The sequence below is a fragment of the Pinus tabuliformis genome, chromosome X (assembly GCF_031772625.1).
Source record: "Pinus tabuliformis cultivar Carrire ecotype Pingquan chromosome X, CPIR1, whole genome shotgun sequence".
Lineage (NCBI taxonomy): Eukaryota > Viridiplantae > Streptophyta > Pinopsida > Pinales > Pinaceae > Pinus > Pinus tabuliformis.
In genome coordinates, this window is record NC_142308.1 from 67,961,977 (window position 1) to 68,034,065 (window position 72,089).

The window sequence follows — 72,089 nt, forward strand, 5'->3', positions numbered from 1 at the left end:
AGGGTTTATAATACTTGGCTTTTTAATATTGGGTTTGTAATATTAAGGTTTAATATTGGATTTATAATTTATAATAGTTAGGTTTAATATTATGGTTTATAATATTAAAATTATGGTTTACTATATCATGTTTTATAATGTTAGATTTTTATATTAGGGTTTAATATTATGACATTGGAATGGTACTAAACTCTATCCGACATCGCATTATGACCAACATGATTTCAATGTGACAATCAATTTGACACTCATTGACACAATGTTACATTTCATTGCAATGAAACTTATTCAACATCACATCTTTACATTATATAACTTGGGTTTAATATTAGGTTTATAATATTAGGGATTTTTAATTTTGGATTTATAATATTAAGGTTTAATATTGGGTTTATAATTTATAATGTTAATCATAAGGTTTAACATTAATCCCTTGGGTTTACCTAGGTTTATTGATCCTTTGGGTTTATAATATTAATAATCACTTAGGTTTATCAATCCCTTGGGTTTATAATATAAATATTAGGGTTTATTATATAAACATTAGGGTTTATAATATCAATGTGACAATCAATCTAACAACCATTTTCATAATGCAAGAGTACAATGCAATTTCTTCAATGTCAAATTGTAACATCACAGAATTGGGGTTTAATATTAGTGTTTATAATATTCACGTTTATTATTTTAGGTTTATAATATTGGTTTTATAATTTATAATAGCGAGGTTTAATATTAAAGTTTATAATACTAATCTTCGGGTTTACTATAATGTTTTTTTTATAATGTTAGGGTTTTATATTAGGTTTTAATAGTGTGATGTTGGAATGGTACATAAATCTATTCAATGTCACATTGCGACAAACATTGTCTCAATATGACAATCAATCTCTGAATCATTGTCGAAATGTTACATTACATTGCAATTTATTCAACGTCACATTATTGCATTACAAAACTAGGGTTTAATATTAGGTTTATAATATTATATCTTTTTAATATTGGGTTTATAATATTAAGGTTTAATAATGACTTTAGAATTTATAATATTATGGTTTAATATTAGGGTCAATAATATTAATCCCTTGGTTAATAATCCCTTGACTTTATTTATACCTTGGGTTTACAATATTAATCCTAGGGTTTAATATTATTCCCTTGGGTTTATTAATCCATTGTGAAAAATGTCAGATTGTGACATCGTTCAATGTTGGATTGTTACAAACATTGTCTCAATATCAAAATCAATCTAACAATCATTGCCATAATGTTACATTATAAAACTAAGGTTTAGCATTAGATTTATAATATTAGGGATTTTTAATATTGGGTTTATAATTTAATTTATTAGGGTTTATAATTTATAATAGTTGGGCTTATTATTACAATTTATAATATTAATATTACGGTTTATTATATTAGATTTTATAATGTTAGGGTTTTATATTAAGGTTTAATAATGTGGCATTGGGATGATACATAAATCAATGCAATATCGTATTGTGACAAACATTGTTTCAATATGAAAATAAATCTGACAACCATTGTCACAATGTTACATTACATCGTAATTTATTCAACCTCACATTGTTACATTACAAAAATGGGGTTTCATATTAAGTTTATATTAATAGGGATTTTTAATATTGGGCTTAAAATATTAAATTTTAATATTTGGTTTATAATATTAATCTTAGGGTTTATAATATTAATCCTAGGGTTTAATATTAATCCCCTAGGCTTATAATATTAATCACTTGCATTTATTAATCCCTTTAATTTATAATATGAATAATACCTTGGGTTTATATTATTAATATTATGGTTTATACTCTATTTTTTAAGGGTGGTTCATGAATATTCAATGACCACTACATCCACGAGAAAATCTAGGTAGATCAACTCGAAGGGATCTTCCTGTCGACCAAACTAGCAAGGCCTAATCCCAAGGGAGTCGAGGAGATTTGACCCCATCACCTCCCGATAGGCAAGGTACTTAGCAACAGGAACTCGACCAATTGACCTATCCCTTGAGGTTATTATGGTTTATAGTCTTATGATTTATAATCATAGGTTTATAATATTAATCCTAGGTTTTATAATGTGTTGGGCTTATAATACTAATCCAAGGATTTAATGTTATTTCCTCGGGTTTGTAATCCCTTGGGTTTATAATATCAATCCCTTGGTATATAATATCAACAATTCCTTAACATTATTAATTGCTTGGGTTTATAATATTATTAATCCCTTGTGACAAATGTCACATTCTAACAATGTCAAATGTTTCCATCGTGACAAACATTATCTAAATACTACAATTAATCTAACAATCATTGTCTCAATGTTACATTACATTGCAATTTATTCGACATTGCATTATTAGATTACAAAATTGGGCATTAATACGAGGTTTATAATTTTACGAATTTTTTATATTGAGTTTATAATATCAAGGTTTAATATTGGCTTTATAATTAATAATACAAGTGTTTAAGATTAGGGTTTATAATATTGATGTTAGGGTTTATATTCCTAGGGTTTAATATTGGACCCTTGGGTTTATAATATCTTAGGTTTATTAATCCTTTGGGTTTATATATTAATATTAGTGTTTATAATTATTAATCATAGGGTTTATAATATTGAACATAGGATTTACAATGTGTTGGGTTTATAATATTGATGATAGGATTTATAATGTGTTGGGTTTATAATATTAATACTAGGGTTTAATATTGTTCTTTTGGGTTTATAATATTAGCCCCTTTGGTTCATTAATCTCTTGATTTTATAATATTATTAATCCATTGGATTTATTAATCCTTTTGGTTTATAATATTAATCCTCAATATGTATAATAATATGTTAGGGTTTATAATATTAATCCTATGGTTTAATATTAATCCATTAGATTTAACATTAATCCATTGGGTTTATAATATTAATCGCATGGTTTTATAATATTAATCCCTTAGATTTATAATATTAACAATCCCTTGGCTTTATAATATTAATCCCAAGGTTTTTTAATTTTAATACCTTGGGTTTATTAATCCCTTGAGTTTATAATATTAATAATGTCAATAGTATTATCATATTATTATAATATAATAATAATTTTTATAAATTATTATTATAATTATTTTAATACAATAATAATAATAGTAGTATTTTTTAAATAATAACTAATTTTATAATATTATTATTATAAATATATTTTTATTAATATCAATATCGATATTAATATTAAATCCATAATATTGATGACTATCCGCATATATCAAGCACATTTACTAATGTGGTTGTGGATTTGGTTGATATTTATTATAAATTAGGCATGGATGGGCATAAATCAAGAGTTGGTAAATGGCATGGAACGAATTATAAAATGGAAGAGGAAAAGAGGAATATTTGTTCTTTGCAGCTACTGTGAAGCATGTGAATAGGTGTAACTCAATATCTCATAAACAACATGGAATATAATATAAAATGGAAGAATAAAGGAGAGGAATTTCATTGAATATGATTAAGACATGAAATATTGGTACATAAACATAGAATAAAAATTGTGTAATATGTTAGACTAGTTAGGGTAAACTTGACTTAATTATAGAGTCAATTTGATATAGTTATTAATAGGTTTTACATTAACAACTTACCAACTCTATGTTTTAGTAAACCATAGTTTTTCCAATCATATTTTCATGTAATGTAGGTCATTTAAATGGATAATAAATATATTGTAAGTTTCCTTTAGGTCATTGTGACCCCGTGGTCAAAAGCAATATGGACACTATAAAATTCTAAAGAGTTTGAAAATGGTATGATAAAATACCTAGCTATTCTTAGTAGACATATCCCATATTTTTTGAACAACTTAAATTTTGTTTCTTGTTATGTTTTATGTTTATGTGTGCATATTATATTCTAATATTTATTTTATTTTTATCACAATTAGTATTACAATTATGGAAAGGGGCTAGTGTGCATTAAAGTGTTGTGGAATGTGTTGCCATTGATAGTGTGTTGGTTTTGTGTAAAAGTTACTGGATCTTGATATCAAAGCCGATGAAAGATGGTGGCTAGTTTACTAGTTATGCCACGTTTGGGTAGGAGAAGTTATCCCATGAGGTGAATCATAGGTGGCCGCCCGATGGAGAGACCAAGGAATTTGATGAGTCCGCATGGATACCAAATTATCCCATGCTCAACTGCAATGTGCATGGCTCCTTAAGATCCCTTTTAATGGATTTGCAATAATTTGTTGAAGCATAACTATGTAATGGAAGAGGCTACTACTGACGATATGCAAAGAGGTGTAATCGGTGCCTAATAATATCAGGCATGAATGAGTATGGAAATGGAAGATCATTTGAAGTGGTGATCAATGTGAATGGAAATGCTAAAAGTAGAAATCATGGTTAGATAATTTTGGTTTATTTAAGGTGACAAAGAAATCAACAGGTTAAAGAGGGAAATTCTATTGATATTGAAAAAGACAAGTCCAATGGAGATGGTAAATTTATTTTCTTTTTGTTGAAGTTGCATGTAGAAGAATGATCAAAGAACTATTACATATAGTGCTCTATTTAATGGTGAAATTAATGGTAAAATTACAATGTTTGATGAAGACAAGGAGTAGGAGGTTGTACATTTGAGTCATGCTACAAATGGTGAAGAGAGGAAGGTGAACCAAAAGAAGCATAAAATCTATATTGAAGGAGAAATGAGAAGTATTGTGTAAATGGACCTTGAATCCCAAGATTTAGAGCCTAATGAAATGTTGCAACTAAGAAACTAAGAATTGAGAAACTTTTTTCAGTGGATATTGGGATAGACCTGTCTTGATCTATTTTAAGAATTAAGACAATTAGAGATTGTGTGGATCTAGCTAGTGCAAATGACGTTGCAAGGTTATGTCAAGGTGAGACTAGTGCAATAGATGATTGCTAAGTGGAGGTTAAGAAGTACATGTAAATTATGGATTGGCATGGACTCGAGATATAGCCAAATAAATTTGTGTAGCTACATGGATGAGAAAAGATAGATGGAGTCAACGGTGTTAAGGCTTGGTGAGAGAGACAACATGTTATGGGGAGAGTCATAGTACCTAATTTATCATCCTAAAATGTTTGGTCGAAGTTGTAAAACCTAGCCATAGGGAAGATGTATTCCAAAATGTTGTTGTGAGACCTGTTATTCAAGTGTACATGTTGTAGTGCAATAGTGCATGATGTCATCCATTTCATGCATAAAGAGGATAGAGGATAAAGTTGCAGAATGAACCACTTGAATAGATAATGATGGTTGCAAGTGTAGTCATATGCTAGCATGCGGTTAGTTTGTTGTCATAACTTCGTTCTAGCATACATATTGTAGTGTTACAATGCATGGAATATGTATGATGGAGTTGCATAATGGACCACTTTAATAGATACAAGGGTGGTAGGTGTACTAAAATGCTAGCTTGAGGGGGGAATGTGAGATATTACATATGGGATAGTTAATGGATCACGAAAGATTTTTCTACAACAATTGGTTACCCATATAACCCTATGGATGGTAATTTTTTTATATGGACTTCAACATAGATATTGGGATGAACTTACTCTCCGCACGTAAAGATTAAGGGAAAAATTTTAAAACAGTTAAGGTAAATTTTACTTAAGTCATGGAGTAAATTTGATATGGTTATTAATGAGCTTACCATTGGTAGTTTAATGGCTTTAGAACCCATGGCTTTGCCATAACCCTGAAAATTTACCAATGACCTAATAAAAGGATTCGAAACCATTTTTAATTTTAACTAGCTAATCCCATATTAAGTTAACTCCTTATATTTAGATACTTCTTATTATATTTTAATCTCTCCTCTTTTTAGTATAAAATATGAGAAAATAAGATTTTATTTATATTTATTTGCTTAACACCACAATACCTTAAAATATTTTTTCCCCTAATAATTAAAAAAAAATTTAATTTAAATTATTTTATTGTTTTCTTATTGAGAGGTTTTTGTCTTCGTCTTTGTTCGTGTTGAATATATACAATTCTTTTTTTTGTACATATATATTAACTAGATTATTTTGATAGAGTATAATTTTGTTTAGATGTTTTTTTTAATAATATATTTGAGGGCATAAAATCATTATGAAATGAAAATTTATTAAAGGTTGATAAATGAAATATATTTATATATATAGATAAATATTTATTAAGTATGTTTCAATTTATAATTTTTTTTTATATTTCTTTTCAAGTTATGAATGGATGTTTTTTATTAAGTCTTTATTTTACAATTTAGTATAAAGGATGTGTAAGTTTGTTGGTTAGTTCATTTTTTATAAACAAAAAATTAAATATGTTGTAAAGTAATTAGAACTTAAAAAAAATGGTGTGAATAAGATGTTTAAATCTTATATATTTCCAAACATATTTTAACAATAAATGTAAATAAACTATTTATATCCATAATATTTATATATAGAAAAAAATATTTAACATTCAAAAATACAATTTAAATAATGAAAAATAACACATTATATTTTGAACTCTTAAAAAAATTGCATCTCTAGACTCATATTGAATCAGTATAAATCTATACTGGCATTTCTTATATTAGATAATTATGAAGTATTTCTTATATTAGATAAGTATGAATCTATGATAATATTTCTTTCCAAATTATGAATGGTTGTTCTCATGACGGCCAGAGAAATGATTGAATAGACTTCTAGGTTTTAAATGATGACTACCGAAAGCTGTGTGAAGTTTCAAATCGGTCCCCTTAATTAATTTTTGATAGTGATTTATCATTTGGTATCATAGATAGGTTTTACCTTTTGCTAAGCCATGTTGCTTCATTCCTTACACTGATTCATTTAACATATGTAGCACTCCTACTTGTGAAATAATATTTGGTAACAGAATTTCTCCTTCGTCCGTTTAATTCTAGTTGATCACGAAATTTTAAACTACTAAAATATTCGACAGCACTATATACAGTGTTGATTTCTTTGTCTGCTGGGAAAGGTTAGATCTTATTTTCTTTTAACAGAAATACAGTGCCACTGCTCAAAGTTACTGTGTAATTTTAGTGATAAATAACATGAAATTGAAGTAGTCCGCATCAGCAAGGCTTAACGAAGGAAATTTGAAACGCTGGATAATAACGAAGGAAATTTGAAACAATATAAAACAAATCTGAAGTGGTGAACAATAAGCCAAACGATATAAAGAAGGGAAACGACATAAAGTAAATCTGAACTGCTGAACAGTAGTGAAATGAGAGGGAAATGATGTAAAGCATATCTCAATTATTGAAAGATGATATAAAGAAAGGGTTGAACTATAATCAAATGAAAGGGAGAGATCGAGGTTGTGATAAAGTTTCTGACCATCGATTTCTTGGTGATTGTCTCTCCGATGTGAACATGGAACGTAATATCTTCTGCGTTTAGAGACGATAAGAAAAACGATAGCCACGTATCGTTACTCTCCACACAGACAGGCAACCCATCGATAGTTCTTACACGGACGGTAGATTAGTTAAGTGATTCGTATAGAGTTCAGTTTTCATCAAATTATTTTGCATAGTTACTATAAAGATGTTTAATTATGAGACCTAGATTAATTAATTAATTTTGCTTAGCGTTTAGCTTTCATGGAGTTTTAGATTAAGCTTTAATACTTTTAGTAGCAAGCTAATTGCATGAGTTATATTGTGCCCACCAATATTTAGATTACAGTCCAACAAAATATTGGTGAGAACATTCTGTTATAATTATTATACAAAATGTTGGTTAGATTATTTTTTAATCTAATTTTAAAACTAACTTAATCTATTTTTTATTTTTTATTTATTTATAAAGTTATAATAAAATATGTGCATAAACCAGACTTAATGCTTTATAAACGTCACGGCATAGATTATAAGATGGATGAGTGAAAGAAGAGGAAATGCAGGATGGATGATGAATTAGTTAAAGTTGTGGAATAATGTAAATGAGAAAATCATTTTATTAATATGAGTAAGAATTTTTTTTTTTTTTTTTATAAAAATATTAATTATTAAAATTTATAAAGGTTTTTATATTATATTTTATTTTTTAAATTAGAATATATAATTTTATTTAAAAAAATAATAATTAATATAAATTTATGAGAAATTAAGAAGAAATTATGTTTTAATTTATGTATTAAAAAAATTAAAAATTTAAATGGTTACTATAAAATATTAAATTTGTTGATAAAATGAACTAATTATTTATATTAAAGAAATTTTATAATATTTAAAAAACATTATATTTAAAATTATTTAAAAATAACTTATTTTATATATCTTCTATTAAATTCTAAAATTATATCTATATATATATATATATATAATTTTAAGGTTATATATTATATTAAATGCTAACTAAAAAATAATCTCTTGCTCAAGGTGAATATCCCTAACTCCAAGCATGTTAGGCATGAGTGTGTGACGAATTTAAAGAAATAACTTTGTACTCACATTTATTTTAAATTTGAGTGCTCTCTAAATAAGGTTATAAAAGACTTTCTTATTTTTATTTTCATTAAAATTCATAACACATATAACTATATAACTATATATATATATATATATATATATATATCTATATATATATATATATATAGATTAAAATTTATGGATAGCTTTGAAACCCTGCTCACAACGAAAGAAGTTTTCTCATTAGAAGACATTGATTTGGGGGTTAATCGCTTGGTTAATGGGAAAGCCAAGGACATTGAAGGTTACCAGGTAGAAATCTTAAAAATTGGAGGTCCTGTCCTCATCCCCCACTTTCACAAGCTTTTCAATCAAACGGTCAAGCAAGGGTTCCCTAAACCATGGACTCAAAGCCTCATTATCCCTATTTTTAAAAGTGGGGATACAAATAACCCCTCTAATTATCAGACAATTATGATTAGCCCTCTCCTAGCCAAGTTATATGGTATTATTTTGAAAAGGAAGTTGAGCATATGGCTTGAAAGTGAAGGTAAGCGGGCTAAAGGCCAAGAGGCTTTTAGAAAGCAGCATTCAACAACAGACAACCTTGTTACGCTTAGGATCATTGTGGAGGAATATCGCAATGATAAATCCAATCTCTTTTGTTGCTTTGTGGTCTTTAGAAAGGCTTTCGATATGGTTCCTAGTAACGACCTTTGGAACAGATTAGAAGAGCTAAAGTTTCCTTTTGAGTTGAGAGCTTCCACTATAAGGTTATACGAGAATGTAATTTCCAAGCTAAAGAGCAATGAGGGGTGGTCGAAAGATATTAAGTGTAATATCAGAGTTAAACAAGGTTGCCCCCTCTCCCCTACCCTATTTGGAATTTACATCGACAAGCTAGAAGGTTGTTTAGAGAAAGCAGGATGTGCAGGCACGATCTTAGCTGGGATAGTCATCATCTTTCTTCTCTACACTGACGATATTGTTCTCCTCCCAAGGTTCCCATCTGATCTTGATAAGCAACTTATACCTCTTAAGGATTTCTGCTCTACCATGGGTATGATTGTTAACACTGAAAAAACAAAAGTTATGATTATCAAATCCAAGAAGGACACTTACACTTTTATGTATGACAATAGTAACTTGGAGGAAGTGTCTTCCTACAAGTACCTAGGAATTGATATTCATCACAAGCTCAACTGGAACTATAGCATTGAGAAAAGGATTAATGGGCGATGGAAAGCTTATTTTGGTCTTGAAAATAATTGCAAAATGGCAATTGCAAACCTCGTAATGTGGGATAGAAAGAAGTTCCTCTTTGAAACTTTAGTCACTTCGGTTATCTTATATGGATATGAGGTTTGGGGTTGTAGCATCTCTAGAGAATCCTTGAGAAAGATTGAGCAAATCCATAAGCGTTTTATAATGTATAACCTGAAAATTAAAAGCAACACACCCTATCCTATTCTCCTTATAGAAGTGAGTCTTTGCCATATCGAGAGCCTAGCTATGACTAGGCTTCTATTGTACAAGCACAAACTCAATAACATAGGAGACCATAGACTTCCTAAGCTAGCTTTAAATTCTAGCCAAAACCACCTAAGGCTCAAACGAGGTTGGTATAAAGACACCAGGGCCTAGTTAAACCATTGGGAGATCGAAGAGAATGTTGCATTGCAAAACATTAATAACATTAAAAATATTGTTACTTCTATGTTCAAAGAAAAATGTGGGGTGAGAAAGATTTAGCAGCTAAAAGAAAATTAAGATATTATAAGGAGGTCTTCAACCCCACCCTAGAAGATCAAAAGTATCTCTCTGTTTTAACTAGCTCAAAGAAGAAAATTAATATATCCAAGATTAGAACGAACTCTCATGAGCTCCATAGTGAAATGGGTTGTTGGGCAGTTCCTAAAACACCATGGATGGAAAGGTTCTGCCATCTCCATGAGAATACAAACATCGAGGATGAAAATAATTCCTCTTAGAGTGCCCCACGTACAACCACATTAGATCTCAGTTTCAAAATCTTTGCTGCAATACTGACCTTTCTGGCCTTTTATGTTGTCAAAATTACAATGAGCTCGAGAGGCTTCTCTCCAAGCTTTTTGAGCATAGGAATAAAATCTTAAATCAAACTAAATAATTGGTTTCTTTAGGTCCGATAGACCAAATTTTGGTCTCAGTGGATGTTAACCATCGTCATCATCAAACTAAAATTAAATATAAAGTTTAAAATATCATGTTTTTAATATGAATTATCATTATTTAAATTTCTTTGAATACGATATGTATAGATCGAAGACTTTTGTGATCCATAAATTTAGAAAATATTCTTTTGGATTAATCACATCGTAAGGATTGGGTCGACGTTTCAAACCAACTAATGTGGTTCATCCTTAGGACAAGGTGAGAAATCAATCAATCTGAGAGAATAAATAGCAAGGATGCATCATAGTACAGAATTGGCCATTCAAAATTAGTCATTGGTGAAGTGAGATTATTTAGGAGAGCTTAATTAATACTTTGTTAGAAACTACCTGTTATGTAATATTTAATTATTTATTATCAAAATTGTCAAAGTTTTTTAATTTAAATAATAATATAATCAAGTAAAATAATATTATAAGCTAGCGTTGACCTAATCAATATAAATAAGGAATGAAACTAACTGTTATAATAATATTAACTAGTTTATTTATGTAATGTTATTCGTAAAGGGTAACCTATTAGGTAGAAAATTAGTAGTTAAAAATAATTAATTAATATAATAATATTTGGTTAAAATTTAGTTGTTAAGTAATGAATAAGTTGGTAATAATGTTAACAAATTTTATTAATATATTAATCAATCCAACTAATAATGTTATCCAAGAATAATATAATTAGTTTGGATTGACCTAATTATAGGTCAACCCAAACCAATTATATTATTCTTGGATAACATTATTAGTTGGATTGATTAATATATTAATAAAATTTTTTAACATTATTACCAACTTATTCATTACTTAACAACTAACTTTCAACCAAATATTATTATATTAATTGATTATTTTTAACGACTAATTTTCCACCTAATAGGTTAACCCTTACCAATAACATTACATAAATAAACTAATTAATATTATTATTAAAGCTACTTTCATTCCTATTTTCCACCTAATAGGTTAACCCTTACCAATAACATTACATAAATAAACTAATTACTATTATTATAATGGCTAGTTTCATTCCTTATTTATATTGACTAAGTCAACCCTAGCTTATAATATTATTTTACTTGATTATATTATTATTTAAATTAATAAACTTTGACAATTTTGATAATAAATAATTAAATATTAAATAATAGCTTGTTTCTAACTAAATATTAATTAAGCTCTCCTAAATAATCTCACTTCACCAATGGCTAATTCTGAATGGCTAACTCTATACTATGATGCATCCTTGCTATTTATTCTCTCAGATTGATTGATTTCTCACCTTGTCTTGAGGATGAACTACATTAGTTGGTTCGAAATGTTGACCCAATCCTTACCATGTGATTAATCTCAAACACTGTTTTCTAAATGATATGTGTATTTTTTTTTTAAAGAAGTTTTTATAATTTTATTAATAAAAACAAAATTACAATATAACAAATTGGATTTAACAAATTTATTATCACTTCTTTCTTCTTTTTTCTTTGTTTTTTTTTTATTTAACTACAACATTTTAGTATATTTTATTTATTTATTTTTATTAAACTAATGTTATCTTTTTTTTATTTTCAAATTATATATTTTCTAAACGTCATAATATTTCTTCATAGTGTATTATAGAGCACTCTATCCTTAGTTTTTTTCATCTCTCAAAAGAATTCATGACAACAAAAACCTCAAGGTATGATTCAAGGTCAATCACAGTATTATAATTCATATTGGACCTAATCCTTGAATGGAATATCCTTCTCCACCATGATGCTATCCTGCTCACCCCTTGCTGGAGCCCACTATCCTTGGCCACAAGGTTGGAGGAATCCATCCTTTGGAGGCTGTCAACAAGCCTTACTACAACCACCCATGCCACTTCTTCCTTCATGTATACAACCATCCACATATACTCCTCCTGAGCCTTAACTTCCTACACAACACATTCCGAACCCAAATAATGGTGAGACAGTTCAACCAATGTAAGCTGTTAGGCTTGCCACTTACTCCATCTCTTCCCTAGATTGTCATGTCATCCACCTTAGATTAAGGAATACCTTGAATAAAGTAACTCCTCTTGTACAAATCAAATATTATAGTGACGAATTTTGAAATTCAAAACTAGAATAGGTTCAATATCATAAGACCTCAAGAAAATCATCTTTACATGATTTACATTATTAATAAAAACGTCTCCCTTGCTTAATTAAACTACAGAGTGACAGGAAAAAATTTATTTTTGTATTTCATGTTAGTAATAAATTTTGGCACCATATAAACAAATACCCTATAATCTTACATAATGACCTTGTCAACATTAAATATTTAACAAACAAACCAATCACTAATGGCAATGTAACTAGATAGTTGTTGTTATTGGAATAATTTGATATTACCAGATTAAATAAGCTAGGAAAAGATAATGTAGTGGAATATTTTCTTCATAGGCTTACAACGAATGAGAATGAACCAATTGGGTAAGATTCATTTCCTAAAGAAAAACTATTTGTAGTGTGTATTAACTCACCACACTTTGCAGATATTGCTACCCACTTGGCTATAGGAAATTCCCACCTCACCTATCACTCAAAGAATGAAAAAGTATCATCAAGTAGAGTCGGATATTTTCATAGATCAGTGGATTCCTCTTCTCTACAATATGAGGGTTAATTATTGGTGATGTGTTTAAGAGGATAAGATCCATGACACACTAAGGGTCACTTAGCACAGAGGACCGGATATAAAGTATTCAATCAAGGTTACTACTGGTCCAAAATATTTAGAGATGATAACAAAACTGTAAAGAGATGCCATAGTTGTCAATGCATGGGAATGCCAGTATAATCATATGAGATGCTACTACAACCATAACAAGTAATAAAACCCTTTGATAAATTGGCTACAATAGAGAAATCATTAATGCATTTTCTCCATCATTAACATAATTTACTTCATGGATCATTGAGAACCTCATGGACACATACAAAATGAAATGTAGTGTAATAGTACCATATCATCTATAAGCTAATTGATAGGTAGAAGGAACAAACAAGATCCTTAGGGAAATTATAGTAAAAATTATTTTACTACACCTGAAGGAATGGGAAGACTAATTTCTTGAAAAGTATGGGCCTACGAAATAACATGGTGAAAAACTACTCACTGGACAACATATGAGGTGGCTTATGGGAAGAGAGTTATTTTTGTAATCGATATATAAATACAAACCTGAAGAAAAGCAATATAACTTGGTATGGATGTATCTAAATCATGATGAATAACATTAATGGGAATACAATTTACTTACCTCAACAAGACTACATACATAATTTTCCATAACACTCCATCACTACCACTAGCCTATGACACAAACCATCAACCCATGATTAGCCCAGCTCATGTAGAAACCATCACCCCAACAAACTATTCATTCAAACTTGCATCTAGAAAATTGTATGAATGTTCATTGGGAACAATGGGTGGTTCATTGAATAATTAGAGCCCCCAAAGACCCTCTTATTGTAAGCTTATGAGAAAATTTTGGCATTTTATTAGGTTGCATGTTGGATAAGGTATGCTGAGCATTTATAGGAGTATGATGATGCCATCACCTTGGTATTTGTACTAAATTTACAACATGACAGGTCTTTCATAGGAGGGATAGTTATCAAAGTTAATGAAGAAACCATAACCATAATGTCTAAGCTACCACAAAGTTGATAACATTATTTAAGGAGGAATCCCAAGCTTGAATTGATGAACAAGAAAGGAAATGGATTTGACAAGAAATTTGTGCTTTCACCCTATGAAAATGTAGCTATCATCATATAGGGATACTTCATATGTGAAGGACATAATGAGTTAATATATTGTGATCATTTGCAGATGATGGACGATTTGAGGCATTATTACCTACTCAACATGTCACTCTTTCTCTATAGGAAACTCCAACAAATGATATCTAATGTTTAGAAATATAACAAGTCTAATGATTTCCCCTCCCATAACTTCTTCATGAAGTTATTGTTGTAGCTTGCACTCTAAAGGGAATATCATACTAGGGGTGCCATTATACAAGTTTAAGTAGGAGTAGTAGGTGATGCAACCCTACTAGAAGTTGTAGTTGTTGTAACTACACCAAAGGTTGTAGGTTTTGGAATTCTTAAATAAGAAGCATTTGAGTCTCTCAAAATAGGGGTAGCTCCTACGTTGCAACCACATGAATATGAGGCCAAGGAAGGCCATGAAAATGATACAATAATCATTGTAAGCCTAACCTCGATAAGGAGATTGAGGAAGATGACCGAAAGGAATACATGTAGGAATTTACAGGGTAAGTTCCTCAGAAAGAATACCAAAAGGACACCGCTCACAACCAGATCTCAAATCAATACACCAGTATTTTTGACGTGGTTAAAACCCTCAGAGTGCAAGGAGGGAAACAGTCCACGGCCTGTCCCAACGTGGGTACAGACAATTTATTAATCAAAGAATGAAAATTTACATAAGCTTCTCTCATGCACAGATTACCCGAACAATGACCCTCCATGCGCTTTAAATAGAACTCATGGACCAATCGGGTGTCAAGCCACGGATCAAGTGTCGATAATACCGAGGTGAGAGTGAACCGTCGGATCACTACATATCATGACCGTCGGATTGTAAGTTACAATATGTACAACGGTAAAGAAACACACTTTACCTAACTCTAACCTAACTCTATGCTAGACCAAGTTGAACTTAACTATATCCTATGTGTCGGAATATCCTAACATCCCCCCTTAAGAACAACTTGGGATAGGATTGAAGGATTTACAAACATGACACAATAGGAGAAGGAAGGAGGCACTAGAGCCTATCCCCCCTTAGTGACAACTTCCTGAACTCCAAGCATATATCGAAGTTTAGTGAACTTCGCCTCTGTGAGAGCCTTTGTGAAGATGTCTGCAACCTGATCATCCGTTGGACAATATTGCACTTCAAGAACATGGTCATGAATGAGCTTTCTGATGAAGTGCATGTGTAGTTCAATGTGTTTGCTGCGCTGATGCTGGACTGGATCTTTGCATAGCTGAATGGCACTTTGATTATCACACCAAAGTGTGGTTGGATGCCGCTGCTCAAAGCCAAATTCTGATAGGATCTGACGAAGCCACAAGGCTTCCTTACTAGCTTCCACGACACCACGATACTCTGCTTCTGCTGACGAAAGAGAAATGGCAGCCTGTTTCTTACAAGCCCATGTAATAGGTCCTGAACCAAGAGTGAAGACATAACCGGCAGTAGACTTCCGATCATCAAGGTCACCAGCCCAATCAGAATCAGTGAAACCAACTAACAGAGGAGCTGCTTTGGCACTGTAATGAATCCCAAACTGTACTGTACCTCGAACATAACGAAGTATTCTTTTAGCTGCTTTCCAATGACTTTCACGGGGGTTTTGCATAAAACGAGCAACAAGGCCAACAGCAAAGGAAAGATCAGGACGAGTATGGGTTAAATACAAGAGTTTTCCGACAAGTTGACGGTATAAGGTAGCATCAACTTCAGGAGAAGTACAAGAGACTGAAAGTTTGACTCCAGACTGAAAGGGAGAAGGGGCTGGCTTACAGTCTTCCATGTGAAAATGACGAAGAATATCACAAGCATACTTGGACTGGGAAAGGAAAATACCTTCTTGGGATTGCAAGACTTGAAGACCGAGAAAATAGTGTAAGTGTCCTAAGTCTGTCATTTCAAATTTCTTTTTAAGGCTGGACTTCACATGGTTTATAAGGTTGGGATCACTACCAGTAAGAATAAGATCATCAACATAAAGAACAAGGATGATAAGAGAGTTGCCCACTTTCTTGGTGTAGACAGTATTGTCAGAATGACACCTAGAAAAGCCAGATTCTAAAAGAAAGCTATCCATTTTGGCATACCAAGCCCGAGGAGCTTGTTTGAGGCCATAAAGGGATTTCTTAAGTCGACAAACGAGGCTGGAGTCTGTTTGTATGAAGCCAATGGGTTGTTCCATATAGATTTCTTCTTGCAAGTCCCCATGCAAGAAGGCAGATTTAACATCCATTTGATGGACTTCCCATTTTAAAGAGGCAGCAAGGGAAAGAACAAGGCGGATAGAGTTCATTTTGGCAACTGGAGAGAAGGTTTCAGTGTAGTCAATGCCTTCAACCTGTGAAAATCCCTTAGCAACTAGACGAGCCTTATGTTTATCAACTTTCCCATCTGGTCCATACTTGGTTCTGTAAACCCATTTGCATCTAACAAGTTTGCGTCCCTTTGGTAGAGGAACAAGATCCCATGTATCATTTGTCATCAATGAATGATATTCTTCATTCATAGCTGCTTCCCAATGTGGATGGCCTGAAGCTTCTGCAAAAGTGTCAGGATCATGATTTACTGGAGCTTGAGCCAGTAAAGAAGAGGCTCTTTCAAACTAAGAACGTGTACGTCGCTGATCTGTAGGATCACCGGCAAGATCACCTGCTGCATCCCGAGTAGCACAGACCCATCTTGGAAGTTGAGGATTCTGAGAAGGTGGGGGAGGATTATCATCCTCGCTTTCATCATCAGAAGAAGAAATGTTTTCAAAGATAGAAGAGATAGGAAGAGGTGGCACATCTGCCGGACTAGGCTCGCAGGCCGATTTATTTTCATCAAATTTTACATCTCTTCTAATGATAACATTTTTGGACTTAAATGGAATAAGTCTATAACCTTTTACATCTTCAGAATATCCAACAAAAGTACATTTCTCACTCTTAGGTTCTAAAGCTTTATGCTTTTCATCTGGAATATGGGCCCATGCTTCACTTCCAAACACACGAAAGTGACTTACATCTGGTTTAATGGAACTCCAAGCTTCTTCTGGAGTGATATTCTCTAGAACCTTAGTAGGAGTGTGATTGATTATATAATTTGCACAATTAATTGCTTCGGCCCAAAAACTAAGACTGAGTCCTTTAGATTGCAACATACAATTAGCCATTTCCTTTAAGGTGCGATTTTTCCTTTCAGCTACACCATTTTGTTGTGGAGTGTATGGAACAGTATGTTGCATTTGAATTCCATTTTCGGTGCAAAAGTTGATGAATGCATTTTTAACATATTCTCCACCATTATCAGTTCTTAGCTTAAGAATGTGATGTCCAGATTGTTTTTCAACAAATGCTTTGAAGGCCAAAAAAGTGCTAAATACTTCGCTCTTGAGTTTTAAGAAGTATACCCAAGTGCGTCTAGAGAAATCATCAATGAAAGTTAAGAAGTACTTGCAGCCAGAGAATGAAGCAACAGGAAGAGGACCACATAAATCACTGTGCACAAGCTGTAAAGGGGCTGAGGCGTGCCAAGAGGCACGTTTGTCAAAACTGTCCCGATGATGTTTTCCGAGTACACATCCGGAACAAACACCATCTTTGCAAGATACCATAGGAAGACCTGTCACCATATTTTCTTTACATAGATGCTGAAGGGAGCGATAGTTTAAGTGACCAAACCGCTCATGCCAAAGTTTGCTCACTTCATCATTATGAGCAACAAACACTGAGGGAAGATGGGATGACCCAAATTTGTGAAACTTATACAACCTTTTGGAATCATCAGCAAGACCAGTAGCTAGAATCTGTTTAGGATCTTTTAGATCCTTGATTACAACATCATGAGGTGAAAATTCAACAATTTTACCTTCACCTGAATGAGTTATCTGATAGACAGATAGAAGGTTGCAGGATAAGTTTGGAACACATAATACATCATTGAACTGACCATTGTCTAGATGAACAGTTCCAGTCCCTACAACATTAAGAGATCTATCATCACCAACATATATATATTTGGTGTTACAATCATTTAAAGAAGAAAACATGGCTTGGTTTTTGGCCATGTGACAAGAGGCTCCAGAATCAATGAGCCACTCATGAGAATGAGAAGAAGAAGAAGATACATTTAATGCATAACCAGACTGAGATGATTGACGATGACATGCAGAAAGTGTCGTTCCGGAAGTTGAAGTTGAAGTAGGCTCCAGATGGATGTTATGTTTCTTCATTGCGGCTTCCAAGGCTTCCATCTTCTTAAAGCATTTAGATTCTAAGTGGCCATCTCGATTACAAAAGTTACAATGTCTGTCAGTCCTCTTCCATTTGTTTTTATTGGTCTTGTCATTTTGCTGAAATGATCTTTCATCTTGAGGCTGAGTTGGTTTAGGACCATTCCTTTGAGGATAAGACTTCTTAGGATTCTTTGAATTTGGTTGCTGCTGGGCGGCTAACGCTTTCGAGGAAGAGTTTCCAAGATTAAGAAGACCAAGGTGTAAGAGTTTTTCTTGTTCTCTTATTAAGGAATCACAAAATGAGTCAAAGGAAGGGGGTTTGTAGTCTTTGCCTTGACAAATGAAAGCTTCCCTTGTAGAATGGAAAGTGGAAACAAATACAGAGTAGGCTGGTCCCAACTTAGTAAGGATGGAATAAATAAGGTTACCATCTTCTTTCTTAACTTTAACACCTTCCAAGAGATATCTAAGGGTCTTGAATTTGGACAAGAAATCTTCAATGCAAGAAAAATTATTAGGATCCAAAGTAAGCAACTCATTCTCAAGTTGATGGGCTCTAATTTCATTTTTAATCCCAAAAACTTTAGCAAGTTTTTCTAATGCTTCATGAGGAGTTTCAATTTCTGCAATGTGGAATCTAAGATCAGGAGAAACAGACATTCCTATCAAACCACGTGCTTGATCTTGTCTATTTTCCCATTTTTCGGCCTTGTCTTCATCTTTGGGTTTCTTCTCTTGGTCTGTGGCTATTCTGAAGAGACCTTTACTTCTAAGTAAATCTCCCATGTAGGCTACCCATTGGAAGTAGTTAGTGCTGTCAAGAATGACTTAGCATGGACTTTCCATTTTTTTGAAAAAAACCTGAAGCTGAAGATGCTGAAAGTAAGTGGTCCAATGGATAGATCTCGAAAAAATAGGCGGTTTTAAAAAAAACGGCTCTGAAAAAGGCTTCCGGATGAAGAAGATATGGCTTTTTGAAAAAAAATTGTTGACGTTGCCGGCAAAGTGCGCGAATGTGCGGGAATGAAAAAATCCGCCCCCACAAAATGGAGACTTGAACCCAAGACCTCTACTCTCTTAAAAGGTCTTTGAACCAATTGATCTATACAAAATATTTGAGAGAGAGAGAGAGAGAGAGAGAGAGAGAGAGAGAGGGGGGGGGGGGGGGGGCGCCTCGATTTGCGTGCTTGCCTTGGGAAGGCTCTTTTGCCCTACAAAACACAAAACACAAAACCCAACACGAATATGCAAAGAAAAACGAACCTTACGGCTCAAAGTTAGCTTTAGCCAAAAAACTAGAATTTTTTTTTAAAAAAAATCTCAAAGTTAGCTTTTAACCGAAAAACTAAATATTTTTCTCAATGTTTCTGATTTTCCAAGATCACACTAAGGTGCAGGGAAAAGAGCATACGCATGAGAAAAATCCTTTCTTTCTGTTTCTGATTTGCCCAGATCGCACAGAGTCGCAGGGCAAAGAGCATACGCAGAAATGAAAGGTATAGATCCGGGAAAAAAAAGGCTAAATAAACCGAAACCGAAATAAGCAGAGAGAAAATGACAGTAAACTGCAAAAAAAACACTGTATACCTCCCGATCTGAAAAATGACGCAGCTAGGGCTACCGGAAACCTTTTCGCGTGAAACGAAAGGGGTTCCTCACTGAAACAGATGCTCCAAACGCAACAGAGAAGTCCTCTCGGCCCGAAAGCAGTCAGAAACAGCAGATCTAGGAAACGACAGCCGCATGCAGTTCTATCAGCTTCAGATTTGGATCACCAACGGACGCGGCCCTCAAATAGCTCTGATACCATGTAGGAATTTACAGGGTAAGTTCCTCAGAAAGAATACCAAAAGGACACCGCTCACAACCAGATCTCAAATCAATACACCAGTATTTTTGACGTGGTTAAAACCCTCAGAGTGCAAGGAGGGAAACAGTCCACGGCCTGTCCCAACGTGGGTACAGACAATTTATTAATCAAAGAATGAAAATTTACATAAGCTTCTCTCATGCACGGATTACCCGAACAATGACCCTCCATGCGCTTTAAATAGAACTCATGGACCAATCGGGTGTCAAGCCACGGATCAAGTGTCGATAATACCGAGGTGAGAGTGAACCGTCGGATCACTACATATCGTGACCGTCGGATTGTAAGTTACAATATGTACAACGGTAAAGAAACACACTTTACCTAACTCTAACCTAACTCTATGCTAGACCAAGTTGAACTTAACTATATCCTATGTGTCGGAATATCCTAACAATACACGTAGAATTGTGCCCAATCATAAAAGAATGAGATATAACAAGAGAAAAGAGTTTATATCATTTGATGTAAATGAGAAAATTACCCTTGTTACAACCAAGGAACTTGTGGGGGTCAAATAGGAGCTATAAACCCCTATTGTAACGTAATAACTAGCAAGGGTGGCATTGAGAGTGCTTTATACTACCAACATGCATGGGATCTCCCTGATGTGAGTTTCCAATTAGACCTCACACCTTTTAGTTTAGAAGTCCCATCTAGCTATATGATTCACCCACCATTGCAAAGGTTTTAGAGGTACGCCTTGGTTACAATACATACACAAGATATCACAAACACCTCTTTGGGGCAACAAGAATGTAATATTTGTGTGATACCAAATGTAAGATGCACAAGTAAGTTCGATGGTTGGTAAAGAAAAACGAGCCTCAATTTAGGGAAGTAATAATATTATCTAAGGGAGACCAAGGAGAAACGACAAAGGCTTGTTGATTTATCTATAAATAAGTTTACAAGATAAACAATAATTATGAAAACATAACAACTCTCATTCAAAAATATACATATCTAAGCAATAAAATAGTTCATTATTCTTAGTATGTAATTAAGCCAACATATACCACATACATAAAAATAATATTCTTACTACATCCATGATACATGCATGAAGAGGTGTTGGCTTGAAGAGCTTCTAATTACTAATGAAAGATTCCAAGTACACCGTTACATAGGTAAAACACTAGATCCAGTAGTAGAACATGAAGGCACAACTTGCTTCTCCAAATAATGATTTATCTCTTATGAAACCAAGGCCAAACTCTAACAATCCAAGTCCCTTACTTGAGTTCTGAGGATCTATTTATAACAAATGACAATGACCTTTGATTTTCCTCATGACTCTTCAACTTCTTTGACATATGGACTTCCATACACCCTTTAATATTCTATACATGATATTTTACATTACACATGTGTCTCTTGGACTTAAGTACATTAAACTCATTACATAACACAATATACATATAAGACAATGGCTATATGAGACAAAACTACTAATAGTACAAAGATGCTACTAAATTGATAAGTCATTTGCTTCTTCATGGAGCTCATTGGTAATATATGTGTGCCATGATATGAAATTCATAGCAATGAATTTGATCCTAACTAGAAAGTCTATTGAAAACCACATCTTCGCCTCCAATGCTTCTCTCAAAATGGGCTTGGAGCTAGATTCTACACTATTCCATAGCCATGACAATTTCATATGAGATTTTGCTGGTGCGATGACATATTTTATAATAATTCCTTTCATGATATCCAAGCCTTCTTGTGTTGATGTATGCTTGATTTTTTCAATGTACTGCCTCACTTCCTGAAATATTATTTCCCTTCCTTTTATCTCTCCAAGTGATCCCACTGAAGTCATCTCGTGTTTCTGTGCTAGAGACTCTAAACCATCGAGAAATCGGCTATAGCCAACAATAGTGTTAGTCAACTATTCTCCAAGATGTATATAATTTTGATGATGTAGCCTCAACTATACTCTATCTATGTCAGCGTAAATCCTATGCTTTCTAACCAACAATTATGGAAAATCTAGATATTTTGTAGACCATTCCTGAAGTTGATCAACAACTATGTTTTCCACTTTCAGGAGCTTAAGGACTTATTGAGATTTATTTTGTATATCAATAAGGGGCACCACTAATTCATGAGGAAGTATCATTTCATCATACAATTGTGCCATTATATCCTCCATTGGTCCCAGTTCCTCTTCTATAGTTGATTTCCATTCTGACATGTTGAGGTTGTGTGAAGATAACCATTGATTTTCTAGAGCAAGGTGTTTCACTTGTTGCTTAATTGCAACTAACATTTTCCTCAGTCATGCATTATCATTCAATAAATACGTTGAGTTTTCCTATGATATTGTAGCAAAATCAACATTACTCTCCATGATTTCCCATGGATTCCTCGTAGTATTAGCAGTTATCACCTTTTCTATGGATATAGAGACTAGATTTTGAGGATCATTTAGGAAGTATCTTTTCCTTTGCTGCAAGATCCTTTTCATGATTTAATCAAACATGAAATTACACACATCCATGACTCTATATTCAGGTGGAGGTGTGATTCCCATTTCATTAAATGGGAGATGATGACCCATAAGAGGTGGTTCTGTTGGAGAAACTAATTCATAATCTATGGCTTGGATGGTATCATCTTCCTCTATTTACTGAGTCAATTGGTATTCCTCCAGTCTCTATATTTCTTCCTCCTCTTGTGACTCCCTTGGTCACACTTCTTCTACTCTCCTTCATTCTTCTTCTTCTTCCTATTGCTTCATGCACAACTCTTCTTTCCTTCTCTTCTCCTCTTCTTCTTGTTGCATCTTTACCTCTAATTATATCCTTTCTTGTTGATGTTGAATACCTCCCTTATTCAAAGGATCGACTTACCATTTCCTCCTACTTTCTCCTGTCGAATCATGCTTAATCATTTTCCTAGGAGCTAAAATCTTTGATTGAGGAGTTGTTTGTGGTGCCTCTTGCACCTATATATCTTGAGTTGATGTATCTTGGGTGGAACCGACTTCAATTGTTAGATGTGTTCTTCTTATTGCATTGCAATAGTTCTTTATCTTCTCATCTTCTGTGGTAGACATCGGTGAATATCCCCTAGAAAAACCAATCTTTTCACAATGATGCTTGCACACTCTTTTGGGGTCATATCCAGGAAATTCCTCGATTGCAAAGTGCAAGCAAATTAGCTCCTATATTTCTATCTCCACTGCCTTATGGCTCTTCAACTCATACAATCTAATTTTCAAAGGGAAAGTGAGCCAAGGGGATTTCTTTCATCTATGAAGTACTCCTCATAACCCTTTATTCAACTGATAATCCACTTCTTGTAGGACCACCTTATTAGTTATATATCACGACATGATATGAGTAGAAATCAAATATTGAAAGTGTTAGGTTCCTATACCAATAGGAGTCATAATTTTGAATGTCTGAGATTAAACCTGTAATATGTACATACCTTTGCTTTCTACAAATGTTTTCCATATCCAAAAAATTAAAAAATGTAAAGAGGGTATGTCCTAAAAGAAAAATCAAAGGACAAAAACAATAAAAAGGTTAAAAAAGATGAAAAATATGAACCCCAAGAAGAGAAAAAGGACCATAAACTTGGCTATTTCATGTTTCAATTTCATGTCTATAGATAGAGAATAAAAATCTAGCCAAATAATGTAACCTTGGTAGATAACTAGATAGTTAGAGTAAATAAAAGGAGCTCAACTGTTTAATCTGAGCCCTTGGATGTAATAAGGATAGATCTGGTTAGTTTACTATTGTAAAAAGAAGGAAAAATGTTTGATAAGGGTTTGCTAGCTCAAATTCACCCTAATAAAGAGAAGTGAAAATGGTAGGATGAGTAGATGGGTAAGTAGAAGAAATGTTGTAGAAGTATGATGATTGATTAGACAAAAGCATGTCTATCATATTTTTTGTCATAAAAGTTCCAAATGTGAATGGGCACTCAAGGAGCAGATGGATATCAAAGTCAATTAATCAATTCCCCTCATTCATTTCACCTTTTAGTTAACTAAATTCCCACAATAATTATCAAAGTACTTAAAAACCCTATGTTAAAGAGGCTCAGAGCATTTCTCTAAATTTTGGAGGGACCGGACCCTTGGCTCAATGAATTATAGGCAATAAGTACTAAAATCCCCTCATAAAAATTCATCCTCCCATTCAGTTCATTCATTTTCCTGATAATTTTCTTTTCCTAAGGTTAAAATACTTTTACCTAGGAAAAGTATTTATTCCCCCACATAACTCATTTTCATATCAAAAACCCACAAAACACTATATCCTAAGTTTTTATGTTATTATCGAAAAAGCATTAAAACATGAAATATCATATACTTAGGCTATTATTCCCCTTTCCGCTGATTTTATTAATTACTAATTTATTTATAAAATCCCAAACAAAAACCCATTTCCCATATATATTTAACTCCCACAATATTAATTAACCCTACCTAGTTTAATTATATAAACTATGATTTTCTACCCAAACCCACTAACTAATCGATCCGCAATTAAGTTAGTCAAAAACCCAATTAAACCTTCCACTAATGACCCCGATGCCTTAACCCCTCCTTAATCCCTCATTAACTAAAAATTGTCACACTTAATTACCGCTGGGCCCCCCCACTACCCTCTGTGCAACTCCATTGCCCGATCACTGCACAATCGCCCCCCTCCACATCGAACGACCCTCATCCATTTCAGACGGACCCCGACATCCAAACATTACCTGCCCGAAAAGAGTTGTTTTCTGTTGGGCCCCCGAGGCTACGTGTCGCTCAATGTATGGAATCGGGCGGCCTCCCCCCAATACCACCAGACACCCAAAAGTGTGCAATAGAAACCACTTACTGCCAGCGTGCCATGCACCAAAAAAGCCACTATTCACCCTGCTACACGACAAACGACCACTGCTCATCCGTACCTGCCAAAATTGACTTTTGCGCATAAATCCAAAAAAGCCCCAAATCATTTGTTTTATTGTTTTTCAACTGAAAAGCTCCATGCACGCACCTGCAAATGTCGAAGCTGTCAACCTACGTCCAATTGCACCTTAAAGACGCCACAGAGCACCTAATTTTCTCTTGAGCCTACTTAGAATCTTTTCAGCCATTCGCAGTTGCTAGTTTCCCTGTTCAGAGAGTTCTCCTAAATTCCAGGTATTTAAGCCATAATTCACTGGAAAACCTCTCAATTTCAGAACCAGTTACTGAGTTTGTTAGTTAAAGTAAAAAATTAATTAAAGAAACTCAAGTGACTTAAGCTTACTCTGACTCAACCACCATTTCCCTAAAAAACTGAAAATCACCTCCCCCATTCTCAAATCCACAAGAACTGAGAATGGTTGCCCCAAGTGCCATTGATGTGAGACCTATTTCCACTCCTCATCTAGACCTAGACCATCTCCCCCTGGCAAACAAGGATTTCCAAATAAAGGACTCCTCTGTCCATGAATCCCCTCTCAAACTCTACTGCTGATATAGAGACCAATACCTGAACCACGCTGATAAAATTGGTTTTTAGGAGTCCAATTTGCCCAAGTACCAATTCCCTCAAGTTCACATTTTCCTAGAAATTTTCCATTAATGCCATGCAAATTATATCCCCAGCCAAAGAGTAGTGATGTCCCCTAACCATACTATAGTTTTCACCATCACTGCTGAATCAATAAATGAGATGCTGCAACTTCAACCTAGACAAAACTTGACTCCCATCTCCATTGGAGATCTATTGGACTTATTTCCCAAGCTTAGCCTTGCAAGATTGGCCCAAATAATCCAAACCTACATTGTAGAGGAGAAGTATACCCCCAATGAACCTCCTCCATATGTGTATACCATATTTTCCCCCTTTGGCCAAGACATTGTAGCAATGATATCCAGTGTCCTAGGTTATACCACCACCGAGTATATAGATGAGATCATCTTACCTTTCATGTCCATATACACTCCACGACAACCTCCTACTATTATTTATGATTATGCCAAGTTTATAGCTGATAGGATGCATAACTAGTTCATCAAAATGAGCAATGAGAGAGTCTTCATGTACTCCTCTATTTTGTACCACCTCTTCCTATACTACCAAGCAGATAAGTTCCCATTTACTCTCCAGAATCTTGACACAAAAGGTCACCCTAGGTCAGTAATTTTCTGGACTCCATTGATCCATAAATATGACTCCCCATATTCATATACAGACTTCATAGACTTATTTGTACATTCCATTGTGACAATGGTGATAGGAAGCCCTCCTCCAAGAATCAGTTCAGATATAAGGAGAATCTTACAACTCTCAAAACAATCCAAAGTGGGGGATTAGTACTTGTACCAAAACCACACTGAGATTAGAATTTATGGTTGTGAGCTGGCCCCATATAAACTACCCAAATACCTCCCAATGAGGTTATTTTCTCTGGAGTACTATAGGCAGATAATCAATTTAGATGAGGTACACTTTCTTAAAGCCAAAAAGAAGGCCCAACTCAGTATCAAAGACCAATTAGGTCCCTTTATTTGTAATAGTTCAGAAGCTGGAAAGGAGGCAGACCAAATCCTTCAAAGGTTAAATCTAAATAGGGCTTCATATGGAGGTATGATCCCTTGGATTTCATCTGCAACATAAGACATAAAAACAAGATGGCTCCCTACATTCATCACCGTATCCCTAAAATAGAAAAGTATGCCAACCAACTGGAATGGGTGGAAAACACTTTAGAAGACAGGGATAGCACTAAAGTTGCTTTGGAAAACACTTTAATTGATCTAGAGAAATAACTTGATGAGGGTTCTTACCTCCAGATGCCAGGAGAATCACAGGTCCAAGAAGAATCACAGGTACAAGAAGAATAAGAAGCACCAGACCAATCAGATATACCAGAACAATCAAAGAAAATAGACAGACTGGAGGCCACCATGAGTGCCCCCCTAGTCTTACAGACTCCTCTAAATGAGGAGAAAAACCTCAAAAGAAATAGGGAAGGGGCCACTCCTTCAGGAAGAACAACATCTCAAGCCTATGCAGAGACAGGCTAGGCAAAGAGACAAGGAATGAATCCTGTCTTTGAACGGGAATATACAGAGGAGACAGCTGATGTTACCAGCACAGAAAGAGATAGGAGCAGGCATGACACTCCATCTGGAGGCATCCTAGAACCTTCCACATCACACACTCAGATGTTGGAAAGGCAGCAAAGTGTTGAGGTATCCTCTTTCATAATGCCAACAGATAAAGACCAAGACATGAAAGAGAGATACAAAGAAATAAAAGCTAGGAATGAGAGGCTGAAAGCCCAAACTTATGCATAGTATTTGAAGATGACCCCTACCAATCAGACAAGGCTTATGTCAGCCTATGATGTTAAAGAGCCGAAAATGCAAATGACCTTCATTAAGCCGACCACTCAGCAGCCAAGGGCAGCAACAAATTTTAAAAGAGTGGATTTTGAAGTACTGGTAATGGATATTCATTTCATTGACCAAATTCAGCTACATAAGCAGACTGGTGTGATGATATATTCTACATTGACAGGGAAAGCCATAGTAGCCCACCAGTTTCGTAACTCTTAAAAAAATGTGTCAGCTCAGTTTCAGTTGGAGAAGGCCTCTTCACAGGCCAAAGATATAAGAATCAATTCCTTAGAGGACTTAGTGATAGGATTGGGACATGATCCCAAGGATGTGAAAGCAACAGAGCAACTGATTAAAAAGAAGAATGATGACATTGTTGCATTGAAGAAGCAGTTCAAAATTCGTTAGCTACATCACCCTCAAACAATGGAAGTCCTAGAAGCACAAAAAGGACATGAAGAGCTTATGTACCTAGTCCTAAAGCTAAATGATCAGCTTAAAGAAATAGAGAAGGAGTTGGAAATTTTGATTCAATCAAGAAAAATGACCTAGCAACAACTTCCACAACTGCCATTCCCATAGTGACAACAACAATTCCTTCCACAATGGCAACATTGTTGGCGCCTACAGCTCCACCTACCACAACACTGCCAATTTCAACTGAGTCCAGTACAGGAGCAGGCACTTCAACTGAAAAAACAACAGAACTGGTAAAGGTTATGGAGGAGATGTCCATTCAAGCTACAAAGCTCAAAATATTAAAGGAAAAAGTGGCAAGTTTAAAAACTAACTGTAAACTTGCCCAAATTCAGCAAAGAGAAGAAAAATAGAAAGCCCTAAGGATGGGTGAGAAAATCAAAGTCCTAGAGAAAGACTTGACACTGCAGAAGCCACTAGGACAGACTAAAGAAATGCTCTGGGCCAATATCATTGGCTCTGTCAATGATATTTGGCTATCAATTCAAGTTATATTTGAGCAAACTGAATTGGTAAAGGTAGCCACTGAGGCTATCCAGAAAGTAAGAGAAGAGTTAGGAGACCAACCTGAGGATGCAAATCGACTCATCCACTTCCTAAACAATAAGAATAGGTATGAGCTCCATGAGCTTGGTGTAGATGATAGGACTGAAGCCATCCTAGAGATTAAAAAGGTTCTTTCCAAAAGAAACATTATGCTCAACTTAGAAGAAAAGTGCCACAACATGCAGGTGGCCATTGACAGGTTTATGGCCAAATTTCAAATTTTGAGGGACAAAGGCCTTCCCAGTCCTATGGTCATCAATGATAAACTCATGACCCAATTGGACTATAGTGATAGACTTAGGAGGCTGGCCAAGGAACAAGCCATCTCTTCAGGCATTAAAGCTTTTCCCACTGGCAAGGCACTATATGATAGATTAGAGAACCTCTTTTTCTTAGAACATGAGGTGAAACATATGTTTCTCACCAAGCCCAATTTTGCAAAATACATAGAGGCAGATGAAATTTATAGGAGAATGTTAAAGATAAGATTGCCTGAAGTAGAATGGTGGGAAAAAATGACAAATTTACTTTGAAAAAGTTTTACATCAGAAAGTTACCACAGTAAATCTAAAGGCAACCATGTGAAACAGGTGAAAGACATATAAGCAAGGTCAAGGAGTATCAGTGAAAGATCAAAAGTAAAGAAGACTCCATCGTGGAATTACCACAACTATCAGCCAGCTTAAAGGGCTCAAAACTCAACAGGAACAACTAGAAACACCTCAATAAAAGGGACAACAAGAAGCATTTTCACATCTGTCTCTATCTTCATGCATGAAGATATTTTATTTCCTAGATTCAATCTCAAACTGTTATGAGATATTTTGTAATTATTTTTTGTATAAATACTTCACATTTTGATGTAGGTGTGGATTCCAAGACATTTATATACAATTTTTCTCTCAAATCAAAATTATATTGTATCAACGACTAGATTGGCTTGCCGGATCAAGGAATAAAGATCAAATATTTTACAGGATTCTTGTGTAAAGCGAAATACAAATAAGTATTCTCTCATGTTTATTGCTGTTTTTTCTTATGTTTCTCCATAATCTTGTTTTTTTCTCTAAAATCTAAACGTATAACATGGAATGATATTTTAGAAATTGCTTGAATGCACTCTGTCTTGACTATTTTACATTCTGAATGTTTTCTACTAAACTATCTTAGTTAGGGAATTCTTTATTGCTCCTTAGCTTCCATAGTTTCTCCCCTGGTCTATAACAAAGGATTCTTAATTTCCCTTTGTTCATAACCACCCTATGTTCTTCATTCTGATCCCGGTCCAAGGATTCTTCATTGCCCTTTCACCTTGGTTAGAATCATTTCATCCATTAGACCTGAAGATTTTCCTTTTGCTTTGCTAGCCTACCCTGTGAACATTCCCTTTAATGATCTAGTCCATTTATTCTTTCCATTGATTTACTCCATAGCCCAATGGCTTGAAGACCTAGCTCTATCCATTTGTTCTAGGAATTCCACCACCCAACCTTCAATTCAAAACAAAACCCTATGAACATTAAGAACTAGCCTAAAATACCATAAAAAAAAAAGCTAAATTATAAAGGGACAACCCTCTGGACTTAGGTTGGCTAGAGCGTAAGCCTAAAAGATTGGTTTGTGGTTACCTAAGATGATTCCTTATTTTGATAACTTCTAGGGAAAACATCTGAGTGATAACATAGTGGCGACCATACTGGAGACTCAAATCCTCAGTCTTAATAAACCTTTGAGAAAATTTCAAATCTTTATTTCAAGCCTCTTGAAGGGTTTATTAGAAGTTATTTACAAAATTTCATAAAAAAAAATTAATTATAAAAGCTCGAAACTCTGGTTTCAAGAAGAACTCACTATACTAGGACCAATCTAGATCCATACCTTGCCCCAATAGTGGATAATCCCAACCTGATTTCGAGAAGATTCAATAGACAAGACAATTTAGTCAATCCAACACCTTCAATCAAAGAAAATTCATGCCCTGATGAGTGGTTGTTTTTAGAAGACCTCCCCTTTGATGAGTTATTTGACCTTCCCCTATTCAGAACCAGGTCTGAAAGTGCACTAGATGACATAGTTCTAGATCCATAGTTTATTGCATACCTCAAAGTCCAAAAGGCAAATAATCAATTGATGAGTATATTCTAAATTCCCCTCAGTCATCCCTTACTACTACTAAGATCCCTAAGCTTTCTGAACCAATGTCAACTACCCTTAGTTCACCATTATTCCCTTCCACCTCTGAAGTTTATTCCTCACCTCCATTTATACCTTCACTTCCCTACCAACCTATCATTACACATCAATCACCTATTACTCCCAGTTCTCCATCAACTACTGTATCATCTCTTGGTACCCCAACCCCACTTCTTAGCCCTGCCCAACTTAGAGCCATGGAAAATAGATATGCTCCTCTGGTGTTACCTGCCCCACTTGGTCCCACGCCACACGATTACCAGAAAAAAATTGTCCAATTTGATGGCATAGGACCTTATACAACACAACATCATGTAAACAAAATGACATACTACTTTGAATTACATGAAATTTATATTGGAGATGTTTAGATGAGACTTTTTGCTCAGACTCTAGCTAAAAATGTTAGGAAATGGTTTGGAGCTTTACCTGCTAATAGCATAGATAGTTTAGAAATATTTTATCATCGATTTTTAAATAGATGGGAAAAGAAAAAGAACCCTCTGCAGATCCTTTCATAATATGAAAACATCAGGAGGAGACCAAATGAAACAGTCTAGGATTATTGTACGAAATTTAGCAATATATACAATGCAATACTAGTCAATCTTAGAACCCCACTTGGCTTAGCTCTGATAAAGTTTCCTGATGGGTTTGATACTAATATGACCTTCCAACTCAGAGAGAGAAATCCTCCAACTTTAGAAGACATGCAGAGTGTAGCAATTAGTGTAGAAGCTAACTTGCTAGCAAAAAGAGGTAGTGTTAGGAATGAAAGGAGAGGACCCATGAAAGATGAAGCCTCACCCTCTGACCTTAAAATAGATGTTCTAACCAAGGGTATGGAAAAACTGATGGATATGATAGAGAAAATTGAGAGGAAGCCTCAATGGGATAATCAACAGGCACCTCTAGTGAAAAATCCAAATTTTAGAAAGAATCAAAATCAAAACACTGGAAAGAATGGACCTGATCAGAATATTAGGCCTCCCTTTCAAGAAAAATATGTTGAAACATCCCATACAGATGACCCTGAACAAGATACACACATTAACTTAATGGGATTGGATGATGAGGAAACTATCTTCTTGACCCAAGATGTGCAGGAACTACATATGCTGGAGCAATTGCAGACACAATTCGGAAAATCATTTGATTATAAGCAAGGGTATGATTATGCCATTTTTTAAGTACATAAACAATAAAACCTAAGGAGTAAAAAGAAATATGATACTCCTGACCAGGCCAAGAAAATAGTGCCAAATCAACCCAAAAAGATCAAAGAAGCTCCAGTTACTAAGACTCTCCAAATCCTCCATAGACCAAATTACAACCCTTCTGTCCCCACCATGGTAGATATAACCCATGACCAACCCCCTAATGATCAACCATCCACTTCAATCCCCTCCAAGGAGACAGTGGAGAAATATCCAGACACCATATTAGAAAATCCACAGAAAAAGACCTCAAATGCAGAAAAAGAAGAGCAACCTACCCCAATTCCTGCTATGAAAATTCCAAGCACTCAAACAGAGAAAGCTCCTTTTCCTTTTAATTTGGGAGCAGAGGTGGCTAAACTAAAAATTTCAGTCCCCTTAACAGAGCTGATTAAAAGTGAAACCTATAAGTCTCAAATAAACAAAACATTAAACTTTGTTGAGAACGAAGACTCTATCAACTTGTTTGATGATCAGCCCGAGCTTATATTCGGTCCCTATGTTAATGGAAAACCATTAGAATCATGGATACCACCCTTTTATATTAGCCTTAGCATTCATGATAAAATATTACATAATGCAATGTTAGATTCAAGAGCTTCACACAATTTAATGCCTAAATCAGTTATGGAAAATTTAAACTTGGACATTACTAGACCTTACAAGGACTTATTTTCATTTCACTCAAGTCAAGTAAAGTGTCTATGGTTAATCAAAGACCTGTGTGATTCCTTAGTACAATATCCTCCTAAGACTATTCTCATGGATATAGTAGTAGCTGACATCCCACCTAAATATGGCATGCTATTGTCTAGGTCATGGGGGGCTAAACTCCAAGGATCTTTGCAACTTGACATGTCATATGCCACAATCTCAGTCTTTGGATAAAAATTGTACAGAGAGACCCTAATGAAATATGTGGTGAGTAGTAGGGATAGACCTCAAAACTTCCCTATCTACTCCTTGCATTCAGACATTGATTCTTTTATTTTGTATAATGCTAAACAAACACAACAACCCACTTCAAACAATATTATTTTAGAACCAAAAGAAATTGCAGTTACAACTAAAAAATAAATTGTCCAAACTCAAGAGATTTCTAATAAACAAGATGATCAAAACACCTCAAGCAAGAAAATTTTTCTTCCCCTTGACAGTGAAAATTATGAACATGAGATATTATGGCACCTTGAGTTTGATGGATCAGTAAATAAGCTAGGAGCAGGAGCAGGAGTGTGGATATATAATCTAGAAAATGATCACTTAGAGGGCCATGCTTACATACTGAAGTTCAAATGCACTAACAACATGGCTGAGTATGAAGCACTTCCTTTAGGTCTTAAATTAGTTAGAAAGTTAGGAGCTATAAGAGTTTCTATCATGGGAGACTCTAAATTAGTGATAAATCAGATCAAAGCTATATATATGACCAAAGACCCTAGATTAAGTTGTTACAGAGGAACAACCATTATAGAAATACTAAACACTTTCCTAGAAACCAAAGTTGTTGTAATTCCTAGGAAGCATAATATGCAGGTTCATAGTTTAGCAATGTTTGCTAGCACTTGTAAGTTACCATTTCAACCTAACCAATAGTACACTGCTAAGGTCAGTCATAGACCTGCTATCCCATATAACCTGAAAAACTGGCAAGTATTTGCTAATGACCAATAGATAGACAATTTTTTAACCTTAGAGGAAGAATTTGTAAATAGCAATATTGATACTGACATAACATTAGATCCTGATTTCAAAGATGAAATAGAAATTAATGAGATAGAAGATGAAGAGATAGATAGATTCCATCCCACTAAATTTACAAAATTAGATGTACCAAACCTAAAGCAAGTTGAAATTAATGAGATAATTAACGAATACTCTGAAATCATTAATCTCAAAGACAAATTTTTTCCCAAAGGATTAACCCCTTTGGAAGACTTGTTTGATTCAAATGATGTCCCTAGAAAACCAAAGATGGAACCCTTAAAATCTGATATTGAGGAGTGTAGTATAGTCCCAAATTGATAAAAATTTCAAAGTTCTTACCTCCTACCGAAAAAGTGAAATACATTGAACTATTAAAGGAATTCCAAGATGTCTTTGCTTGGAGTTATGAGTACCTCAAATCCTATGACACCAGAATCATACAACACAGTATCCCCATAAAAGAAAAACAGAAACTTTTCAGGAAAAAGCTTAGGAGGATCAATCCCATCCTATTTCCTTCTATTGAAAAGGAAATCCAAAGGATGTATGAGGCCAAGATAGTAGCACCAATTAGATTCTCTGATTGGGTTTCCAATTTAGTGCCAACAAGGAAGAAAACTAGTGAGATCAGACTTTGTGTTGATCTCAGGAACCTTAATAAATTTTCACTCAAAGAAAATTACCCTCTCCCTAAAATGGATCATATATTACTAAGGGTGGTAGGGTCAACCGGAATCTCATTATTGGATGGGTTTTCTGGTTACAATCAGATTTTAGTTCACCCAAATGACCAAGCTAAAAATGTATTTACTACGCCTTGGGGCACATTCATGTATGTGAAGATGTCTTTTGGATTAAAAAATGCAGGGGCCACTTTCCAAAGAGCCATGGACATAGCTTTTGCTAAGGAAATTCATAACTTCCTAGTTATATACTTGGATGACATCACTGTATTCCCAAAATCTGATAAACAACACTTAGATCATCTAAGGCAGGTTTTCATCAAATGTAGGAAGTACGGAATTTCTTTGAATCCTAAAAAATCTTTATTTGGGTTAGAAGAGGGAAAGTTATTAGGCCATATAATCTCTAAAGATGGCATCCAGATAGGTCCTGCAAGAATTGAAGCCATCTTATAGATACAACATCCTAGGAGCATCAAGGAATTACAAGCCTTTTTAGGGAAAATCAACTTTCTTAGGAGATTTATTCTAACTTAGCAGAATTAATTAGGTCATTAAACAATATTTCCAAAAAAGATTTGACCATAAAATGGACTATTGAGGCTAAGAAATCATTCAAAGACATTAAGCTAGCCTTAACTAAACACCAATTTTGATCATTCCAAAATTTTACAGTGACTTCATTTTATTTTCCTTTGCCTTAGAACATACAATTGCTGCAATTTTACTGCAAAAGAATGATCAGGGTTATGAACAACCTATTTCCTTTTTTAGCAAAGCCCTGAGAGATGCCCCCTTAAAATATAACATAATGGAAAATCAAGCCTTTGCTTTGGTCAAAACTATCAAAGATTTTACAGTTTACATTTTATATTCTCATATAATTGCCTATGTCCCCAATTCAATAGTCAAGGATATCCTAACTCAGGATGGTCCAGATGGAAAGAGAGGGAAATGGATTGCCACTATATTAGAATATGACCTAGAAATCAAACCAACAAAGTTAATCAAAGGCCAAGGTTTAGCCAAGCTCATGGCTGAATCAAACTATTAGGCCTTATGTTATCACCAAAATAAGAGTTTACATTTTTCTTAATCATGGTCTTAGATGAGTGTCAAGTCATCCTATGTTTTAATGGGTAGGTGATAGGTTAGGAGTCTCATAGGTCTCATTTTCATATCCAAATAAAATTTAAGAACCTTATTCCATGTCTCATAAGTCTCACTTTCCTTTTAGAATCGGTTTAGAAACTCATAGCTTAAGCCATTTTAAAAGTTTTGGAATTATCCCCGAATTTGCGCTACGAAAACGCTGCTCTTTTCGTAGCTCACTATGAGGCAAGAACCCTTTTTTCTGTTTTTAGTAGTCAACTTCCAAGTGGGTTCCTGAGTGATTGAAAACTCATTTTTGAAAACTGAAAGAGGTTTTTCTTATAAACATTCTTACCTACAAAAAACCTCCTCCATTTTTGTAACAACTATTAAGGATCAAGAGATAAAAGCTCAAGAGTGCAACCTTCTTTTTTAGGAAAGGCAGAGTTATTGGTCGATGAAGTGGCTATTGTTTTCCACTCCCTCATTTTGTCACCTTTCTCTTCACATTCGAATATTATTCCTTAAACAAGTAACCCAAGCTCCTCTCTGTCATTTACTTTTCAGCCCTTTCATGTATCAGTCAGCTATCACCTTTGAAAAAGTTAACTTTGTGACAAACACCTTGCTGTCCAAAACGTTCTTTACAGCTGTCATATTTTTAAGAGGGCAGCTTGGGTTATAAAGGGAAATTGCCATGAAGATGAAAGCATAAAAAGAAGGCTATGTGTTTGGATAGGAGCCTATTGAGCTTTAACAGATCATGGATGACCTTAGCTTCACACAAGCTTTCATCTAGATAGGTTACATGTATTTCTACCAGGAGCTGCAAGGGGATTTGTGTGTTTCTTGGACTGCTTTGAGCTGTTAGTTTCAAAAGGAATTTTTAGGCAAATGAAGATGAGTTTCAAAAATATGAAGGATTTTTTTTCTAAGAACATAACAAGGAACAAAAACCTCTTTCAAATTTCTCCCAAGTGCTACTGATTTGGAGATTCGAAGTTTACTTGGAGACCTATTTTCAGAATTCAGAATTTTCCTATTTTATACATTATTTTATAATGCAGATTTCAGACAAATGAAGCCGGTTTTCAAAAAAATGAGAGAGGTTTTTCTTATAATCATTCTTATCTACAAAAACTTCCATTTTTGTAACAGCTATCAGGGATCAAAAGGTATAAGCTCTGTCTCAACACCTATTTTTCAGATAAAAACAGTGCAGAAAATGATAAATTTATAGGTCAGTCTTTCATTAATGTGAATACCAAATTTGTGAAGAAGAACATCTTATAAGGTTAAGTTGCTTTGATTTTGGTGATCAGATCAGTCTTCATGTAATTTTGAAAAAACTCCCAAACTACAGATGTTTAAAGGTCGTGTTAAAAAAAAAGCATACACAACAGTTTCGTAGAGTGCTACGAAACTATTGAAGATGATCATTTAGCATTTATGGATGCTTTCCGGAAGTAAGGTCTAATTAATTTCAAGTTTTGATGTTGTTGGTAGCCATGGGATCACATGTGAAGTTTCAGATGGTAGTGGTGTAGATAGCAAAGTTTCAAGGAGCATTTCATAAGTAATATGAACATTGTGCTACGAAAACAGAGTATTTACGTAGCATAGTCATGTTTCATCCTTTCCACCATATGTTTGAATTTCCTTTTTGCACAGGTGGAAAATGGTGTTTCAATGGACTATTAATGCATGCCACATATATACCATGAAAACTTCTCGAAGATAACCATAAAGGATTCAGGGCCTTAAAAGGAGGAATTCTATCTCCTAGTTTTCAGGACAGTTAAGTCATGACTCAACAGTTTTTGAAACGACACTATGGATATCATCAAACTAGAAGACATGGTTGGAAGCTGATTAAAGAATGTATTGAATACTCAGATAAGGTTGTTGATAGCATGTTTTAGGAGTTTTACTCCTATTTGGATTAGGACTCTTAAAGACAGCTAGCTATAAAATTGTAATTAAATAGTTTGTTTTGTGAATAGATAGGTGTCTAAGTTAGGAATTTGAATTCCTCTAAAGGTGGATCATGTATCTAAGGATGTAAAACTCTATATAAAGCTTGAGAATCGAATTCCTCAGGGGGGGTAATTTTATTAGCAAAAGCAAAGCCATGTTATTGTAAGGAACTGTGGTTTTCATACCTAATACAGAGATCAGTTTGACTACTCAAGATTCACAAAGAGTCTATATGTTTGATGTTATTATGGCTTTATAGAATTACTTATTTGCAGTGGTATGAGCTTGTGATACTTAGAATTCATTGGAAAATGCTCTAACTTCCTTCACTTGCTTGTAAATTGTGTTGTTTCACTATGTTACTGTTTTCTTTATAAACCTAAACTCTAAGTGCCTTGACTTCCATATCTTGTTGATCATGTTGTTTTATTAAAGACCATTTTGACTCCATAGCCCAATAGATGTTTGCTAATCATAGTTTTAACCAGTCAACAAGTTATACTTTTGTTCATTTTGTTCTTAGTGTTAGCCATCTAATCATTAATCAAAAACCCTAAACCTAGTGAGAGAGCCCTCTCAAGTTGAGGAGGCTAAGCCTCAACCAAAAGATTGGTTTGAAAGAGTTACTCAGAGTCTGATTGATCAGCAGCCTATCAAGGTCAGATTTTGTGATAACACCTTAGATATAATTTTTATTACAGAAATGGATAGTGGAGAGGAGATGGCGACTCCACCAATCAACCAGGCATTTATTGAATCACCATGGTATGCTGACATCATATATGTGTTGCAAAATCTACAAGCTCCTTCTGAATTATCCATGACCAAAAGCAGATTTTTAAAAATGAAATCTTTAAAATTTTTCATAATTAACAATGCTTTGTTTTGGAGGAATCATGAAGGTATCCTTCTTAAGTGTTTATTGAAAGAAGAATCTGACAAGGTGTTACAAGAGTTTCATGCAGGTGACTATGGAGGACATTTTTACTGGAAAACCACTGCTGATAGCTAGTTTCTATTGGCCTACTTCGTTTTATGATGTGAAGAAGTTCGTAACCTCATGTCATAAATGTCAAATTTTTGAAGGAAAGAAAAATCTTTTACCCCTGCCCCTAAAACCAATCTCTGCTGAAGCACCTTTTTAACAATGGGGTCTTGACTTCATTGGTGAAATCCACCCACCTTCCTCTGCCCAATACAAATGGATCCTCACTGCTACAAATTATTTTACCAAATGAATAGAAGCCATACCATCAAGGCAAGCCATTGACACTATTATAATAACCTTCCTTGAAGCCAACATCCTATCTTGATTTGGATGCCCAACCAAAATCATCACTAACAATGCAACAACTTTCAAATCTAGAAGAATGATTGATTTCTGTAATTAGCATCATATAACCCTGGACCACTCCATAGCTTATTACCCTCAAGGAAATGGACTAGCAGAGTCCTCAAACAAAATTCTGGTGAATATCATCAAAAAACTGTTAGAAGATAACAAGAAAGCATGGAACAAAAAGCTAATAAATGCCTTGTGGGTAGACAGGCTAACCATAAAGAAATCCATTGGTACTAGCCCTTAACAATTATTTTATGGAATGGAAGATGTTTTCCCATATTCCTTGGGAACGAGAGTGATGACGTTGCGCCAAGAGTTACAGGTTGAACCAAATGACATCCAAAGAAGAATCAACCAAATAATTCAATTACAATAGACCAGGGAAGAAGTGTACATCAGATCTCAAATTGTGCAAGAAAGGATCAAGAAGACTTTTGATAAAAGGACTAAGGGAGAAGATTTTTACCTAGGGGACAAAGTTCTAAAATGGGATTCAAGAAGAGAGGATAAAGGCAAACATAGGGAATTTGATTTCTTATGGAAATGCCCATATATCATTTATGCTTTCAGAGGTAATAATGCTTTCTTCCTCAGATAAATGGATGGCACAGAAGCAAAAGGAGGACCAATTAATGGTCGAATGCTCAAAAAATATATTGAGTCTAGTTATTAATTTCACTAATCATTTGTACATATTTACTTTCAAAATTCTAGAGTGGATTGGATGGTGATTTTTGAAGTTGAAGCCCAAAGAGAAGGCCCTAACCTTCAAAAGTTTTACTGTCATAATTAGCAATAATGCAGAAATATGAAAAGGAAAAGTTACAAGGTGACATCACAACAATTCAGAAGGCCATTGGTCTACCAAGTTCTTGACATTTCACCAAGAAATGCCATCCCCAAGAGGAGCCATTGTTAGGTTCCTATACCAATAGGAGTCATACTTTTGAATGTCTATCTGCAAATGTTTTCCATATTCAAAGAGTTAAAAAATGTAAAGAGGGTATGTCCTAAAAGAAAAATCAAAGGACAAAAGAAATAAAAAGGTCAAAAAATATCAAAAATATGAACCCCAATAAAATAAAAAGGACCATGAAAGTGTGCAAGTCAAAATACCACTACTATTTACTTTTTGTGCACAATAAATGATTGTGTGCAGTTTGTAATATTTTCCACAATCCATGATAGTCAAAATATTTGAACTTGGCTATTTCATGTTTCAATTTCATGTCTATAGATAGAGAATAAAAATCTGGGCAAACAGTGTAACCTTGGCAGATCCTTAGATAGGTAGAGTAAATAAAAGGAGCTCAACTATTTAATCTGAGCCCTTGGATGTAATAAGGTTAGATTTTGTTAGCTTACTATTGGAAAAGGAAAGAAAAATGTTTGATAAGAGTTTGCTAGCTCAAATGCACCCTAATAAAGAGAAGTGAAAATGGTAGGATGAGTAGATGGGTAGGTAGGAGAAATGTTGCAAAGTATGATGATTGATTAGACAAAAGCATGTTTATCATCGTTTTCATCATAAAATTTCCAAATGTGAATGGGCACTCAAGCATGCAGATGGATATCAAAGTCAATTAATTAATTTCCCTCATTCATTTCACCTTTTACTTAACTAATTTCCCACAATAAAGATCAAAGTACTTAAAAACCCTAAGTCAAAGAGGTTCAGAGCATTTCTCTGACTTTTGGAGGGACTGGACCCTCGGCTCAATGACTTATAGGCAATAAGTACTAAAACCCCCTAATAAAAATTCATCCCTCCCCTTCAGTTCATTCATTTTCCTAAATTTTCTTTTCCTAAGGTTAAAATACTTTTACCTAGGAAAAGTATTTATTCCCCCACTTAACTCATTTTCGTATCAAAAACCCACAAAAACACTATATCCTAAGTTTTTATGTTATTATCAGAAAAGAATTAAAACATGAAATATCATATACTTAGGGTATTATGCCCCTTTCCACTCATTTTATTAATTACTAATTTATTTATTAAATCCCAAATAAAAACCCGTTACCCATATATATTTAATTCCGGCAATATTAATTAACCCTACCCTAGTTTAATTATATAAACTATGATTTTCTACCCAAACCCACTAACTAATCGATCCATGCTTAAGTTAGTCAAAACCCCAATTAAACCCTCCTCTAATGACCTTGATGCCTTAACCCCTCCTTAATCCCCCATTAACTAAAAACTGCCACACTTAATTACCCGTCGGGCCCACCCACTATCCTCCATGCAACTCCACTACCCGATCAACACACAATCACCCCCGTCCACATCAGATGGCCCTCATCCATTTCGGATAGGCCCCAACGTCCGAACATTACCCGCCTGAAAAGAGTTGTTTTTCGCTGGGCCCCTGAGGCTACATGTCACTCAATGTATGGAATTGAGCGGCCTCCCCCTAATACCACCGAACACCCAAAAGTGGTGCGATGGAAATCACTTACCGCCAGCCCACTATGCGCCAAAAAAGCCACTGTTCACCCCACTACACAACAGATGACCACTTTTCACCTGCACCCACCAAAATTGACTTTTGCGCATAAAGCCAAAAAAGCCCCAAATCATTTGTCTTATCATTTTTTCAACGGAAAAGCTCCATGCACGCACTTGTGAACATCAAAGTTGTCAACCCACATCCAATTTCACACTAAAGATGCCACAAAGCACCCAGTTTGCTCTCGAGCCTACTCAGAACCTTTTCAACCATTCACAGTTGCTAGTTTCCCTGTTCAGAGCCAGTTCTCCTAAATTCTAGGTATTTAAGCCATAACTCACTAGAAAACCTCTCAATTTCAGAACCAGTTACTGAGTTTGTTAGTTAAAGTAAAAAATTAGTTAAAGAAACTCAAGTGACTTAAGCTTACTCTGACTCAACCATCATTGCCCCAAAAACTGAAAATCACCTCCCCTATTCTCAAATCCACAAGAACTGAGAATGGCTACCCCAATTACCATGGATGTGAGACCTATTTCCACTCCTCATCTAGACCTAGACCATCACCCCCTGGGAGATAAGGATTTCTAGATAAAGGACATCTCTGTCCATGAATCCCATCTCAAACTCTACTACCGATACAAAGAACAATACCTGAACCATGCTGATAAAAGTGGTCTTTGGGAGTCCAATTTTCCCAAGTACCAATTCCTTGAAGTTCACATTTTCCCAGAAATTGTCCTTTACTCTCATGCAAATTATATCCCCAGCCAAAGAGCAGTGATATCCCCTAACCAGACTAAAATTTTGACCATCACTACTGAACCAATAAATGAGATGCTACAACTTCAACCTGACCAAAACTTGACTCCCATCTCCATTAGCGATCTATTGGACTTATTTCCCAAGCTTAGCCCTGCAAGATTGGCCCAAATAATCCAAACCTACATTGTAAAAAAAAAGTATACCCCCAAAGAACCTCCTCCATATGTGTATACCATATTTTCCCCCTTTGGCCAAGACATTATAGCAATGATATCCAGTGTCCTAGGTTATACCACCAGTGAGTTTATAGATGAGATCATATTGGATTTCATGTCCATATAAACTCCAGGATAGCCTCCTGCTATTATTTATGATTATGCCAAGTTTATATCTGATAGGATGCATGACCAGTTCCTCAGAATGAGCAATGAGAGAGTCTTCAATTACTCCTCTATTTTGTACCACCTCTTCCTGTACTACCAAGCAGATAAGTTCCCATTTACTCTCTAGAAGCTTGACACAAAAGGTCACCCTAGGTCAGTAATTTTCTGGACTCCATTGATCCACAAATATGACTCCCCATATTCATATACAGACTTCATAGACTTATTTGTGCATCCCATTGTGACAATGCTAATAGGCAGGCCTCCGCTAAGAATCAGTTCAGATATAAGGAGAATCTTGCAACTCTCAAAACAATCCAAAGTGGGGGATTGGTACTTGTACCAAAACCAAACTGAGATTAGAATTTATGGCTGTGAGCTGGCCCCATATAAACTACCCAAATACCTCCCAATGAGGTTATTTTATTTGGAGTACTATAGGCAGATAATAAATTTAGATGAGGTACACTTTGTCAAAGCCAAAAAGAAGGCCCAACTCAAGATCAAATACCAATCAAGTCCCTTTATTTTTAATATCCAAGAAGCTAGAAAGGAGGCAGACCAAATCCTTCAAAGGTTAAATCTAAAACAAAGCTTCATATGGATGAATGATCCCTTGGATTTCATCTGCAATAGAAGACAAAAAAACAAGATGGCTCCCTACATTCATCACCGTATCCCTGAAATAGAAAACTATGCCAACCAATTGGGATGGGTGGAAAACACTTTAGAAGACAGTGATAGCACTGAAGTTGTTATGGAAAAAACTTTAATTGATCTAGAGAAATAACTTGATGAGGGTTCTTTCCTATAGGTGCCAGGAGAATCACAGGTCTAAGAAGAATCATAGGTACAAGAAGAATCATAATCCCCAAACCTATCAGATATACCAGAACAATCAGAGAAAATAGACAGACCAGAGGCCACCATGAGTACCCCCCCAGTCTTACACACTCCTCTAAATGAGGAGAAAAACCTCAAGAGAAACAGGGAAGGGGCCACTCCTTCAGGAAGAACAACATCTCAAGCCTATGCAGAGGCATGCCACTCCATCTGGAGGCATCTTAGAACCTTCCACATCACACACTCAGATGTTGGAAAGGAAGCAAAGTGTTGAGGTATCCTCTTTCAGAATTCCAACATATAAAGACCAAGACATCAAAGAGACATAGAAAGAAATAAAAGCTAGGAATGAGAGGCTGAAAGCCCAAACTTATGCATAGTATTTGAAGATGACCCCTACCAATCAGATAAGGCTTATGTCAGCCTATGATGTTAAAGAGGGGAAAATGCAAATGACCTTCATTAAGCCGACCACTCAGCAGCCAAGGGTAGCAATAGATTTTAAAAGAGTGGATTTTGAAGTACTGGCAAGGGATATTCATCCCATTGACTAGATTGAGCTACATAAGCAAACTGGTGAGATGATTTATTCTACATTGACAGGGAAAGCTAAAGTAGCCCACTAGTTGCAGAACTCTTTAAACAATATGTCAGCTCAGTTTCAGTTGGAGAAGGCCTCTTCATAGGTCAAATATACAAGAATCGAGTCCTTAGAAGACTTAGTGATAGGATTGGGACATGATCCCAAGGATGTGAAAGCAATAGAGAAGCTGATTAAAAATAAGAATGATGACATTGTTGCATTGAAGAAGCGGCTCAAAAGTCCTTAGCTGAATCACCCTCAAAAAATGGAAGTCCTTGAAGCACAAAAAGGACATGAAGAGCTTATGGACCTAGTCCTAAAGCTAAATGATCAGCTTAATGAAACAGAGAAGCAGTTGGACATTTTGATTCGGTCCAAGCAAAGTGACATGGCAACAACTTCCACAACTGCCATTCCCACAGTGACAACAGCAGTTCCTTCCACAATGGAAGCATCGTTGGCACCTACAGCTCCACCTACCACAACACTACCAATTTCAACTGGGTCCACTACAACAGAAGGCACTTCAACTGAAAAAACAACAGAACTAGTAAAGGCTACGGAGGAGATTTCCATTCAAGATACAAAGCTCAAAAGATTAAGGGAAAAAGTGGCAAGTTTAGAAACTAACTATAAACCTGCACAAATTCAGCAAAGAGAAGAAACACAAAAGCCCTAAGGGTGGGTGAGAAAATCAAAGTCCTAGAGATAGATTTGACACTCCAGAAGCCACTAAGGACAGAGTGAAGAAATTCTTTGGGCCAATATCATTGGCTCTATCAATGATATTTGGCTATCACTTCAAGTTATATTTGAGCAAACTAAATTGGTAAAGGTAGCCACTGAGGCTATCCAAAAAGTAAGAGAAGAGTTAGGAGACCAACCCGAGGATGCAAATCGACTCATCCACCTCCTAAACAGTAAGAACAGGTATGAGCTCCATGAGCTTGGTGTAGAGGACAAGACTGAAGCCATCCTAGAGATTAAAAAGGTTCTTTCGAAAAGAAACCTTATGCTCAACTTAGAAGAAAAGTGCCATAACATGCAGGTGGTCATTGATAGGTTTATGGCCAAATTTCAAATTTTGAGGGACAAAGACCTTCCCAGTCCTATGGTCATCAATGATAAACCCATGACCCAATTAGACTATAGTGATAGACTTAGGAGGCTGGCTAAGGAACAAGCCATCTCTTCAGGCATTATAGCTTTGCCAATTGGCAAGGTACTATATGATACATTAGAGAACCTTCTTTTCTTAGAACATGAGGTGAGACATATGTTTCTCACCAAGCCCAATTTTTCAAAATACATAGAGGCAAACAAAATTTACAGGAGAATGTTAAAGATAAGATTTCTTGAAGCAGAATGGTGGGAAAAAATGACAAATTTACTTTGAAAAAGTTTTACATCAGAAAGTTACCACAGTAAATCTGAAGACAGCTAGGTGAAACAAGTGAAAGACAGATAAGCAGGGTCAAGGAGTATCAGTGAAAGATCAAAAGTAAAGAAGAATCCAACGTGGAAATGCCACAACTATCAGTGATCTGAATTAGATCCTAAAACACTCTCTAAGTTTTCATAACTCTGTAAAATTCATGCCAAAGTTTCAAAGACTTACAAAGGTCGAGCTTATCAGGAATACACTTGGAACAGTTGTAATTTGTGAGCAGCACAGAGCAACGAGGACCCTCAGTCAAGTGCACAGACCATTGGCCCATGGTAATGCACGCTGCCATGAAACAACAAAATGGGAGGTCTTTTGGAGAAATGGGAGACATTTTTGATATGCTATCGATGGGAAAACCGCTCAGTGATGGAAAAGCCCCAAGCGATAGGAATCGAAAAGTCAGTAATTGTACGGAATTCACCGATTCTATTAGATGTGGGTCCCACATGAAAACTGGCAGGATATTGGAAGGGCTTCAAGTGGTAAGTGGTTTCAACTGAGTCCCACCCAATGCCACACACTGGGTGGCACACGTCTAGCGAACGTCATGCAACTTACCCACCCGATATGGGTAGAGACCGTAGGATCTAGAGGCTACAGATCGAAGACAGACATGCGATCCGATGGATGACCAGATTCAACGGGGTAAACAGGCCGAGTTATATAAAGTTTGAAGTCCGGCATGAACGATGAGTTGGCAGGGGAATCATGTTTGTGGGCAATCTGGGAGTTAAACATTTCCAAGAGAATTGACACTCAGCTCATTATGAAACAGGTGGCCACCTCCCTATGAAGCGTTACACAGTGATGATGATGCAGAACAGGGGAATTCAAATGGACAGAGGTAGGAGAACCAGAATGCTGGGAAGTAGAAACGAACAGTTAGAAAGCAGATTGGATTTAAAGCCACAAACTGACAAAGACAAAGCAAGTAGCGAGAAAGAAGTGAGAAAAGCAAGTAAGAAAGCTAAGAGCAGAGAATAGAGAAAGTAAGTCGAGATGACCTTCAGAGCAAAGGCAGCATTGAGACAGAGCCAGAGAAAGTCAGAGAGTCTGTGCACTCCATAGAAAGCTTGAGAGGTTCAAGCGAACTCCTCAGCATAGGCCTGTCATGTATGAGTCTCAGATTGGGCTCATACTATTGTGACCAATAGAGGTCAAGTTTCAGTAAGGAGAGTCTGTGTACTCTAGTCCTACTGTTTCATATCTGTTGAGTGAGACTCAAATTGAGCTCACTGTTGTAAGAAGTCTTCTTTGAAAACATAATAGAGATGCCACCACTGAAGGCTAGACCAAGAGACGTAGCCCAGGAGCATTGGGTGAACTCCTTATTAAACTTGTTGTATTACATGTTTTCCTGTTGTGTTTTCTCTAACTGCTTCAATGTCTATGTATTTCGCAATCTTATCGATCCGTTGCATAAAGTAACATAGGAACATCCATGCACGTGAGTCTGTAATATCTATAATTCTTTGTCCTAGATAAATTCTAGATCAATCATCCATCTTAAAGGGCTCAAAACTCAACAGAAACAGCCAACAACACCACAATAAAAGGGACAACAAGAAGAAATTTCACATCTGTCTCTATCTTCATGCATGAAGATATTTTATTTCCTAGATCAAATCTCAAACTATTATGATATATTTTGTAATTCTTTTTTGTATAAATACTTCACATTTCGAAGTATGTAGGTGATCCAAAATGGATTTTGGATAGACTCTATTGGCTTATATGGGCCTGACCCAGGTTCGGAAGAGTTATTTAGCCAAACAAATCCAACAACTATCGGCCCTTTCGGCAACAGCCCGTAGAGCCCAAACTGAGGTCTCACCCGAGGTAGCAGGGGAAGGTCCTGGAACCAAGTTTCCACACCCTTGGGATGTCTTGATGTGGTCTGGAAGGTTCACACACCATTCCGTGGCTTCATGCCACACTGCCCTGCATAGATCCGGACCCAGGAAAATCCTTAATATTTATTAATGTGTGGTTATAGATTAGATCTACTTTTTATGGTCTTTAAGCAACAATTTAACAGAAATAACCTATTCGTGCACCCAGAAAAGATACAGGTTTGCATAAAATCATAACATAAGCATACGCACATAGATCAAATTGTTATATCAACCATACATTAGCCAGATCTGCAATAATTAAGATTTAACACAGAAATTTAAAATCAACTTATCTTTTTTCAATTCCTTCACCCATACATCCAGATCCGACCTGCGCACTCAGCTGCAGGGTTCCACGCACACATCTGTGGACTCTACTAGGGCTCTGTGCACTCAGCTACAAAGCCTCTATCTACCTACCAACACCCTTGACTCGGACTTACAGACACTTCCAGACTTTGTTCCTCAAAAACCCATTACATTCCAGATCCAAAATTACATATCCAAAAGCTACCTTCTACCAATAGAGCCTCGCTCTATTTATACATTCCCATGGTCTACAGACCATGGGCAAGTTGACTTACTTCCTATTATTCTCTATTATTTCTTGGGAAAACAACCCTTTGACTCAATATATTACGTTTCGCACTCTGCATATTTCGGAGTTTTTACAATATTTTTATCCTAATTTATAGGCTCCAAGCCCCAAAACTGTTACGCGGGACCTCTACTACCCAATAGGCCCCCAACACAATCAACGTGACTCATCCTGAGTCACTCGTTGGTGTAGCGAGATGCACTACTTAGGCTCTGTGGTTCACCTCCCTGTGAGTGACGTCCTTCATTGTGCTACTCCTTCTTCGTCTTCTACAATGATTCTTCCAGCTCTTGCTTCATTGTTTCTACCAATTCTCGCAACCAATAATGCTCACTCTGCTCTGCTCGATTAACACAGAATACCCTCTCCTAGGATTTTAGCTCTAGCTAGGGTGTTGCATACGGGACCTCCTCATACCAACGCAACCAATTTCTAAGTTCGTATTTTCTCTTCACACTGTCTACTACAGCTTGTGTTGCAATTTTGCAAGACCTTTGCTATTGTCAGCGAGATCTCAATCTTCAAGATACACCAAAGATGACTTGCCAACTACAATTACACCATTTGGCTCCATATTTACATCTTTTCCTTTATCCTTTATGGTTCACCAACTAGCCCATGGGTAAGGCGATGGCAGCTAGACCAGTTCTGCTTCATGTCTATAAATTTCCGGCACATGCCCTCGAGTCGATGCTCAACTCTGTGTGGTGCCCGCAGTTGTCCACACCGTATTCTTTAGCAAGCTCGACATCTTTGGCCATATCACAACTCTCGGCCTTACTCCTTGAGCGTAGATAATGAAGAGTTCCATAGCGGCGGGAAAGCACAATAGATTAAGGTTCTCAGAAGTGCAGTTTGTTTAGTGGAGGCCCCCCTATGATTTATAAGTGTTTTGAAATTCAAATTCGATGGCTCCCAACTTTTCCAGTTTCCTCATGTTAAGCCTGCGGCAGATCATTCCAGATTCAGTTCGTACCTTGTCTCTTAATTGCCCACCTCCCGCTCGCTTTTTACATAACTCAGACATCTTGACATGAATAGTGATAGCAACGGTCACCTCTTTGCTTGTCAATGCGGCAGCATATCCCTTTTCAAGCAACCATGACCCTTGTGACAGACCATATTCATGTGCACCCCGATGGTCGCGCAGCTTACACCCAAACTGCTTTATCATCCCGCGCTCTCTTTCAACTGGCTGGAGCGGTGAGACTGTCCTTCAGTTGGTTAGTCAGGCAGTTGACCCACCCATGTAGAGCTTCAAGTGATTGCTATTTAATCTTCCAGGGAAGGGGTCTCCATTGAGCTTAGCAAGCTGGACCGCGCCTCCATCTGTAACTTCTTTGACTACATAGGGACCCAACCAATGCATTCAGAGATTTCTAGGAAATTTCTCGAACTTACTGTCATATAGTAATACTAGATCATTCTCCTTGATATGGCAATCATGCCACACTTTCTCTCGTTGTTTTTGTACTTGATTATGGAATCCCGCCAAAAACCATTCCTCCTCAAGTTCCTCCAGTTGCGCAAGCTGTTCCTCCAAAGCCCCGTGGTCGGCCATGCCTGTTATTGCCATGATTCACAAACTGTGTACAATATATTCCATGGGCATAATAGATTCCTTACCATAGACTAACTGGAAAGGTGTCTGGCCCGTCAACTTCTTGCACATGGTTTGGTAAGCCCATAGCACAACAGGGATGCAAAAGTCCCAACCATTTTGCTGCACGTTACAGACCTTAGTCAATGCAGTCTCCAAAATTTTGTTGAATGCTTCGACAATCCCATTCACTTGCAGATGGTATGGCGTACTCTATTGATGATATATCTAGAATTCCTTAGTGAGTGCGCTGATCGTTTCATTTAGAAAGTGCGTTCCCCGGTCGCTCATTAGAATTTTGGGACATCCGAATCATGTCAACACGTTCTCGAACAAAAATTTTTCCGCTGTAGTAGCTATGTAGTCCTTAACCAGCTATGCTTCTGCCCATCGGGTCAAATAAATTGTTGCAGTGATGATATAGCACACACCTGTCTTCCCTTGAGGTGCAATAGGTCCCACGAAGTCAATTGCCCACTTCTCAAACGATTGCAACGTTATTTGTGGTTTGAGTGGCATTTCATCCTTTCGCGAAGGTTTCCCGGTCCGTTGACATACGTCACAAGCCCGACAGTAAGATTTCAAGTCTTGATGTAGGGCCACCATAGTCCTACATGAAGAATCTTCTGTGTTGTGGCATGACCCACATAATGTCCTCCAGCAACCCCTCCACGTGCTTCAGCCAGGATGTGTCCTCACTCAAATTCAGGTACATATCTGTGTAATATTTCGTCATTTCCCATCTTATAGAGGTGTCCTGCAATAACAGTAAAGTCTGGTGTGCGTATCACCAATTCTTTCTTTTGATGAATGGAATATCCCTACGGCGTGGTTCCTGTGGTTAAGAAGTGGATTATGTCCTCAAAATGGTCATCCACGACGTGCGCTACATACAGTTGTGCATATGGTAGTCCTTCCTCCAAGTTTGAGGGTTCTTCGCCATTCTCAATTCGAGATAGGTGGTCTGGGCCTCCATTTAGACGTCCTAGATTTATGACGAATTCGAAGTCATATTCTTGAAATAATAGAAGCCACCTACAAGTGCGCCCCCCAACACAGGCTTATTCACTAGGTATTTTAGCGCTAAGTGTTCAGTATACATCTTAAAGTGTCCTCCAAGCAAATAGTGGCAGTATTTCTGGAGCACGTATACCATCGCCAATCCTTCTCGCTCAGTAGCGGAGTAGTTCTTCTCAGCTTTTGCCAATTTTCGACTTGCGAACGCGATCAGATGATCAATTGCCTCCGCTCCTTCTTGAGTGAGTACCATGCACAATGCGATACATGACGCGTCCACGTGCACATGAAATTCGATGTCCCATTTCAGAAAGACCAATATAGGGGCTGATGCCATCTTTTCCTTAAGTGCTTCCAGACTTTTGTTACATTCCTCACTCCAGCAATAAGTAGCATCCTTCTTTAGCAATTGTTCCATTGGTGTCGTGATCTGCGCATAGCCTTTTATGAACTTCCAATAGTAACCAGTGTGTCCGAGTGTGGCGCACAGTTGTTTAACACTTCGTGTGCTTACAGGTTGAGTATGATAGCGATCTTCGCCAGATCCACCATCAGACCTTTCTTACAAACCACATGGCTGAGCAGGTTCCCGAAGGGGACGAGGAAAGTACACTTCTACAGATTTAGCACAATTAGGTGCCATTGGAAAGTATCCATCATTAATCGTAAGCTCACGGTATGTTTCTTAACTAGCCCAAATATGGTCCAATAATCAAGATATACCTCTAAGAACTTGTGTATAAATTCCTTGAATGCAACTACCACAATGCGGGAGAGTATCGTCGACGCGTTCTTTAGTCCAGAGGGCATCACCGTATACTGAAAACATCCCCATTCGGTGGAAAAAGTTGTCTTATTCCTGTCCTCTGGCGCGATCTTGATCTGGTGGTAACCCGAGAAACCTTCTGTGAAGGAGTAGGCTTCCTGTCCTCCCACATTTTCCAGTACCTCATCTGTAAATTGCATCAGAAAGGGATCATTGACACATGCATCATTGAGCTTTCTAAGATCGATGCAGATGTGAATTTCACCCTTTTGTTTCTTCTCCTGCACAACCACAAGACTTACCTAGTCAGACTCTTCTAACGGTTCAATTATTCCTGCTACAAGCATCTTATCAAACTCTTCGCAGACCTTTGCTTTGTATTTTGGATTCAACCGGTAAAGTCGCTATTTAACTGGCTTTGCATCTGGCTTCAGGGTTATCTTCATCATTCCTAAGTCACCGAGGATCCCTTTTAACTCCGTGATTTTTTCGGGAATAAATCTTGATATTCTAGAAGCAACTCGACGACCTTTTCCACCATAGCATCGTCCCAATAGTCTCCAAGCGTTGCATACCTTGGTTCTTCCTCTGTTCCGATGTTTACTTGTTTCATTTTCAGTGGTGTGGTGATGTCTAAATCCTCGATTGCTGGTCCGTGCACCTCATGACTCCCCTCTGTTTCTAGAATATTCATGTTTCTAGGGTCATCCTCATCATCTTCTACCTGCACATTGTAACATTCCAGGGCCTAGCTCAACTATCACGACCAATCTGGCTGCACGATTTCTTCTGGTGCCAATGGTCTTTTGAAAGTAGTGGCCTTTACCACCTGTAATGCATCATCCACAGTATCCATACATTGATCCTCAAAGAGGAAAGTTGACAGAAAGCCTTTGCGCAAGATATCACATTCACTTGTGCCATGTCGGAGCTCTGTTTCAGTATACCAATTCCTTGGGATGACGTCCAGGGTATGATAAAATAAGTGTACCCACTCCTGTTGAGGCTCTTCTCCATAGGCTTGGACCCATCTGGTTAGGTGTATATGCAGATCATCACGTCCATCGTATTTCTTCGTATGCGTAGTTTCGGCCTCCCAAATCTTATCTGCATCATGCGCCTATAGCCACTCCAATTTTTGAAGATTCCTTCATGTGTGCCCCACCAAAGTGCAGTCGTCACGTGCAATGCCCATTTCAATGCATCAAACCGCTGGTGCTTTGGTACCATGCTTTCAAATTTGATCAAGAATTAATCTACTATTGTTAGCCCATCATACATCGGTAGTTTACGATCCTGAGCTTTAACGCAACACATCAATTTAGTCACCATATTTCAGTTTAGCGTGGTTACCCCATTTAGCCAGTTATACCATCACTCTTCTTCTTCATCTGAATCTTTGGTGCAGGAGTCTACATGTTGCCATGATATTCTTCCTTCCAGCATCGGATTGTCCCACACTTGATGGCATGCAGTGATTTTGTAAATACAATCTAATTCATCATCACTTCCTTCATTGTGCACGGTTTAGTGTAACACGGTCCTTCAACCGGGTCTAGCGGAATGACTACGTGGAGCGACTTCTTCTCAAAGATCATTTTTTGCTTCTTTAAATTAATAACTCCATTCATGTCAGTGGCCCGATCTATTCCTAATAATGCAAGGTAAGGGCTACTTTCATCCACAATTTTGATTGCATTGAAGTCCATTTGGGTGCTCGCACCTTATATATCTATCGTAATCCCTTGCAGTCTTCCCATGGGCAAGATCTTTTGTTGATTTTCCATCCTCAATTGAATAGGAGACCATTGCAGTGTGGGCTTGCCCATGCGCTCCCACGTCTATCTAGGTAGTACATTTGCATCTGAACCCATGTCCGCGACGCATGTTTTCCCAATTTTCGGATCACGCGAGGTTCACTTGACCCTGCGCACCTATTTATGAATTATCAATTCTTGCAAGCCCTTAACTACTCTATTGTCGCGAAGTAATTTCATGCATGTCTCTAAAAAGGTAGTCAAGATCGAGGGATCCCTTTCTAGCTCAGATTGATCCCTACTGCTTGGGGTAGAGACCTTCGTGAAGCTCTCCAGAGCTTCCAGACCTATCTCCTTGCAGACTCCTATGCCCTCCTTGGTTGGTTTCCCCTTATCCTTTCCTGTGACCATGCCACTTCCGAGCACCATATTTATGTTGGGATCTTCCTCGCATAGTTTGGACCTCATCATCTGGATGTTCTGGGTCGTCGTAGGTTGTGCTGCCTTTTTCTCACGAATCTGTGATATTAGTGTGGGGCAATCTATGAGTTCATGATCAAATTGTTCGCAGTACGGGCACAATATTCTGGTCATATTGGTACAGTCCCATGCGTAGTGACTTGGTCTTTCACAGCTGTAACAGATGAGCTATCCGTGACCCCTTCCTGGCCCCATTCCTCCCCGTCCTCATCCACGTCCCTAGAACCCACCGCGCACTATCACCGCAACTGGATCTTGACCTCACACTTCAGTCTAATTCTATAAGTAGGTGACTGGTCCATCAATAATTGATAACTACGACAGTCTCGTTCATCGTGGCCCACCGATCTGCAAATGTTGTAAAACAGCCACTGGGGGGGTTTGTCTCATGTTCTGTAATAGATGACAGTTGTCTATGGCATGCTTTCCTCCTTCCTGACATATCACGCACCAGAGTGCAGGCACTGCGCTTGGCCCTGGCTGTGCCTCTTGTCGCAACGATGTTGGTTGCCCCACTGCCTCATAGTTCGTAAAGACTAGATAGTGATCTTTATCATGACCCTAGCTTCTACACTTTATACACCATACTTCCTCCTGGGCTCCTAGGCGGGGTGCCTGTTCTTGTTTTAATTTTTGCATTTCTAAACATAGGTTTTGTATTTGCGCGTGGATTTGCTGAACTCCCAACCCCAGATCTTGTATCAGTGTTTCATGCAACCTCATTGCTGTCTCTAATGCTTCAGCCTAGGTTGAGATCTTTTGCTGTGACAGAGCTGTCCTCGGATGTGGTGTCAACAATGCCACAAACCACACATAGTTCTATGCATCTAACAACGTCATGTTCGCCTCACGTATTGTACTTTTGAATCTCTAATTTAGATCCCACATAGTTTCACTAGGCATCATTGCAATTTCCTTGAACCCTATGATTGATTGCGTTTCTGATTTCGGCTGGCTAAACTCTTTTTTTAATTCAGTCTGGATCTTCGTTGTTCCCACATTCGGGTTATCTCTTGATTACTTTATGTACCATGTCAGCGCTCAATCCTGCAATGCACTAACTAAGGTAGCCTTCATGATGTTATCATCCGTAACCCCATGTGCTTCCCATCCCACTGCTACCACGAACCAAAATTATTTTGGATCTTCGCTTCCTGCTCCTTTGAATATCAGTAGCTGGATTGCGCTTGTCATTCTTAACCTTTGGCTTGCACATCGATGTTCTATAAACTTGTACTGCTCCTAATCCAATCAATCTTCAAGCTCTTTCTTTGTAGCATTCCAGTGTTCCGACATTAGACACCCCTTAGGCAGATCCGGGTCCTGGAAATGGAACCATTTGTTGGCTTATATGGGCTTGACCCAAGTTCAGAAGAGTTATTTAGCCAAACAAATCCCGTAGCTACCAACCCTTTCAGCAATAGCCCGCGGAGTGTGGACTGAGGTCTCACCCGAGGTAGTAGGGCAGGGTGCTGGAACCAGGTTTCCATACTCTTGGGATGTCTTGATGTGGTCTGGAAGGTTCGCACACCATTCTGTGGCTTCGAGCCACTCTGCCCTGTGTAGATCTGGACCCAGGAAAATCCTTAATATTTATTAATGTGTGGTTATAGATTAGATCTACTTTTTATGGTCTTTAAGCAACCATTTAATAGAAATAACCAATTCGCACACCCAAAAAAGATACATATTTGCATAAACTCATAACATAACCATACACGGATAGATCAAACAGTTATATCAACCATACATTAGCCAGTTCCGTAATAATTCAGATTTAACAAGAAAATTCAGAATCAACTTATCTTTATTCAATTCTTTCACCCATACATCCAGATCTGCCCTATGCACTCAGCTGCAGGGGTCTGTGCACACAACTGCGAACTCTACTAGGGCTCTATGCACTCAATTCCAAAGCCCCTATCTACCTACCAACACCCTCGACTCGGACTTACAGACACTTCCATACTTCATTCCTCAAAAACCCATTGCATTCCAAATCCAAAAGTACATATCCAAAAGCTACCTTCTACCCATATAGCCTCGCTCTATTTATACATTCCCATGGTCTATAGACCATGGGCAAGCTGACTTACTTCATATTATTCTCTATTATTTCTTGGGAGGACAACCCTTTGACTCGATCTATTACATTTCGCGCTCCGCATATTTCAGAGTTTTTACAATATTTTCATCCTAGTTTATAGGCTCTAAGCCCCAAAACTGTTACGTGGGACCTCCGCTACCCAACAGACTCCTAATTCCAAGTGTTCCTCACAAAGGAAAATTAAAGTCCAAGGAAGCTCCCGGAGATAGCCCCATTGTAGAGATCTTTTCATTCTGAATCCATTGCAACTTGAATGGACAAAAATGGATTTAGGATGCAGAAGTTATCAACAAAAGAAGATGCCCTTTGTTCTTTAGAAAAAGAGGCAAAATTCCTTAAAATGGGCAAAAACCCCTTATAAAGGGAAATTGCACTGGAAAAAGGCAAAGGGAAGGACTTAAGCTGGGGTGGAAGAAACCCCGATCTGCCAATCCGATCAATCGGGTCAGAGACATGCCCATATGTGATATTGGGACCCTGGAATCGGCGATTGCGATCATGCGATATGCCGATCACCGATGATCGGATCGGCGAATTGGAATCGGCGATGTACAGAACCCCTAGGTCATGTGCGACATGATATGCAATATTGCAATCGCCAATATCGGCGTTGGCGGATCAGCGTCGGCATAGGCCATGCCATATGGAAAGACCTTGAGACTTTGTGATATGCGATTGCGACATGTCGCATCGCAAAATGACATCACGACAATACAGAGGAGTGGGGCCATTTATATATGCGACTTGCAATAAATCTGGACCCAACGGGACTTATCGGCCCAAATATATATATATTTTGAGTTCTGGAAGGAAAGGGTTTTTCTATGTAAAATCACGTTTTCATTAAATAAACGAAAAACAAGGGAAATGTGAATGGGGCGATAAAACGGACCTGAAAGGTTTTATACATGCAGTGATATAATTTGAGTTTCATAAAGGCGGATTTCGGGTGGGCCTCAAGCGGTAAATGGTTTTGGGCTGGCTCCGCCCAATCCCATACAGTGAATGACGCATGGATGGCGGAGGAGAGAGGAAAACCGCCTTTTTGAGCAGGTAACTTCCATATTCCTAAGATGCACGAGATCACATATGGACCATTGGATCAAAGATCCTGTAGATCGACGATGGGGATTGCGCTAGTGGCAAAAGGCAGACCCAATGTGATTATAGGGCGGATTCGATAGAATTTGAAGTCCGATAAAAAGGATTTTTGTCTAGATTTTCTTTGTATTTGGGATTTTTAACAATAAACCCAAATACAAAGGAACCTGTGCCTATGCGACTTGCGATAAAAATTTAAAGGCAGACCCAATGGAATATAGGGTGGAATTAATGATTTTTGAAGTCCGATAAATGGCAGTTTTGCGGATTTTTCCCGTGTTTTAGTGTATTTCTCCGTGTAAGCAGAGAACAACCATTCTAGGGATTTAAAAGGTCCGATGGTCCCTTTCATTGCAGAACAAGTGGCCACCATCCCTGAAGAAGTTAGCAACGATTTCTTAACGTTCAGAGGGGGATTTGAGTAGATAGAGGCTGGGAGCCAGAGAGCCCGAGAGGGAAAACAAATAGACAAATGATAATTGGTTTAAAGCCATGAATGTTAGAGATAGAAGACAGTTGTTGCTGAAATAGAGAATAAGCAAGCAACGCAGAGATTTGAAAGAGCAAAAAAGCCTGAGAGCACGATTGACAGGCAGCAAAGCTACAAAAATGTCACTGGAAGGTTGCCAAGGATCGCTTGGAGGTCAAGCGAACCACAGAGGCACGCAAAGGCCGAGAGAGAGCTCAAAGAAGCTAGAGCCAAGAGCCAGAGCCAGAGCGCAGAGCGAAAAAGCCTGAGGGCTTCAAGGCCAGGGATAAGATGGTGTCTGAGCCCATTGTTTCTATGAAGAAACAATGGAGTTAAGTGTAGAGCTTGTAAAAGGACTTATACCATAATCCCAAAGAGCCTAGTCAAGTTGACTAGAGCTCAAGGAGACGTAGCCCAAGAGTTTTTGGGTGAACTCCAAATTAATATTGTTTTCCATGTGTTGTTATTTTCTGCATTGTTTCCCTATTGATGTTTTATATATCAGTTTAAGCAATCGATTTATAGCACATAAACAGTTAAAAAAAAAACATAATCATACACCTAGATTTTCAAGCATATTATCAATTCTTCATTGGTTAATCAATAATACTTGGGAAATTTAATCTTTGGAAGTGGAAGAGGTCCTTTTAAGTTAGACAAGAAGCCTAAGTGCCCCATTTTCAAATCAGTAGGTGTGGATTCCATGACATTTCTATAGACTTTTTCCCTCAAATCAAAATTCTATTGTATCAATGACTAGATTGGCTTGCTGGAACAAGAAATAAAGATTAGATATTTTACAGGATTCTTGTGTAAAGCGAAATACAAATAAGTATTCTCTCATGTTTATTGTTGTTTTTTCTTATGTTTCTTTGTAATCTTGTTTGTTTCTCTAAAATCTAAATGTATAACATGGAATGATATTTCAGAAATTGCTTGAATGCACTCTGTCTTGAATGTTTTACATTCTGAATTTTTCTACTAAACTATCTTAGTTAGGGAATTCTTAATTGCTCCTTAGCTTTTGTAGTTTCTCCCCTGGTCTATAGCAAAGGATTCTTAATTTCCCTTTGTTCATAACCACCCTCTGTTCTTCATTCTGAACCCGGTCTAAGGATTCTTCATTTCCCTTTCACCCTGGTTAGAATATTTCATCCATTGGACCTGAAGATTTACCTTTTGCTTTCCTAGCATGCCCTGTGAGCATTCCCTTCAATGATCTGGTCTAGTTATGCTATCCATTGATTGACTCCATAGCCCAATGGCTTGAAGACCTAGCTCTATCCATTTGTTCTAAGAATTCCACCACCCAACCTTCAATTCAAAACAAAACCCTATGAACACTAAGAACTAGCCTAAAATCCCATAAAAACAAAGCTAAATTATAAAGAGAGAGCCCTCTATGGACTTAGGTTGGCCAGAACCTAAGCCTAAAACATTGGTTTGTGGTTACCTCAGATGATTCCTTCTTTCGATAACTTTTAGGGAAAACTTCTGAGTGATAACAAAAAGCATCATATGTATGTAACTTTAGGCGTAGAAAACCAATCTATGATATCGTGTAATGACTCTTTGACTTGTTCGATCATGCAAGGAGGACCAATCTCATATATCATATGAAATATGACTGTTAAGAAATGATCTACGAATCTGAAGTATGCCCTTCTTAAAACTCAAATCTGACAACACCCTATAGTGGAAGTGAACTAGAAATTTATCCTACGGGGTTGTGTTCCAGTACATTCCTGGGAATGCATACCATGCACAAATTCCATCCAATAAAAATGCTGACATATAAAAATCTAGTGCCTGGTTTGACCTTAGATATGATTTATCCTTCCCAACTTGACACTACAACTCAAAATAAGGTATATATGCCCAATTGAATATTTTTACATGGGTGACCACCATGTTGAGCATATATATCCAATTCTCTTCAAATAATCAAAGTTTATTTCTCCCATGCAACCTACAACACATAGCAATGATATACTAATACACATCCTTGAGAATCATGGTTGGGTAAACTACATATGGGTGGTGTTGGAACTTAGCAAGCTCTCAACAAAATCCCATCTAGTGTAAAAGTTGTTATTGGCATACTCTATGGGTGTTTGCATATTATAATAGGTCTACATGTATTATCCATAATAAGAGGTAATATGAAAACTTCTTTCACTATGAAGCACCATATATGAATCTCCCATGTGTCTAAGAATCCATTCAATCACTTCTACACAAGGAATGACTGGGAACTTGCATGCAATCCTATTTATCCTAGACTACTTGATGTTGATATATACTTCCCAATCTTCCATGTTTTCAGAGAATTGTTTCTACATGAATGATCTTTGATGTATTTCCACGTGACCTCAGTGGATTTGTCTATGAAGCATTGTGTATCTATTAAAATATAAAGGGTATTCTTTGTAAGTTATACTGCTTCTTTAGTGCATTCTTCTGAAGCTTCTTTAGAGGCCACTCAAGGTGTCACGGGAGGCATCGTTCTAACAAATGATGAAAGAGTAACAATACTAGCAGCTTGAACAAATGTATATGGATGCACACTCATGGTGACAAATATTAGCTTGATGAAATCCTCTATCTATTACAAACAATAACTTAGCATATAATAATAAAAAATCCATCAAATGTAGTTGATATTATAAGCCTATCGATGACGGGATATAGTTTCTTGTACGGGAAATAAATATGCATGAATATGAGGGTGCACTATAGGAGCATTAAGGAAGCCTAGGGCACATTCAAGGCTTCAAGGTACACTCATGTGCTCAAGCAAGAGCGAAAGATCATCAAGGGTGCCAGCCACACTAACAAAGCACAAAGGGGAATCTTTCCTGAGTTCAAGGTGTGCTCATGCGCTCAAAGAGGATAAGAGGGCGTATTCTGAAGGGATTAAGGGGTCAAGATTTAGGTCTTCCAGGTGTTCTCATGTGCTCAAAAGGATAAGGAGGGTGAAAGGGTGCATGCTGAAGAGATGAAGGTTAAAGCAATTATGTGTTCAGGGTACACTCATGTGTTCAAGAAGGGTGCAATTGTTTGTCCCGAAGGAGTGTGCTCTTGAGGAAAACTTGTCTTTCTGGGTGTATTTTTCTTTGATATATATGCCTTTTCATCTAGAAGTGCACTGTATATTGGAATGCATCAAGAACAACTCCAACAACAAGATTGAATTATAGAAATGTTGAGAAGAAACATCTATAAGTTTTTATGGATCTTGTCAAAATCCTGGATAGAATATAAAAAGCTACAAAACATGAAGCGTCAAAAAATTGACACTTGTATAAGTAAGAATCAACTGAAATGTTGGTAAAGAAGATGAAAAGAAATGAAATTCCCGTAAGGAAAGAAATATCAACAACAAAAACATCAAAGGAAATGAATAGAATCAGAATGCAAAACTTACTTGGAATGAAGATCGATAAAGAGCTCCTTGATCCAAAGATGTGCACCTAAAATAGATGAGAATGATTATGGGAAGGAATAATTAACCAAGTTTATTATAACAAGATTACATTCAAATCCATTCTATGCATGATTTCCACTTACCGACGAGTTAATGAGTTACTTAAGTGAAGTAAAGTGGACTCTTATTTTCTAGGAGTGCATCCACTTGCAAAAAGAAAGCACAAGCATGAGTTTTTCAAGGGTTCAAGTCTTTGTTTCAAAGGTGTGCACTCAAGTGATGGTGCATTAGCTGAGCATGAAGGATTGCAATCCAAAGAGGGCACAATTTTTCAGCATGTAGGAGTGCGCTCAACAAGAGAGCATTTCTTTGTCATCTTGAAGTGTGTTTTTGCTTTAGAAGTGATTTTCTTTGCTTTTGTTTACTTTTGTGTGTATTGCATGGTGGAAAAGGCTTGTTACTAAGTCAATAAAATATATGACTTCACCTATGGTTGGACAAGATAACACAAGCGCTTCTAAAGGCAAAGTGATGACTATTAGAAAAAATTGACTTAGGAGGATGTGACACTTAGAGAAAACATAAGAATAGAAAATACAACAATGTGATGACACAAGATAGCTTGGAAAGACAGTTCACACAGCCTCCAAAATTGAGTTAGGAAAAAATTTTGGAGGGTCACTGTCACAGTGACAACACTTGGTGGTATACTAGGTGAACCCCAAACTCTCTGTTTTGGTTTCATTTATGCATGAAGTCTCAATCTTCCAGGAAATATTGATTTAGTCAATGATTTAGCTCATCTTCCCATTCTACCTAGTTAAAGATATAGTATTCCCCATTCGATTACCCAACATAGCACAACATAAAGCAAGCCAAATCATTTTGATGAGAATAATGGTAATATAGAACCATGGGTAAAGAATTAATCAAAATATGAGTTTTCATCTCTTGTGTTTCTCCGCTGCCAACGATTCTAGATAGTACTGCGACGAAGTTGATTGCTCCACCTCCTCCGCGGGAAGCCCTTGTCTTCTTTCACCCTTTATTTTTCTTTTCATAGAATTGTGCTTATGAACTTATTATTTTTTCAAAATAGGGAGGAAGAGGGATCTCGAATGATTGAGAGAAGAGGAGGCTTCTCCTCCAAAGATAGGTTTATAAACCTATGATAGTAGCATGCTAAATATTTTTCCCTCATCTTTATTTTTTCAAATATATAGGTGAGAAAACACCATGAATAAAAAAATCAAGTGCGGGAATGAGAATCTTAAATAGGCACAATAAATAAGGTTTTCTTACTGTTTCCTAGCTGGAGGATCATATTTTATATTCAAAAATCAATTACTTTAAGGATGTAAACCAAATCAAAGAAGAGGGTAACAGATAAGACAAGGGTTGCATGTTACTACAAATTTCCTTTCGCAAAATATTAGACACATTGCCTTGCAAGTCAAACCAACTCTTTTGTGAGCACTAAAAGAAATGAAAAGACAAAGGGTGGGAAATTGAAAATGAAAAAAAAAAATTAAATGCATCTAACTAAATGAAACCTATCATACACTAAGCTAACAAGCACAAGTTCTAGTTAGGTGAAATGGAACTTCCAATGCATCCATAGAATCTAATCCCTAAATTTGAGTCGAAAGATATGTGTGTGCGAAGTTGAAGTAAGATAGAGTGTAGTGAAAAAGGTAAAAAACTAAAACATTGCACTATAGTTAGAAACAAGAAGTGAAAGGACAATGGTGTGACACACTTAGCTGATCTATTGAGAGAAAGACTCCACAAAAACAACATATACCAAGTTCATGACCATACAAGACTCGATTGAATGCATGAAGGAATAGGCCATGAGACATGGGTCCTAATCGATAGGAATCTTCAATCGAATCAGAAATAGGATCATGGAAACAACCTTTAGGAAAGCTTTGACAAAAAATATTGACCAAATTCAAATACATATCATTAACAAAATCACCAAGTTGACCATAATTCGTATTGTCGTGTGAAATGAAATTTTCAATAGATGATGCAGAATGGATCAATTCAAAGTATTCAATCATTATTATCATTCTTTGTTTCCATGTCATAGATTAGAAGTTTCCATGAGGTGGGATGTAGCAATTGAAGTTCAAAACTATGATTAAATCTCCCACCTTAATGGTTTAAGAGTTGAACATGTAAAAAAATGAATCCTTCAAGAGAGAATCCACATCCCATGAAACAACATTAATGATGAGATTTTGTGAAAAGATCTTGAACTCACCAAAATCACAAATACCATCGGGGTGAAAGGAACCTAACATAACCATCAACATAGGCTGAGGTGCCCTGTACACTTGGTTTGGCCTTGAACAATGAAAATATTGAAATTTAGACTGAGAAAACATGGTTAGATGCTTTTCTAAGAAATAGTCATCATTCAAATCATGAGATTCATAAGGCAATTGAGGCTCATCGAATAGATATTCAAGATTACAACAAAAATCCTCAATAATAAGAATGCCATTTTATTTATCAAAAGGAGATATACCTGAAATAAAGTCTTCAATAATCACATTATATTCCATTAGAAACTTATGCAAATCTAAATCTTCCTGTGGGAACAAAGATTCATCCATGAAACTTAAACAATCATCACCACACAATTCAGAAAAAAATAAATGATTGAGATCACGACTTTTCAATGAATCAACTTGATTTATAGGTCCAAGATCAACAACGGAATTATCAACATTTGAATATGATTGATTAATAGAATCAGGAAAATCATCATCTAGCAAAAGATATGAAAGAAAAGTTTATTCCTCATCAATAAATTGATCTTCTGGCTTACTAATCGATTCAGGTTTGAAACAAAAAATATTAAAGGGCGGGTGACAAGGAATAAAACTACATCAAATTCTTCTTCAGGACATGGAAATTCCTTTTGAACAAAAGTACATGATGGGTTTGATTCAAAAGATATTCGTGAAATCCCGATCAAGAAGAAAAACCTTCATCTAAGAATTTCCAGTCCACATCCTCATGTGGGAATTCATAGCAGAGATGGAGGAATCAGTCAACAAATTGTTAAAGAGATTAATTTGATTCCATTCTAAGATGTTTGATTTCATTCAGAGCATCTTGATATTCATACTTGTTGAAAACATGATGATGCTAATTAACCAATTACGTAAAATATGAGATAGAATCAAATGGTAAAGAATAACACCATTACTTAACACGACCATCCAATGTAAGGGTGAACAACCTTGGGAGGATTTCTTCATAATAAATACATATTGAAAAAAAAAAATAACAAACTCAATTACGTAATCAAGGATGATTGTTGTATGCTTGCCATTGAATTCTAAATGTGACAAATTATGTACAAATTATGTGGGGATTGAAATATCTAAATCTTCAGGAAAAACACCTCGGGATTATGATCTGGGATGAAGCCATTAAAGGTAAGATATTCAAACATACTTCGTAGGCTAAGCTTGTCATCTAATCCTCCTTCTAGTGCCAAAATTTTTACAGTGTTGTATACTGCCATCATGTAGGGGATCTCCTGATGTGAGGTCCCAATCATACCTCACATCATTTGGTGTAGGATTCGCATTAGATTGTATGGTCTGATCACCATTCCAAAGGTTTTAGAGGTACGCCTTGGTTACAACATGTACACAAGAGATCACAAACACCTCTTTGGGGCAACAAGAATGTAATATTCTTGTGACACGAAATGTAAGATGCACAAGGAACTTCCATGGCTGGTAAAGGAAAACTAGCCTTCGGTTAGGGAAGCAATAGTACTATCCTAAGGGAGACCCAAGAGTGAAGAGAAAATCTTGTTGATTTACATACAAATTACTTCACAAGATAAACAACAATCGTGAAAGCATATAAACACTCATTCAACGATACCATATGTAAGGAACTAAATAGTTCATTAGTCTTAGTATGGAATTAAGCCAACATATATCACAAACATAACAAGAATAGTCTTACTACATCCATAATACATGCATGAAGAAGTGTGGGCTCAAAGAGCTTCTCATTATTAATGAAATATTTCAAGTGCACTGTTACATAGGTGAAACAATAGATCTAGTAGTGGAACATGAAGCCATAAATTGCTTCTCCAAAGAATGATTTATCTCCTATGCACTACAAGAGAAACTAAGGCCAAAATCTAAGAATCCATGCCCCTTAATTGAGTTATGAGGAGATAGTTATAAACAATGATAATGACCTTTAAGTTTCCTCATGACTCTTTAACTGCTATGACCTATGGGCTTCCACACAATCTTTTATATTCTATACATGATATTTTACATTACACAAGTGTCTCTTGGACTTCATTACATTAGCCTCATTAAAAATATAAAATATGTATAAGATAGTGGCTGTATGATACAAAACTATTAATAGGGCAAATATGCTTCTAAATTGACAAGTCATTTTCCTCTTCATGGAGCTCATTGGTAATGTATGTGTGTCACGCTCTAAACTCTGTAGTAATGAATTTGATCCTAACTGACAAGTATGCTACAAACTACATCTTCACCTCCAATGCTTTTGTCAAAATGGTCTTGGAACTTGATTGTATATTATTCCAAAGCCATGACAATTTCATATGAGCTTTTGTTGGTGTGATGGAATATTGTAGAATAATGTCTTTTGTGATCTACAAGCCTTCTTGTGTTGATTTCTACTTGATTTGTTTGATATACTACCTCACTTCCTGACATATGATTTTCCTACCTCTTATCTCTCCAAGTGATCCCACTGAAAGAATCTCATGTTTTTGTGCTAGATACTCTAAACCATTATGTAATTGACTATAGGAAGAAATAGTGTTAGTTGAATATTATCCAAGATTGATATAATTTAGATGATGGAGCGTCAACTGTAATTTTTATATCTTAGTCACAATCTTGTCCTTTCTAACCAAGTAATGCGCAACATCCATATATTTGGTAGCCCATTCCCGAGGTTGATAAACATCTCTGTTTGCCACTTTCAGGATTTTAAGGACTTCTTGAGCATTCTTTTGTATACCACAAAGGGGCACCACTAATTCATGAAGAATTATTTCATCATACAATTGTGCCATCAAATCCTCCATTGGCCTCAATTCCTCCTGTATGGCTGACTGCCATTCTTATGTGTTGAATTTGTGTGAAGATAACCATTCATTTTCCATAGAAAGGTGTTCCACTTGTTTCTTTATTGGATCTAACTCTTTCCTCGGTTGCACATTCTCATTCAACATATACTCTGAGTTATCATGTGTTTCCCTATTGAAAGAAACATTAGCCACCATGATTTATTGGGGAATCCTCCTAGTATTAGCAGTTATCACCTTTTATGTGGATACAAAGACTAGATTTTGAGGATCATTTGGGAAGTACATTCACCTTTGATGCACGATCCTTTCCTTGATCTGATCAAACGTGACATTACACACATCAATGGATATGTATTCAAGTGGAGTTGTGATTCCCATTTCAACAAGTGGGAGATGATCACCCGTAAGAGAAGGTTTTGCTAGAGAACCTGTTTCATCATCTATGGGTTGGATGGTGTCATCTTCCTCCAACTTTTCCTCTATTTCCTAAGTCAATTATTCTTCCTCTGGTATTTTTGTTGCTTCCTTCTCCCATGACTTCCTTTTACACTCTTCTTCTACTCTCCTTTCCTTTTATTCTTCCTGCTTCTTCCAGAGCAACTCTTCTTTCTTCTTCTTGTTGCATATTTTCCTCTAATTCTCTCCCTTCCTTTGCATTTTAAATAACTCCCTTATTCAAAAGATCCACTTTCCATTTCCTGGTACTTTCTAATGTCGAATAATGCTTGATCATTTTCCTTGGATCTCCACTCTTTACTTGAGGAGTTGTTTGTGGTGCCTCCTATAATTGTATATCTTGAGCTGTCGAAACTTGGGGGGAACCAGATTCAATTGTTGGATGTGTTCTTCTTACTTAATTATACCATTTAATTATTGTCTCATCTTCTATGGTATACATTGATGAATTCCCCAAGCGAAACCAATCATTTCACAATGTTTCCTACACACTCCTCTGGGGTCATATTTGTGAAATTACTTGACTGCAAAGCGCAATGAATCCAACACTTGTATTTATGCTTCCACCACCTTATGTCTCTTCAAATCATACAATCTAATCCTCAAAGGGAAAGTGGGCCAAGGGCCTTTCTTCCTTTTGTTAAGGACTCTTGATAACCCTTTATTCAACTGATAAGCCACTTCTTACAGGAACACCTTATTAGTTACATATAACTACATTATATGAGGAGAAATATGACATCCAAAGCATTAGATGTATGTACCTTCAGGCACAACAAACCAATCCACGATATCATGTAATGACTCTTTCACCTAGTTGGTCATGTAAGAATGATCAATCTCATATATCATATGAAATATGACTATGGATAAATTCTCTGCCAATCTACCGCGTTCCCTTCTAAAACTCAAATATGACAACACCCTGTAGTGGAAGTGAACTAGAAATTTATCGTGTGGGGTTCAGTTCCAATACATTCCTAGGAATGCATACCATGCAAAAATCCCATCCAATAAAAATGCTGACATATAAAACTCTGGTGCCTGGTTTGACCTTAGAGATGCTTTAGCCTCCCCAACATGACTTGCAACTCAAAAGAAAGTATATCTGCCAAATTAAATATTTTACCATGGGTGATCACCATGTTGAGCATATATATCCAGTTCTCTTCAAATAATTCAACGTTCTTTTTCCCATGCAACCTACAATACATAGTAATGAGATATTGATACACATCCTTGAGAATACTAGTTGGGTAAACTACAAATGGGCAATGTTAGAACTTAACAAGCTCTTGACAACAAGATTTAATGATGTCACTTGTGTCGAGATCAACTTATCTAGTGTAAAAAAATTTATTGGCATACTTTGTTGGTTTTGCATCTTATAATAGGTTGCATGTCTTATTCATAACAGGAGGAATGATTACAACAACTTTCACTATGAAGCACCAAATATGAATCATCCATGTTTGTAAGAACCCATTCAATCACTTCTGCACAAGAAATGACCGGGAACCTGCATTCAATATTGTGTCTCTTGGACCACTTGATGTTGATACATACCTCCAAATCTTCCAAGTTTTCAAATGTTTCTGTATGAATGTGTCTTTGATGTCTTTCCACTTATTTTCTATAAAGAATTATCTATCTGTAATAATAGGAATTGTAGGCTTTTTAACTTCTACTTCTTTTTCATTTCTTTCTTCTAAAACATCTTCAGAGGCCACTCGGCATGTCATGGGAGTCATCATTCCAATAAATGATGGAAGAGTAGCAATACTAGTAGCTTGAAGACCTGTATGTTGTGGAAGCACACTCTTGGTGTAAAAGATTAGCTTTATGAAATCCTCTATAAACTTCCTTAACACCACAATAGTTTGAAAATATTTTTTTATTTAATAATGAAAATAAAATTTACATTTAAAAGTATTTTATTTCCTTTTTACTTAGAATTTCTTAATTTAGATGTTGTCTTCATCTTTGTTCATATTGAATATATGCAAATTCAATTTTTGTACACATATATTAACTTATTATTTTTGTAGAGTATACTTTTGTTTAGTTTCTTTTTTTAATAATATATTTTAAGGCATAAAGAGCCTTCAAACTGACCATGGGGATTATGGAATGAAAATTTGTTAAAGGTTGATGAATGAATATATAGCTAAACATATACACAAATATTTAAATATTTAATGTTTATGTTTAAATTACATAAAATTAACTCTTTTAATAGTTCTTTCCAAAGTTATGAATGATGAATGGTTGTTCTCATGACCGCAAGAGAAATGATTGAAAAGAATTCTAATATTAATTCCTTGTGTTTATAATGTTAATAATTTCTTGGGTTTATAATATTAATCCCCAATATGTATAATAATATATTAGAGTTTATAATCGAACATCGACCACCTTGTCACCCTTAGGATCATCTCATAGGAATGTTGCAATAGTACAATTGATCTCTTTTGTTGTTTTGTGGAATTTAGAAAAACTTTTGACGTTGTTCCCTAAGGTAAGCTCTTGAAGAGGCTTGAAGAGATCATGGTTCCTCCTGAACTGAGGATTGTTGTGACCCGCCTCTACAAGACTGTCATTGCCAATATTAATACCAAAAAAGGGTGGTCTAGAGATATTAAATGTAATATAGGGGTTAAGCAAGGTTGTCCCCTTTCCCTTACCCTTTTTGGTATTTACATTGATAACCTAGAGGAGTGTCCAGAAACTGTGGGCTGCAAAGGAACTAAGCTCGCTGGTATCATCATTACTCTTCTCCTTTATGATGATGATATTGTTCTTCTTCCAAGGAACCACGCTGACCTAGACAAGAAACTTAAGACTCTTCATGTCTACTACTCCAAGATGATAGTTAATACCGACAAGGCTAAAGTCATGATCATTAAATCCAAAAATATCGCCCATAGTAGTTTCATCTATGATAGCCATTGTCTTGAGAAAGATTATTATTATAAATATTTGGGTATTGACTTTCCTCATCAGCTCAATTGATTATAGCATTGAGAAAAGAATTATTGGAGGTTGGAAATCTTATTATCAGATTGAAAACAATTGTAAGTCAATCGATCTTTACATTTGGAGTAAAAAAGGTTCCTCTTTGAGACTCTCGTCAGCCTTGTTATCTTATACGAATGTGAATTTGGGGATGCAATATTTCTAGGGAGTGGTGGAGAAAGATTGAGATGATCTAGAAGTAATTCATAACCTATAACCTGAAGATCAAGGGAAATACTCCATATCCTATCCTCTTGATCGAAGCTGGCATGTCCCCCATTGAAAGTGCGACCATGTTTAGATATCTAATGTATAAGAAGAAGCTTCACAATATGGAATCCAAGAGGCTCCCAAAAATTGCTTCTAACTTTAGTTAAAATCCCCACCTGCGCCTTAAGTGCGGGTGGCATGAGGATGTTATGTCTTGGCTCAACCTTTGGGGGACTAAGGAGGAGATCATCATGGGAAGCAAGGATAGCATCAAAGATACTATTACCTCCAATTTTAAGGACAATATGTGGGATGCTAAGGAGCTGGAGGGTAAAATGAAGCTAAGGTACTATAAGGAGGTGATCAAACCCACCCTCAATAACCATAATTATATCTCTATATTGACTAGCACTAAGAAGAAAATGAGCATCGCTAGGATTAGAACTAACTCTCATGAGCTTCGGAGTGAGACTTGATGACGGCCTACTCCCAAGACTGCCTAGGACAATATAATTTGTCATATTTCTGATACTAAGAAGGTGGAAGATGAAAAAAACTCCCTTTTAGATTACCCGGATATTGCCCACATCCACTCTCAATTCCCTATCATCAGTCACACCTCTAATCTTCTTGACTTATGAAGCCAACCCAACTATAGCGATCTCGGAATGCTTCTTTCCCCACTCTTTGATAACAAAGACAAGATTTAGAATAATGACAATTAGACACTCTTTTCTTGAGGTCCGATAAATCAAATTGGTCTTAGTGGATCTTAATCATCAGCATCATCATCATTAATCCCATGGTTAATATTAATCCATTAGGTTTAACATTAGTCCCTTGGGTTTATTAATCGCTTGAGTTTATAATATTAATAATAGAAATAATATTAGCTTATTTTTATAATATAATAATAATTGTTATAAATTATTATTATAATTTTTTTAATACAATAATAATAATGATTTTTATAATATTCTTATTATAAATATTTATTTATTAATCTCAATATTGATATTTATATTAAATCCATAATATTGATTCCTATCAGCATATATCAAGCACATTTAGTAACGTGGCTGTAGATTTGGTTGATATACACCTATCGATGTACATGAACCATATTTATTGATATGGTTGTTATAGTTACTTAAACAATCATCAAATACAATTGAATTTCAATGTGTACTTTTCTTCTTGTGTTTTTAAACTATTATTTTGGGTAGTTATTATAAATTACACATGGATGGGCATAAATCAAGAGTTGGTAAAAGACATGGAATGAATTATAAAATGGAAGAGAAAAAGAGGAATATTTGTTCTTTGTGGTTATTGTGAAGCATGTGGATAGGTATAACTCAACATCTCGTAGGCAACATGGAATGGATCATAAAATGGAAAAATAAAGGAGATGATTTGCATAGAATATGATCGTCATGAAATATTGGTACATAAAAATATAATAAAAATTATGTAATATGTTAGGATAGTTAGGGTAAACTCACGGTAAACTTGACTTAATTATAGAGTCAATTTGATATAGTTATCAATAGGATTTTCATTAATAGTTTACCAAATAACCCATAGTTTTTCCCATGGTATTTTCATGTAATGTAGCTCATTTGAATATATAATAAATCCATCATAAGTTTCCTTTTGGTCATTGTGACCACATGGTCAAAAGCAACATAGACACTATAAAATGCTAAAGAGTTTGAAAATGACAAAATAAATACCTAGCTATTCTTAGTGGACATATCCCATATTTTGTGACCAAATTAAATTTTTTTTCTTGTTATGTTTTATGTTTATGATATTATATTCTCATATTTATTTTATTTTTATCACAATTATTATTACAGTTATGGAAAGAGGGTAGTGTGCCTTAAAGTGTTGTTGAATGTGTTTCCATTGATAATGTGTTTATTTTGTGTAAAAGTTACTAGGTCCTTATCACGAAGCCTATGGAAGCTAGTGGATAGTTTACTAGTTGTGCCACATTTGTGTATGAGAAGGTATCCCATGAGGTGAATCATAGGTGGTAGCCCCATGAGGAGATCAAGGAATTTGATGAGTCCCCATGGATACCAAATTATACCATTCTCAATTGCGATGTGCATGGTTCCTTAGGATCCCTTTTATGGAATTACAATAATATGTTGAAGCATAAATATGAAATGGAAGAGGCTACTAGGGATGGTATGCAAAGAGGTGTAATCGATACAAAATCTTATATGAGGCTTCCATGAGTATGGAAATGGGAGATGATTCGAAGCTGTGATCGATGTGAATGGAAATGCTAAATGTAGAAACCATGGCTATACAATTATGGTTTATCTAAAGTGACAAAGAAATCAATAGGTTAAAGAGGGAAATTCTATTGATATTGAAAAAGACAAGTTCGATGGAGATGGTA